The sequence below is a fragment of the Heloderma suspectum genome, chromosome 2, assembly GCF_057233095.1.
Source record: "Heloderma suspectum isolate Gila_16-S chromosome 2, 16-S_ref, whole genome shotgun sequence".
Lineage (NCBI taxonomy): Eukaryota > Metazoa > Chordata > Lepidosauria > Squamata > Helodermatidae > Heloderma > Heloderma suspectum.
In genome coordinates this window covers 395,654,820-395,726,577 of record NC_139459.1, presented here as the reverse complement: position 1 = coordinate 395,726,577, position 71,758 = coordinate 395,654,820, and the positions used below count along the sequence as shown (strand labels likewise).

The 71,758-nt window shown below is 45.3% G+C and overlaps 2 protein-coding genes across 2 annotated transcripts in view; one reads left to right on the top strand and one right to left on the bottom strand.

Annotated features, from left to right (window-relative positions):
• The window catches only part of LOC146356529 (vomeronasal type-2 receptor 26-like), a 16,780-nt gene extending 6,740 nt beyond the window's left edge, over window positions 1-10,040 (top strand). The window contains exons 3-5 of the mRNA XM_084841185.1: window positions 1,887-2,114; window positions 6,835-6,961; window positions 9,130-10,040. Of these exons, the coding sequence (XP_084697311.1) occupies window positions 1,887-2,114; window positions 6,835-6,961; window positions 9,130-10,040 (1,266 nt within the window). The remainder of the gene's footprint in view (window positions 1-1,886; window positions 2,115-6,834; window positions 6,962-9,129) is intronic.
• Window positions 10,041-28,956: 18,916 nt separating this feature from the next.
• LOC146356528 (vomeronasal type-2 receptor 26-like) lies at window positions 28,957-52,597 on the bottom strand. Its single transcript, XM_084830165.1, has 5 exons — window positions 51,826-52,597; window positions 49,217-50,044; window positions 34,111-34,338; window positions 30,832-30,958; window positions 28,957-29,867 (listed from the first exon to the last, which is right to left on the bottom strand). The coding sequence occupies exons 1-5, from the start codon at window positions 52,105-52,107 to the stop codon at window positions 28,957-28,959; spliced, it is 2,376 nt and encodes a 791-aa protein (XP_084686291.1). The 5' UTR covers window positions 52,108-52,597.
• Window positions 52,598-71,758: the final 19,161 nt, after the last annotated feature.

Below are 71,758 nucleotides of genomic sequence, written 5' to 3'. Positions count from 1 at the left end.
AATAACATACTGCTACAAATCTCCCACCTAAAGCATCCCACCTAATTTTGCCAACTAGTAGGGCAAAGCTATGCTTGCGGATTTCTCTTTAGGGTGCAAAATGAAGCTTATGCATTCCATGACTCTTTTCTTCCTTAGAATGGTGAAGCAGAAAGATGGGACTTCAGATCCTGTCAAGGTTCCCCTTATGAACTGGACCCCCTGAACAACGCCCTAAGGATTTCTTGCCTCCTTAAGATTCCCACCTTCCTTCTTTTACCTTCCCCTTTCCAGTAATGTGGGGCTTGGGCTGTAGGCAAGGGGTGATTGACACTGAGGCTAGGGATGTATGAAAGTCACTTACCTTTAACAAAATTTGATTCGCAGTGGGGGGGAGGTGCTCCATCCCTCCCCCTGAAATTCTGGCTGGGGGGGAGGTGCTCCGTCCCTCCATCCCCGAATCCTGGCCGGCTGGGCCCGCAAATGGCGGCGGCCGTAGCCGCCGCCATTTGCGTCCCTGCAGTCAGCCGTGATAGGCTACATAAATGTTTACATAGCCTATCATGGCTGAGTAAAAAAAAAAACATGCGTACGTAAATACGCTATTTTAAAAAAAAAGTGCTACGCTATTTGCGTTCCCCTTATTTTCGCCATAGTCTACGTAAATGTTTACGTAGACTAGACGTGCCAAAATAAGGAATGCAAATGCATCCCTGCAGTCCATTTGCATCCCTGCAGTCAGCCGTGATAGGCTACATAAATGTTTACGTAGCCTATCATGGCTGAGTAAAAAAAAAAAGTCGTATGCAAATACGCTATTTTAAAAAAAAGTGCTACGCTATTTGCGTTCCCCTTATTTTCACCATAGTCTACGTAAATGTTTACGTAGACTAGACGTGCCAAAATAAGGAATGCAAATGGCGGCGCCCATGGGCGCCGCCATTTGCATACGCACTTTTTTGTTTCGTTTACTCAGCCGTGATAGGCTACGTAAACATTTACGTAGCCTATCATGATATTTTCTTAAAAATCTAGCCGTGATAGGCTACGTAAATCTTTACGTAGCCTATCACTTTTTTTGTTTTGGGGGGTTTTTTACTGGAAATGGCAGCGGCCGGTCGGAAGACCGGCCGCCGCCACCAGAGCCGCCGCCGCCAGGAGGATTCGCCCAAGGTAAGTCCCGTCCCAGAGGGGGCGGGGGGGGCAGACCATTTCGCCACCAATTTTGGGGGCCTGAATGCGCTGGCATTCGGCCTCCCTGAGATTCGTGGCGAAATTCTCTGACATCCCTACTTTAGACACAAGGTCAACCACAACAGTTTACTGGCAAATTAAAGGAAGCAAATCACAACTAAAAGTATTTACACAATACAGCTGAGTGATACAAAAGGCATTAAGAGAAAATAAAAGTTGTCAAATGCAAATTCCTTTACCCTAGCTGTTCTTAGACTTCTCTGGGCTGCTTCTTCCTGCTCCCTCTTCAGGCTCTGCTCTTCCTGGCTCTGCTTGTCCTGGCTCTCTTGCTCTCTTTATATACCCTCCTCCCTCAAAACTGAAAGTACTGTTTCAAACCTGAAGAAATGAAACTTAACTGGGGAAATGAAAATGAAACATAACCAAGGAAATGAAATTACTCCTCACAGGGATGCCACCCCCCTTCAGACCAAAAAAAAAAAAACCCTCCAGGCCTCTAGGCCTGACCTTTTTCCTTGCCTCTGTAGGCCTCAAACCTTCATAGAACCATAGTGACAATACACACACACACACACACACACACAGAGAGAGAGAGAGAGAGAGAGAGATGGTATCTGTCTGTGAGACATGTACACAAGTCCTGACTCTCAGGACAGAGCTACCCAACTTGGTTGCTTGTATTCTCAATGCTGGTGTCTTCTCTGCCATTCTAGCTTCACCCTTTCCTGAGAAACCCCGACTTTTACAATTCTTCCATGGGTGGCATGTATCTGGATGAGAAGGGGGAACTGGCTGCTAAATTTGACAGTATGAACTGGGTGGCATTTCCAAATAAGACCTTTGGTGCAGTGAAGTTTGGGAGTATAGACAGACAAGGATCCTCAGGCCTAAAATTCACCATTGACCAAGATGCCATTATGTGGTCTGAGATGTTTAACCAGGTAGGTGAAAATCATTCATTTCTTTTTATTCCATTTTACTTTTGTTAAGTTCTAATAATCTGTTAGGGATAAGAGAGAGAAGGGGAGAGAGGGAGAGAGTATTCCTACCGAATGAGTTTACAGGCTAATAAGAAAAGTAATATGAATAAAGACAAGGGATAGCATGGTAGAATACATGTGCCTAGAGAAGCATGGTAGGATGCATGTATATAGATTATAGTGGCATCAAGGCCATATCAGGGCATCCACACCCAAATGGAGACTTTGCAGATACTGCTCTCTTTCTCTGGCCAAGGCAGAAGGAAGCCAGGCTCCTAATATTTATATCAGGATTCACCAATCCAGAGGCATGCAAATACCTGCCAGCCACAATGACTAAATGTTGCACACTCGTATCCCTTTTGGCATGGATTTTCTGAGGCCTATGCATGCACCATCCATGGTAGATCAGGAGATCCAGTTCCAGATCAAGTGGTTCCTGCTTAAAGACCAGGAGCCACTGAGAAATGGTCAGGATGAGCTATTGGAACAAGCATCTTAGATCCCACTTGGAAGGACCTCTAGCTGCAAAGAGACTTGGGAGTGGTTTCTCTTACGAGTGGTGCTAGAATTTTCCACTTACGTTCTTGCTAATGATGTGCCTTCTGTGCCTTCTCTGTCTCCACCTGCGTCAGGCTAGGAACGGTAGCTATTCACCATTCTCCTATCACTTCCTTTTCTTGTTCACATAATGTGGGCTAGCTGAAGTGTCGCAATAGCCACAGGACAGGAATGATGCCAGAAGCTGTTTCCATTGATGGCATTGAAGGGGAGGTTGTTATGTTATTTCCTTACTTCTGAGCAGGGGTGTATCAGCAAACTGAATGACCATGCCACCAAAACTTAAGAGACACCATGGAAGCGGCTCTCAGTAATTCAGGATGGCACAATCCTTTGACAGAATCAAATGACCAAACAGTAAAAGGAGAGAGTGAGTTCTCTTCGTTCACTTTAGCTCTATTATTGTTTACAAAAAAAATGTAATTATTGTTTACAAAAATAGAATTACAATTCTTATTAAAAGGAATCAAAATATTAAAAGAATGCAAATGAATCTCATGCAGTAAAACTGGACTAGGGATGTACGAAAGTCACTTACCTTTAACAAAATTTGATTCGCAGTGGGGGGGAGGCGCCCCATCCCTCCCCCCGAAATTCTAGTGGGGGGGAGGTGCTCCATCCCTCCCCCCCAAAATTCTGGCCGGGGATGGAGGCACTCCGTCCCTCCACCCCCGAATCCTGGCCGGCCGGGCCTGCAAATGGCGGCGGCCATAGCCGCCGCCGTTTGCGTCCCTGCAGTCAGCCGTGATAGGCTACGTAAATGTTTATGTAGCCTATCATGGCTGAGTAAAAAAAAAAAGCACGTATGCAAATGGCGGCGCCCATGGGCGCCGCCATTTGCGTACGCACTTTTTTTTTTTTACTCAGCCATGATAGGCTACGTAAACATCTGCGCTATTTGCGTTCCCCTTATTTTTTCTGTAGTCTACGTAAATGTTTACGTAGACTAGACATGCCAAAATAAGGAACGCAAATGGCGGCGCCCATGGGCGCCGCCATTTGCATACGCACGGTTTTTTGTTTTGTTGTTTACTCAGCTGTGATAGGCTACGTAAACATTTACGTAGCCTATCACGGTATTTTTTAAAAATCTAGCCGTGATAGCCTACGTAAATCTTTACGTAGCCTATCACATTTTGTTGTTGTTGTTGTTGTTTTACTGGAAATGGCGGCGGTGGCAGCTGGTCGAAAGACCGGCCGCCGCAGCCACCGCCGCCGAACTGCCGCCGAACTGCCACCGGAGACACCGCCGCCAGGAGGATTTGCCCAAGGTAAGTCCCGTCCCAGGGGGGGCGCGGGGGGGGCAGACCATTTCGCCACCAATTTCGGGGGCCGAATGCGCTGGCATTCAGCCTCCCTGAGATTCGTGGCAAAATTCTCTGACATCCCTACCGGACACAGTACTCCAGATGAGGCCTAACCAGTGCTGAGTAGAGGGGGACTAGTACTTCCCGGCATTTGGAAGCTATGCTTCCATTAATGCAGCCCAAAAGAGCACTGGCCTTTTTTGCAGTCACATCACATTGTTGGCTCATATTCAGCTTGTGATCGACAACAATTCCAAGATCCTTCTCGCTTGTAGTATTTTTGAGCGAAGTATTCCCAATCTTGTAACTGTGCATTTGGTTTATTTTTCCTAGGTGCAGAGCTTGGCATTTATCCCTATTAAATGTCATTCTGTTGTTTTCTGCCCAGCACACCAGCCTATCAAGATCACTATGAATTTTGTTTCTGTCTTCCAAGGTATTAGCTATCCTGCCCAATTTTGTGTCATCTGCAGATTTGATCAGCATTCCCTGCACCCCCTCCTCCAAGTCATAAATAAAAATGTTGACGAGCACTGGGCTCAGAACTGAGCCCTGCGGTACCCCGCTTGTAACCTCTCCCCAGTTTGGGAAGATCTCATTGATAAGCAAACTTTGTGTCCAGTCCTGTAGCCAACTGTGAATCCACTTGATCATTGTTTCATCTAGCCCACTTTGAGCTAGTTTGCTCATCAGGATATCATGGGGCACTTTGTTGAAAGCTTTGCTGAAGTCGAGGTATATTATGTCCACAGCATTCCAAACGTCCACAAGGGAGGTGACCTGATCCAAAAATGAGATCAAATTAGTCTGGCAGGATTTGTTCAAATCCATGTTGGCTTCGAGTAATCATTGCATTGTTTTCAAGGTGCTTACAGACAGATTGCTTTATCATCTGCTCCAGAATTTTCCCAGGGATTGATGTCAGACTGACTGGTCTGTAGTTCCCAGGTTCTTCCTTTTTACCCTTTTTGAAGTTAGGGACAACATTAGCCCTCCTCCAATCATCTGGCACTTCATCTGTCCTCCATGACTTCTCAAAGATAATAGACAGTGGTTCTGAGAGTTCTTCTGCCAGTTCCTTTATTACACTACGGTGCAGTTCAACTGGCCCTGGAGATCTGAACTCATTCAAAGTAATGAGGTGTTCCTTGACCATATGCCTATCCATCTCCAGCTGCAATCTTGCCCCTTCAGCCTGTACCTCGCCTTTGCCAAGGGGCTCATAGACCCTCTTTTCAGAGAAGACTGAGCCAAAGTAGGAATTGAGCACCTCTACCTTTTCTTTGTCATCTGTTATCATTTTGCCATCCTTATTTAATAGTTGAACCACCATTTCTTTCCTCTGTCTTTTACTGTGCATGTATCTGAAGAAAACCTTTTTGTTGCTTTTAGCCTCCCTCGCTAACCTCAGCTCGTTCTCAGCTTTAGCCTTCCTGACGCCATCCCTGCAATTCTGTGCTACCTGCCTGTACTCTTCCTTTGTAGCTTGGCCTTCTTTCCACTTCCTATATGTGTCCTTTTTTGTTTTCAGGTCATCTCTAAGCTTTTTGTGAAGCCACTTTGGCTGCTTCTGTTGTCTTCCACCTTTTCTTCTTGTTGGAATTGTTTGTAATTGTGCCTTGAGAATTTCCTTTTTTAAAAAAACTCCTGCCCATCTTGGACTCCTTTTCTCATTAGAGTCACTTGCCATGGGACCTTACTTATCATTGTTCTGAGTTTATTAAAATCAGCTTTCCTAAAATCCAGGGTACGCGTTTGGCTACATTCGGCTTTTGCTTCCTTTAGAACCAAGAACTCAAGTATAACATGGTCACTTTCCCCCAGAGTTCCCATAACTGCTACTTTCTCCACTAAGTCATCTCTGTTGGTTAGGATCAAGTCAAGGATAGCCAATTCTCTAGTTCTGTCCTCTGCTCACAGAGCTCACAGCCACGCAGAAGGAAAAGGACAGCCCCCTGGGCTTAGTCCAGCCCACTTACCTCTTTGCCTTTATCTCCTTTTTGTCCTTTGTGTCCTTTGTCTCCTCTTCCACTGCAACTCCTCTGGCCAACTCCTGTTTGCTCTCCCTGTTTGCTCATCTTGAATGCTTCCAGTGTGGGAGAGCCCTAGGTAATTGGTTCCCACTGTCGTATTGTTTTAAGAGTCCGGAATTTTTTCCTGATGTTCAGCCGCAATCTGCCTTCCTGTAACTTGAGGCCATTATTCCCTGTCCTGCACTCTGGGATGGTTGTGAAGAGATCCTGGCCTTCCTCTCTGCGACAGCCTTTCAAGGACCTGAAGAGCACTATCTTATCCCCCCTCAGTCTTCTCTTCTCAAGGCTAAACATGCCCAGTTCTTAAACATGCATTACAAGGAACAATATATTGTTGCTTGGAAAATTCATTTCCCTCTAGCTACTGCAAGGATTGCAGTGAAACTCAGAGTCTAAGGCAGGTGGCAAATGAGGTCATCATTGCTGCTAATTAAAAAAAAGAATGCTGGTGCTGCATTCCTGTGACTGCCAGCTTCATTACCTGTGGTTACACAGACAATAGGAAATTTTGTGCTTGACAGAAACATGCACTTCAGTATCATTTAAGGCTGCAGAAGGAGTACCAACATTCAGTCCCTTCCATGTATCTGGCCATCAAAACTACCACCCTCAACAACCCCAAGAACAAAACGAAATGCATCAGGTTAGTTGAGGTTACTTGGTACCAGTAAACCTAGAGCTGGGGCTGGCAGTCCAACTGAAACCTTTCCTCCTCGATGACTCATTTCCATGAGCAGCACCTAACACTCTTTGCTTGATCACCTTGTCTTTTTTGGCTAGACCCTTCCTCAGTCCAAGTGTACTGAAAGCTGTCGCCTTGGATCCTCCAAAGTGATTCAGGAAGGGAAGCCCCTTTGCTGCTATGCCTGTGCGCTGTGTGCAGGAGGGACCATCTCCACTCAGGAAGGTGAGTGACTCCAAGGGAAGGGCGGCCCTTGGAGAATTGGGCAAAGATTCACTCAGGCATTTTCTTAAAAGACTGGTCCAGCTTTGACCATAGTGTGTCTAGTGCTCTGCATGAACTGAGTGTGCTTGTCAAATGATTTCTGATTAATTTACTAAAATATTTATGCCTTAGGAACATAGGAAGCTGCCTTATACTGAATAAGAACATTGATCCATCTAGCCCAGTATTGTCAACAGTGACTGGCAGTGGATCTCCAGGGCTTCAGGCATGATTCTTTCCTCACCCTACCTGGAGAAGCCAGAATTGAACCTGAGACCTTCTGCATGCCAAGCATGTGCTCTGTCACACTGAGCTATGGCCCTCCACCTTGCCTTTGTGTGGGAAAATGCTGGAGGTGCCTTAAAACCCGACAGCAGATGACAAAATAAAATCAATTAAGACAACTGTAGTCACAGCATTAGAAATTCCACAGTCCACATTAAACAAACCCAAAGGCATTCCTAAAAAGTCAAGTCTTGCCTGTGTGTGTGTAAAAGACAATAGAGAGGGGAATAGGGATGTACAAAAATCACTTACCTGTTCGCGGATTATGTTTATGGTGGGGGGGACATGTTCCGTCCCTCCCCCTGGAATCCTGGACGGGGGGAGGCGCTCCGTTCCTCCCCCCTGGAATCCTCCTTGGCCGGCTGTGCTCCGCGGCGGCTCCGCGGAGCAGCTGGCCAGGCCCAGCCAGGCCAGAGCTGTCCACAGTCGGATTTCCAGCCTCGAAGGGCTCTGGGCGGGGGGGAAATGCGTACGCAAATGGCAGCGGCTACGGCCGCCGCCATTTGCGTTCCTTATTTTTGATGTCTTAATCTACATAAACATTTACGTAGACTAAGACAGCGAAAATAAGGGGAACGCAAATAGCATAGCAGACGCTATTTGCATTCCCCTTATTTTCGCCGTCTTAGTCTACGTAATTATTTACGTAGACTAAGACGGCCCAAAATAAGGAACGCAAATGGCAGTGGCCATAGCTGCCGCCATTTGCATACGCCTTTTTTTTCCCTTTACCCAGACGTTTTAGGCTACGTAAAAACGTACGTAGCCTATCATGTGGGTGTAAAAAAACCAAACAAACCTGCAAATGGCAGCAGCAGCAGCCGGTCGGAAGACCAGCCGCCGCAGCCGCAGCCGCCACCACCACAGCCACCGCCGCCCGGAAGATCCGCCCCAGGTAAGTCTCGTCCTGGGGGGATCCGCGGGGGAGGGGGGGGCAGGCCATTCCGCCACAGATTTCAGGGGGCCAAATGCACTGGCATTTGGCCTCCCTGAGGTCCATGGTGGAATTCTCTGCCATCCCTAGAGGGGAACTCTTGAGGGAAAGAGTTCCAGAACCTAGGTTCTTCAGTCGAGAAAGCCTGTCTCTTATCTCCATCTACCATACTTTAGACAAGGGCGGCAGGGCGGGGGGGGGGATCAATAGGGGCCCTGTTGTTGGACAGAGCACCCAAGTAGCTTCATATGTGAATACGTGGCCCTTCAGATATCCTGACCCAACCCACTGAGATGACTTTAAGGCTAAAACCAGAACATTGTATTGGGCACAAAAGAAAACTGGTAAGCAGTGTAGCTGGAACAACACTGGAGCAAAATGATCAGAACGCCTCAACCCAGATAATAATCTGGCTGCTGTATTCTGAACCAAGGAAAGTTGCTGAATGTTCTTCAAAATCTTGCATCACCTACAGGACCTTTTTGGCTCACCCTAACCGCCGTTCCATGCTAGCTGGAAATAAATAAATAAACAACAACAAATGAATCTGCATTATAGTCCATCAAACCCAGTGCTTTCTATTCCAAATGGCATTGCTTCTTTCGTTGTTCTGGCAAGGGGGGTTTCCAAGCCTTGCTACCAGAGATGCTTTTTCAGTAGTGATGCTATGTATTGACTCGGGGGGTTTCTGCATGCAAAACATGTCATCTACCAATGAATGTTTGCCCTTCCACATCCCTACTACATATGGGCAGTCCCAAACCAATCCCCCACCCTTGACAAGCCCGGTCTTTGAGCATACAATTTCACTTCCAAACCTACCTTTTATAGACTTTAATTCAACACTTTAGTTTTATAGGTATAAGGTTGTTGTCAGTGATACTGAATTCACTCATTGTCTTCTTCTTAGATGCAGTCCTTTGCACTAGATGCCCAGAAGATCAGCATCCAAACAAGGACCAAGATCTATGTGTCCCCAAGGATATAACGTTCCTCTCCTATGAAGGACTTTTGGGGATCATCCTAATGTCCTTTGCCCTATTCTTGGCCTTAACCACAGGCTGTGTGTTTGGAATCTTCATTAAATTCCTAGAAACCCCAATAGTCAAAGCCAACAACCGGGACCTCTCCTATCTTCTCCTCATCTCCCTCCTGCTTTCCTTTTTGTCCTCCTTCCTGTTCATTGGACGGCCAAGGGCAGCGACCTGCCTCCTCCGACAAACAGCCTTCAGCAGCATCTTCTCAGTCGCCGTCTCTTCTGTGTTGGCAAAAACGATCACTGTGGTGCTGGCCTTCCTGGCAACAAAGCCAGGGAACAGGGTGAGGAGATGGCTGGGGAAGAGTCTGGCCAACTCCATTGTCATTTCTTGTTCCAGTGTCCAAGTTGTCATCTGCACCATTTGGCTGAGAGTATCTCCACCCTTCCCAGATTCTGACATGAACTCCCAGCCTGGACAGGTCATTCTGCAGTGCAACGAGGGGTCTCTTGCCATGTTTTATGGTGCCTTTGGCTACATGGGCTTCCTGGCTGTCATCTGCTTCATAGTGGCTTTCCTAGCCAGGAAGCTACCTGGTGCCTTCAATGAAGCCAAGCTGATCACCTTCAGCATGCTGGTCTTCTGCAGTGTTTGGGTGTCCTTTGTGCCCACCTACCTGAGCACGAAGGGGAAATACATGGTGGCTGTGCAGGTCTTCTCCATCTTGGCCTCCAATGCTGGTTTGCTGGGCTGCATCTTCATTCCCAAGTGCTACATTATTGTACTGAGGCCTGATCTGAATACAAAGGAACACCTAACGACAAAAACTAAGGATGGCATCTGATTCGTCAAATAATCTTCTAAATGCTGATTATTCATGTCCAGCATGGCAGTCATAAAACCTGTCCTAGGAATGTAGCCCCTTGCATGCTTCTATTTTAATGAATCTCTCTTCCTTTCACATTTTATTAGAATAGTTTTGGATTTTCCCTCTGCTCAATGAGCTCTGGAGGTGGTGTAAAAATAAAAATAATAAAATACATAAGCTACACAAAGCTAAAACATTTTACACAATAAAACCAGGGATTAATAAAAGCAGAGAGCAGCATTATTACAACCTCAGGAGAACATGGCTGTCTTTACCAGCCATCTAAGGAGGAAGCCATCCTAATGTCCCTGGGGAGGCAGTTCCACACCCAAGGTGCTGCTACACTGGAGACCCTGTCTTTAGTACCCACAAACCACACCTCTCTAGGAGATGGGGCACTCAACAGGACCTCAGATAATGAATCCAAATTTCTGGCAGACTCATACAAGATGAGGTGGTCTTTCATTTACCCAGGCTTCAAGCCATTTAGGGCTTTATAGGTTAAAAAAAAGAAAAAGCGGAGGGGGGAAGCATCTTGAATTGGGCTCAGAAACAAATTGGTAGCCAATGCAGCTGTTTCAAGATGGGTCTTTAAAAGCACACCTGAAGTTTTCAATGCTCTTCAAGGGGAGTCCCACATACAGCACATTATTACAGCAATCTAAATGTTGTGGCCAACGAGACCATATTACATCAGTACTTTTACAGCTGTGCTGGCTGCCAGTCCATATCTGGGCCCGATTCAAAGTGCTGGTATTAACATTCAAAGCCCTAAACAGCTTGGGGCCAGGTTATCTGAAGGATCGTCTACCTGCCCAGACCCTAAGATCATCTTCAGGGATCCTTCCCTGGGAGCCCCTGCCAAAGGAAGTGAGGTAGGTGGCTACCAGGAAGAGGGTCTTTTCTGCTGTGGCTCCCCAGCTGTGGAATGATCTCCCTGGAGAGGTTCACCTGGCTCCAACATTGTACTCTTTCCAGTGCCAGGTGAACATCTGTTTGTTTTCCTAGCATTTTAGCACTCTAATCTTTTAGCTCTGCTGTTTTAAACCTGTTTTTAAATCTCTGTATTGCTGCTAGCTTTTATTCTGGTTGTGCTTTTATATTGTAGTTTTAAGCTTTCATATTTTCTATTGTTTTATGCTGTACTTGGTGATCTTTATGTTTGTGAACTGCCCAGAGAGCTTCAGCTATTGGGCGGTATAGAAATAAACAAACAAACAAATGTGTGGTGCTTAAGACATGGATCACTTTGACAAGATCCACCTTCCCCCAAAATGGGTGCACCTGCCAAAGCTGAGCAAAGGCATTCCTGGCCAATGCTGCCACCTGACCATCCAGGATCAAGTTGCATACCTGATCCTTTAGAACAAGTTGAACTCCCAGTCCCAATTTGGCCTGTTGTATGAAAAAGCATGAATTAGGAAAGTGACTGCGCATTGATCCTGCAGTGGCCACAGGCCCTATTCGACTTCATGTCTTATTTATTTATTTTATATATTTGCAACATTTGTGTATCACTCCAAATCTAAAACAGATTTTGGAGCAGTGAACATAAGAGGTAAAATATTAAAAAGATAAAACATCTTAAAATTATTATTTAAAACAGAATGCCGATAAAAGCAGTGGCAGGTAGGGATGTACGAAAGCCACTTACCATTTTGCGGATCTGCTTAATGGGGGGGGGAGACGCTCCGTCCCTCCTCCTGGAATTCTGCCCGGCTGGCTCTGCTCTGTGGGGATTCCGTGGAGCCGCTGGCCGGCTCTGCCCACAGCCGGACATCCGGCTGCTGGGCAGCAGGGATGCAAATGGTGGCAGCCATAGCCACCGCTGTTTGCGTCCCTGTACTTAACCGTGATAGGCTATGTAAATATTTACGTAGCCTATTACGGCAAAGTAAAAAAAAAAAACGCGTATGCAAATGGTGGTGGCTACGGCGGCCGCCATTTACGTTCACTATTTTTCGCCGTTCTAGCCTAAGTAAATATTTACGTAGGCTAGAACGGCTAAAAATAGCGAACACAAATGGCAGCCGCCTTAGCCGCCGGCATTTGCGTACACTGTGCCCAGCCAGAAGACCAGCCACCGCCGCCACCGCACCCACACCCCCCACCACGCCCGCACTAGGGATGGCGGAGAATTTCTGAGAATTTCTCCACGAATCTTGGTGAGGCCAAATGCCAACGCATTCGGCCCCCTGAAATCGGCGGTGAAATTCTCCGCCACCCCCCCGCCACCCCCCCAGGATGGGACTTACCTTTCACGAATGACCCTCCCGGCGGCGGGTCCCGGCAGCAGTTCGTCGGGTCTTCGTCAGGGGTGGGGGCAGCAGCCGGTCTTTCGACCAGCTGCCGCCGCCGCCATTACAATTGCAGTAAAAAAAAACCAAAAAAACGTGATAGGCTACGTAACGATTAACGTAGCCTATCACAGCTAGATCTCCAAAGTCAGCCGTTATAGGCTACGTTAATCGTCACGTAGCCTATCACAGGTGACTTTGGGGGGGGGGAAAAAAGCGCGTACGCAAATGGCGGCCCCCATAGGGAGCCACCATTTGCGTTCCTTATTTGGTCCCTGTAGTCTACGTAAACATTTACGTAGACTACAGCAACTAAATAAGGAACGTGAATGGCGGCTCCCTATGGGGGCCGCCATTAGCGTACGCGCTTTTTTTTTTTAAGTCACCCGTGATAGGCTACGTGACGATTGACATAGCCTATCACGGCTGACCTTGCAGATCTAGCCGTGATAGGCTACGTGAATCGTCACGTAGCCTATCAGGGGGCGTTTTTTTAAAAAAAAAAAACGTTCGCGTTCGCGGCCGGGCGAGGCGGGAAGCCTCCTCCCCGGCCTGAATTTCGGCCAGGGCAAGGAGGGAAGCCTCCCCCCCCGGCCTGAATTTCGGCCGGGGCGAGGCGGGAAGCCTCCCCCCCCCGGCCTGAACTTCGCGGGGGGAGCAGCGAAGCGCCTCCCCCCCACCGCGAACGTCCTTCGATGACAGGTAAGGGACTTTCGTCCACCCCTGTTCTTTCATGTAAAAAAGAACATGAGGTTCCTGCTGAGGTTTAGACTCCTGGCGGCCTTTCCCCTCTGCAAGGGTGGGGGACCTATTAAAATGGTCCGCCCCCAGAGATTAATGGATTCTGATGGATTCCAGAGGGCTCTAGGGGATTTTCCTGCTGGTATGGCTGGTGCTCCTGTCGAAGCCTAGGTCGCTCTGTGGAATGCAGAGATGACTCGGGCGGTTGACATAATCGCGCCCAAGCGCCCTCTCCCTCTGAGCAGAGCCTGGCCAGCTCCTTGGTATACACCTGAGCTGAGGGCAATGAAGCAAGAGGGGAGACGGCTAGAACGCAAGTGGAGGAAAACTCGTGCTGAGTCTGACCGAAAAACAGGTAAGAGCCCACTATCGAGCCTACTCTGTGGCGGTGAGGGTGGCAAAGAGACAGTTCTTTTCCACCAGCATTGCATCTTCTCAGTGTCGTCCAGCACAGCTTTTCCGAGTGGTTCACGGCCTGTTACATTCTGGACCAGGGAGAGAGACGGTGGAACCCTCGGTAGCACGCTGTGACGAGTTTGCACGGCACTTTGAGGATAAAGTCGCTCAGATTCGTCATGAATTGGACACCACCATTAATGCAGTTCCATTGGTAGAGGCGTTCAGAGAACCGTCTGGTCCAGTTTTATTGGATGAGTTTCAGTTACTGAGGCCTGAGGATGCGGACAAGATGCTTGGCCAAGTCCGATCGACCACTTGTGTGCTTGACCCTAGCCCTTCATGGCTTATTAAATCAAACAAGGAGGGGTTGTCCGGCTGGGTGCAGGAGGTTGTAAATTCCTCCTTGAGAGAGGGAGTGGTGCCTGCCGCTTTAAAAGAGGCGGTAATTAGACCACTCCTGAAAAAGCCTAACCTGGACCCAGAGGATGTTAACAATTATAGGCCAGCGGCCATCATCCCCTTCCTGGGCAAGGTGCTTGAGCGGGTGGCTGCAGGACAGCTCCAGGCACTGTTGAATGAAACGGATTATCTAGATCCATTTCAATCGGGCTTCAGGCCTGGTTTTGGAACGGAAACTGCCTTGGTCGCCCTGTGGGATGACCTCTGCCGGGAGAGGGACAGGGGGAGTGCGACCCTGTTGATTCTCCTGGACCTCTCAGCGGCTTTCGATACCATCGACCATGGTATCCTTCTGGATAGGTTGTCTGGGTTGGGAGTAGCAGGCACTGCACTACAGTGGTTCCGCTCCTACTTGGATGGCCGATTCCAGAAGGTGGTGCTGGGGGATTATTGCTCTGTGCCATGGCAATTGTGCCATGGGGTTCCACAGGGCTCTGTTTTATCCCCCATGCTGTTTAACATCTACATGAAACCGCTGGGGGAGGTTATCTGGAGGTGTGGGCTGAGGTGCCATCAATATGCGGATGACACCCAGCTCTACCTCTCTTTCTCATCAAAACCAGGTGAGGCAGTGGCTGTTCTGAATCAGTGCCTGGACACGGTAATGGACTGGATGAGGGCTAATAAACTGAAACTCAATCCAGACAAGACGGAGGTACTGTTAGTGGGTGGTTCGTCTGCCCGGCTCGGTGATATTCAACCTGTTCTGGAGGGGGTTGCACTCCCCCTAAAGGATCAGGTTCGTAGTTTCGGGGTGCTCTTGGATCCAGAACTGTCACTTGAGGCACAGGTGAACTCAGTGGCACGGAGCACTTTTTATCAGCTTAGGCTGGTATACCAACTACGCCCCTATCTGGACAGAGATAGCCTAGCTACAGTTATCCATGCTCTGATAACTTCTCGTCTGGATTACTGCAATGCATTATACGTGGGGCTGCCTTTGAAAACGGTCCGGAATCTTCAGCTGGTCCAAAATAGGGCAGCAAGATTGTTAACAGGGACTGGCCTGCGAGCTCATATTACGCCAGTACTTTTCCAGCTGCACTGGCTGCCAGTCCATTTCCGGGCCCGATTCAAAGTGCTGGTGTTAACATTCAAAGCCCTTAACGGCTTGGGGCCAGGTTACCTGAAGGATCGCCTCCTCCCATATGTGCCTGCCCGGACCTTAAGATCATCGTCAGCGGCCCTTCTCCGTGAGCCCCTGCCAAAGGAAGTGAGGTGGGTGGCTACTAGGAGGAGGGCTTTTTCTGCTGTAAAAACGCAAATGCCGTAGCCGCCGCCATTTGTGTACGCGTTTTGTTTTTTTTAAAACCCAGATGTGATAGGCTACGTTAAGTCTTTACGTAGCCTATCATGAATGGGGGGGGGGGGAAACAGACTGCAAATGGCAGCGGCGGCCGTTTGGAAGACCAGCTGCCACCGCAGCCGCCACTGGAGCCGCCGCCGTCCGGAACATCCAACCCAGGTAAGTCTCATCCCGGAGGGGATCCGTGGGGGCAGGGGGGTGGCAGGCCGTTCCACCACAGTGTTCAGGGGGCCAAATGCACTGGCATTCGGCCTTACCGAGATCTGTGGCAGAATTCTCTGACATCCCTACTTAGCACAGTGATACGGCACGACAATGGCAGCCAGCCGTATCGCCAGTGCTGCGGAGCCAGCAGCCAGCTCCACAGGATCACCACAGAGCAGAGCCGGCCTGGACAGATTCCAGGGGGAGGGACGGATCACCTTCCCCCCCACGTGGACCCCCTGCAGCCAGAACGGGGTAAGTGATCCACCCACCCCTAATATTTTCCCATACAGTGGACACTTTTTTCTTCTCTTTCCTTTGTGGTCTTCAACATGCAGAGAAATAGAGGATCCCTTCCTCCCATTCTTTGATTAGTTTCCCTCAGGCCCTTCTTGTCCTGTTGGATTTCTGAACATCTCTTTCCCTGCTTCATGCTTTGCTGTTTGTATTGAAACCACAAATGGCTCCCTATAATTCTCATGGCCCTGTGCATTACCTGCTTGGAGGGGGGGGGGAGATCTAGAGATCTCAAAAGCTTGCTCTCCTTCTGTGATCTTTTGGTTGGCCTAATAAAGGGATTACAGTAAGATGGACCAGTCTGGGCTCCTGCTTTGGATTCCGCCTCGCTTAGCCACATCTGTGAGGTGCCTCTTGACCCTCTGGGCATCTATTCTGCCCCCCACATACACACCCCACTGCTGGAGGGCTACTCATATTGCAGCCATCCCCAATATGGTGCCCTTTTTTGGACTACAAGACGCAGCATTCCAAACCATTGGCCATGCTGACTGGGATGTTTCTTGTCCTATTTGCAGACAAGGGCAGGCAGAAGTGCAAGAGCATCTCTTCATCAGCCTAAAATCCTGCATTTAAAACGGGGCTTTCTGCATCCGTTTTAAATGGAGGATCATCACAGATTCCCTTTACAGATGCTTCCTCCCTCCCTCCTCCTTTCCCCGCTTATCTGAGTCTTCCATATGTTTCACTATACAGCCGCTAGATGGCACTGTGGTCCAGCTCCTCTTATTGCTACTTTTCCTCTTTTCATGGAGGGAACTCAAGCGTGATAATTTGATAGCTCATTATCTCCAATCTTTTAAAAAATAGATACACACATACAGTTTATTGCTTTTTAGCCAATCAGGCCATCCGCACACAAAACAAATAGAATTCTCACATCAACCAAAAGGGAAACCAAAGTACAAATTATTAATAAAATAACTAACAAGGGCAAGTTAAAAACATTTTAAAATCCTAAAACAATATTTGCCAGAATGTTATTACCATGTTTACAGATTTAGTTTTTTTATAACAGTCAATGACTTTCGCCTCTCCAGGGCTCGACTGACAAACTTAGCAGTCCTATATGAAGTATAATGATCTGTTCCAGCTAATAATAATCGAGTTATGCTTGCACCGGAAGTATCCTCAAGTGCAGCTAACAGGAGCTCAAGGGACTGCTTCCTCAAATTGATGTACAATGGACATTCTGCTAGAAAGTGTACCATGTCCTCTACCTTGGGGCAACCAGCTGGGCAATCTGCACTCATGCCATGATGGGTCCTATAACGTGCCTTCACCTCCATCAATTGGAGTGAGTTCAGTCTGCACCTAGTCATGAGCCATCTCAATTCATGTGAGGTGATGGAAATCAAATACGGGGGAACCTTCCCCGGAGAGGTCATGATGCTTTTATAGAACTTGTTAGAGCGACTTTCAGCAGCAACAGCCATTGCTGTTTGAATATCAACATCTTGTAACCTCTTTGAAATCTCATCCCTAGCTCTATCGTAGCCCCTCGCAAGCAAATATGATTGCGAAAAGCCCAACTCAGAGATAGATGTGGTTATCTTGTCTGCCTATGAGCCCCTTCCCATTGCTTCATATGCTAATAAGACCAAGGGGGAGGGCAATTGGAACACTATCTTTAACCAGAAGAAAGTGGCAGCTTTTTGGACAAGCATTCCCACTGAGTGACAAGCTGTTTCTAGTCAGACAATGGCCTTAGAAGTGGATCTGGGAACCCCAAGTACTCTGGATAGAAATTTATGCTGCACTGACTCCAATGAAGCAATGTTAGCATGGGTCCAGGCAGGTGCCCCATATAATATTTGGGGAAGTAATTTGCCCTTGTATAGCTCTATTAAAGGGGCCACCGTCTTACCACCTGGTCCAACAGCAACATGAAGAATGGCATTACTAGTTACATTAGTTGTCAGGGCTATTGCTTTCAAGTGCTCAGACTGAGATCCTGAACTTCGAAATATCACTCCTAGGTATTTATATTTGTTAACCTGATCAAGCTGGTTATCCAGCTGCCATCGGTATTTTTTCCTCCTTTTGCCAAAGACTAAGATTTTAGTTTTTTCATAGTTGACCTGAAGGGCTTCTCTCACATAATATGAGCTTAGGGCTCTTAAAAGCCTATGCATCCCCACCTGGGTGTATGACAGGAGAACAGCATCACCTGCATATAATAACACTGAAATACTCCTGTCCTTTAAAAGAGGTGGGAAGAAGTCTGGACTAGATAAGTAGGGAACCATATCATTAAGATATAGATTGAATAAAAGAGGTGCAAGCAAACATCCCTGGCACATTCCTTTGTTAACAATAATGGGGTCTGAAAGATCACCTGAAGACTCTCTCACATGCAGGATAGAATTCTTATACAGCCCCTGTATTCTCCTGAGCAATTTATGATCCACATTTAAAAGTGTAAGCTTCTGCCAAAGGCAGGGTCTAGATACAGAATCAAAGGCTGCTCAAAAGCCTAAAAATGCAGTAAAAAGTGAGTAATAAGGGGGAGATGTATATTTCCCAGCCAAATATTTTAGTAGGAAACAATGGTCTACTGTAGATCTGCCACATCGGAAGCCTGCTTATTCTTCAGCTAGGAGATTCTCCCCGAGCACCCAATTTTCCAGCTTATCTAAAAGATGTCTTGCATACAACTTACTTATAACATCCAGTAGGCTTATAGGGCGATAATTCTTAGGGTCTGACCAATTGCCTTTTTTATAAATAGGCACTACAATAGCCACTGCCCAATCTTGGGGAAATTTCCCAGTTCTATCAATAAGTGTAAATAAGGTTACTAACATTGGGATCCACCAATGAGGATAATCAATCAAGAAATCTGGTGAAATGCCACTCCCTCCAAGGGCTTTTCTGTGCTTCAACTTCCGTATCAGCATAGCTATTTCCTCACAGGTGACTGGGGGCCATCTAGGTGATTCTGGGTCTTCCTCCTGCAATGGGGGAAGACAGGCCATCTCATCGTAAAAGAGGGAATGGAAGTGTTGTTCCCATTCATGTGTCGTAATAACAGAGTCAATGGATGGAGTCCCAGAGTATCTTAAATCTAGGGATGGTGGAGAATTTCTCCCCGAAACTTCAGGGGGCCAAGCGCCAATGTGTTCGGCCCCCTGAAGAAGTTTCAGGGAGAAATTCTCCGCACCCCCCCCCCCCAGGATGGGACTTACCTTTCCCGAATGTCCCTCCCGGCGGCGGGTCCCGGCGGCGGTTCGTCGGGTCTTCATCAGGGGCGGGGGCAGCAGCCGATCTTTCGACCGGCTGCCGCCGTCGCCATTCCAATAAAAGAAAAAAAAACACACCCCCGTGATAGGCTACGTGACGATTAACGTAGCCTATCACGGCTAGATTTGCAAAGTCAGCCATGATAGGCTACGTAAATCGTAACGTAGCCTATCACGGGTGACTAAAAAAAAAAAAAGCACGTACGGCTCATGGCGGCCCCCATAGGGAGCCGCCATTCACGTTCCTTATTTGGTCGCTGTAGTCTACATAAAGATTACGTAGACTACGGCGAAAATAAGGGCAACGCTATTTGCGTTGCCCTTATTTTCGCCATAGTCTACGTAAAGATTTACGTAGACTACAGCAACCAAATAAGGAAAGCGAATGGCGGCTCCCTATGGGGGCCGCCATGAGCCGTACGCGCTTTTTTTTTTAGTCACCCGTGATAGGCTACGTGACGATTTATGTAGCCTATCATGGCTGACCTTGCAGATCTAGCCGTGATAGGCTACGTTAATCGTCACGTAGCCTATCACGGGGGTGTTTGTTTTTTTTTAAACTTTTTATTTCGCGGCCGGGCGAGGCGCCTCCTCCCCAGCCTGAATTTCGGCCGGGCGAGGCGGGAAGCCTCCCCCCCCCCGGCCTGAACTTTGCGGGGAGAGCAGCAAAGCGCCTCCCCCCCACCGCGAAAAGCTGCGAGACCAGGTAAGTGACTTTCGTGCACCCCTACTTAAATCTGAACTAAGGTGCCAAAATCTAGGTCTATCATGTCTTTCAAGTGCTGATGCTAGTTCCACCCATTGCAACCTGGCATGCTCTTGCTTTTTTTCTTTAATTGTATTTTTATATAATTTACGCAGTGCCAAATAGGACTGTGGTAAAGGGACTATACCTCTGTCTCTTAGGAATTTATCTTGTCTTTTGATTTCCTGCTTAAGTTTCCTACAGTCCGCGTCAAACCATGGATTGCCCTCTTTTGGCCTCTGGTTCTTTGACTGGCCTTTCCAAAATAAGAGAGGTTCGACTGCTGCTATAATCTGGGCATAACATTCTAGTACTACTTCCGTCTCTTCGGTAGAGGACAGGGTATTCAGCAAGAGTTGTACATTCTCAGAATGCCACAAGCATTCCAAAGCATTTAAATTCACATTTGCCCATTTACAACGGTGTGTTGCAACCCTCATGCTTGGGACTGGGAGCCTATTTTCTTGATTTGCCTGGGGAATTTTTAAGACATTCCAACTGGACAATCAGTGGTTGGTGATCACTACATGGATATGAATCTACTCTAAAGAACGAAATCAGCCCAAACACAGCTGGGGGGACTGCAATATAATCAACTATGCTAGCCCCAAGATGGTTGATAAAGGTAAATTCCCCTGTCAAATCCTTGGACAGAGAGACATTCAGAATGAGAAGTCCAGATTGAAAGATCATTTGAATAAACAGCTTCCCTTGGGTGTTAATTGTGTGATCCTTTGACTGTCTATCCTCTATCAGTGGGAAGTCATCCAGGGAAAAATAGGAGACTGGCTCTATTGCATTCCAGTTTGGGCCAATCCGGGCATTAAAATCACCAACTAATATCAAGTGAGCTTCAGATAGTTGGGTCTGCAGGCCAAGTATATAATCTGTAAGGCTTTCCCAAACATTCTTGCTGTGATGAGTTGATTTCCAAGGAGGAATATATACATTTACCATGATATATGATGTTGAATTAATTTTGAAAAATATAGCCAAAGCCCAGGATTGCAAATTACTGATGAGATAGCTTTCCCCTTTCAATGAAGTTGATATACAGCAGGCTAATCCCCCCATGGGCATCCCATGCCTCTGGGGTTGCTTGCAGGGACTTCATAGGTTTTGTAATCACTCAAAGGAATTTCCCCCATGCACCATGTTTCCTGTAGGAATATGATATCAAAAGTTCTAAGGTACCTTCTGAATGAACCATCTGCCCTTTTATTAGACCATCCAGAGATGTTCCAGGAGACACGCTTAAGTGAACTCCCCAAAGCCTTATTTTGTCAGGAGGAACAATCTGATGTGATTCGATCTATTGAGGGGTCAAGCTGCACGGCACCGCTTAAGCGGGAAGTGGAGTTCTGGATCATGTGTTTCCTTTGAGAATTATTTGCTATTGGGACTACTGTGGTGTTGATTTCAGCCATCACTGTTTTCTGGGTTTTTTGCGGTATCAACTGAAAGTTGTCAATATTAGAATTAATTGCAATATTGCTTAAGAGAATTTCAGTGTCTAACAAAACATCATTTTTGAGTGGGGGACTAGAGGGACATAAAGACCTAAAGTTTGTTCTCTGAAGGCCCTGATCAGTGGACTCTATATCAATGGTCCCAACATCCGTCTCCTGAGTTGTAAAATCAATGAGCATTTCAGTGTTAGACTGCTCTAAAACATTGTGTAGTCTACTTGCTTCTGGGGCATACTGATCTATGGGTTTCCTTCTGGATATCTGCTTAAATAGTGGTGTTAATGAAGAAGTTTTAAAGACCCTTCTAGACCTTACTCCATATTTACCCAGTTGGAGCCTCTCAGCAAAGATTTCTTTAACCAGCATTGGTGAGTTGAAAGTTATTATACATCTCTGTAAATACAGAGAGCCTGGAAGTGTGTGTATAGATCTAATATTTCTTATATGAATTCTTAAGTTCAACAATGCATTAAGATTATACACAACTCTGTTTTTCCCCCACCAACTTGGCAGAACCCCATTTGATAATGGTGATATTTCAAAGGCCACCTGGTCTGGGACTAAAATTAAATTCCCCTCAAAGTCCCAGTTCTTCAGTTCTGCAAGTTCTCAACAGTCTGCAAGGTTCAAGAAATCTGAATGTTGGGATACAGCTGAAGGAACCAAAGCCTGTATAGGTTGTAAAACTGGAAGTGTCATGCCTTTCTGATTTACTTCTGGATTCACTTCTTGTTTTGTTCTGATATCCTGATCCTTGAGAAGTTGGATTATCTCATCAAGTTGCTTTGTATATCCAGTGATAGGGATAAAGGTCATTTAGGGATAAAGGTCATTCAGTGCAGGAGATGCCCTGGAGGTTAATGACATCATCTAAAGGACCCGCAAACTTCTGCAAGTAACCAATCTCAATAGCAGGATAAAAGCTCTGCGTGAAGCCCAAAGTCAGTCTTATTCAGGAGAAGGGGGGGGGGAATCTGATCATGGTGAAGTCAGAGTCTGCATGTTCAGAGTCCCAAGTGGGGAAAGGAGGGCTCTGCAGACATTCAAATGAGGTTCTCTAGGTCATGTGATGGTTGGACCTGCTGCACCCCTAAATCTATCTCCCCCTGCCCATGCCCTGCGTTTTGTAACATCTTGTATGATGCAGTGATCTGGAGATATTGAAAGCTTGCACAAGTTTTGTCATCTTCTGGTTGACCTAATATTACACTAATAGTTCGGAATTAATTTATTTATTATTACATTTATTTCCTGACTTTTTTCCTCTTGTAAAGAACCCAAGGGGGCTTACATGGTCCTCTCCCTCTCGATTTTATCCTCAGAACAACAACCATGTGAGTTAGGGTAGGCTTAGAGTCAGTGACTGGCCCAATGCCACCCAGTGAGCTTCATGGCCGAATGGCGACTAGCACCCAGATCTCCTGAGTCCCAGTCCAACACTCTAGCCGCTACACCATAGTGGCTCAATCTATTGCAGCAAAAGCAATTAAGAGTCTTGGACACTGCCCAGTTCATCAGATGCATGAAATGTTAATCTCACATCTGAAGAAACTGGACAGCACTCACAAAAGCTTATGAGTATTTCTATACCAGCTAAAATCCCACACCTTTACTAGAGCTTCTGCTTCTGGATTCCTTGCAGGATTAAAATCGGCTCCTTTTCACATGGTTTCATCCCTGGGTTTTTGTTGCTGTTGTTTTTTCCCCCTTTTGGGCAAGTTCTATGTATTTCATTATACAGCCACTAGATGGCGCTGCAATATAACAACAACTCCAGAATTTAACTGGAAAGTTATTGTGCTTTGAAGTCCCTTATTGCATTTTCCCCATAGAGAATTAAGCCTCTATAATTGCCAGAAGGGGAGGGAGGGGCCTTGGAGGTTGACAACATCATGTAAAGGGCGCACAAAAAAACTGTGAGTGTCCAATCACGGGTGCACAATAAAAGTCTTGTGCAGAAATGCTCTATGCTAGAACCAGTGTGTTAGTTTTCAAGGTGCCACAAGACTCCTACCTGTTTTTGCATCATGGATTAGTTACTTCTAAAAACACTAGAGTTGCTTTCTGCTGACTCAGACAGTTGAGACGTGTACTGCTTACCCTGTCAGGTAGTGGCTCTTGAGGAGCCCTGCTAGTTCAGAACAATTATCCATCATCATAGCTTAGCATCCACCCAGAGCCCAGATGTGATGAAATCCCTTTGCCTGCCAAGCTCTGTTCCCTCTGACATTAATTACCACCATCATTAGAGCTTTGTCTTCCTCCATTTCCTCCATCCTCTCTTCTTACATTCCTACCCCTCCCTCTCCAGGTGGAGTGGAGAAGGGAAGGCATTCCTCCAATTATGTCCCAGCACTTGATGCTGTATCTGCAGGGCAGGTGTTGACCCTCTGGGCATGTATGCCCTGGCTCCTGGAGAGCTGTTCTGATGCCCACCATATATTTATATGGTTCCATTTCTTTGCATTGGGTGCTTCCAAAGGGCTATGTTCTAGAAGGAACCCAAAGTGTTGTTAAACTTACATAGCCTGGGTTCACACGACACGACAAGCCAGACTACAGGTTGCTGGTTGAGTGTGGATTGTAGTTGAATCATGGGTTGTTGCTGAATTGTGGGTTGTTGTGTTGTGTGAACCCAAACATGCTAACAAACACAGAGAACCCATGGTTTGTTGTTGAGTTATGAACTCTTGGTCATTCATGGTTAACAAACCATGGTTTGTTAGTAGGGCTGGGCTCACACAACACAACAACCCACAATTCAGTGACAATCCATATTCAAACCATATTCAAACCATCTTCTGGCTTGTCATTTTGTATGAACCAGGTAATAGAACCAGTGGCTCAACCCCTTGAGCTACTGAATTTAACCTTTGGAGAACCAAACTGCAGAAATATTTCTGGCCACATTCATCTCTCAACTGAGAGAAGTTCTCGATGGATATAAATTTCCATAATGAAGCAATGAACAAAACAACATTTAGTACGTTGCTTCCCTCTCAGAGGCAGGGCTTTCAAGGGGTCGGGAGGCTTGGGGGGGCGGTCTTCACAACAATGGAATGAGAAGTGCATTGGAGTATTATCCAGATTTTCATGGAATTGGCTTTGGTCCATCAGGGACACATGAAACAAGATAAGCCAAATGTATCATACCTTTAAAATCTGGTTTTCAGGGGTCACACAGTGCTTGAACATACTTCTGGGTTCGGTGGGGGGAGTAGAATGGAATGTCATCAACCTAGCAGGGGCTGCTCAATCAATGAGAGGGGCTCATTTCCTGTCTTTGTCCAGCCCCTCCCTTTTGTATGAAGAAACCAAAATCCCTGATTCTCCAGTACAGCATCTGAAGGCTCCCTATGAGAGTAGCCCAGCACCCCAATTTCACCCCATTTCAATCAACTATCATGTAGTTATTGATCCCCCCCCATTTTCTCCAATGTGCACACTTTTGCCAAAAGAAGCCAAAATCCCCAATTCTTGAGTGCAGCATCTAAAGACTCCCCCCGAGAGCATCCCTCCCCAATTTTACCCCATTCCAGAAAACTGTCACTGAGTTATTCCTCTCCCCACTTTTTCCTCAATGCACATACTTTTGCCTGAAGGAGTCAAAATCCCTGATTCTCAAGTGCAGAATCTGAAGGCTCCCCCTGAGAGCAGCCCCCCCATTTTACCCATGTCATGGAGGGCAGTTACGGAGTCATGGAGTTATAGCTTCCACTCCCACCCACCCCTTTCTCCTTCTCTGGGCACTTTTTCCCTACTCACAATGACAGGCTCATAGAATCATAGAATAGTAGGGCTGGAAGGGGCCTACAAGACCATCGAGTCCAACCCCTGCTCAATGCAGGAATCCAAGTCAGAGCATCCCTGACAGATGGCTGTCCAGCCTCGTCTTGAAGGCCTCCAGTGTGGGAGAGCCCACCACCTCCCTAGGTCATTGGTTCCATTGTCGTACTGCTCTAACAGGCAGGAGGTTTTTCCTGATGCTCAGCCGGAATCTGGCTTCCTGTCACTTGAGCCCATTATTCCATGTCCTGCACTCTGGGATGATCAAGAAGAGATCCTGGCCTTCTTCTCTGTGACAACCTTTCAAGTACTTGAAGAGTGCTATCATATCTCCCCTCAGTCTTCTCTTCTCAAGGCTAAACATGCCCAGTTCTTTCAGTCTCTCTTCATAGGGCTTTGTTCCCAGTCCCCTGATCATCTTCGTTGCCCTCCTCTGAATCCTCTCCAGTTTGTCTGCATCCTTCTTAAAGTGTGGTGCCCAGAACTGGACACAGTACTCCAGATGAGGCCTAACCAGTGCTGAGTAGAGGGGGACTAGTACTTCCCGGGATTGGGAAGCTATGCTTCTATTAATGCAGCCCAAAAGAGCATTGGCCTTTTTTGCAGCCACATCACACTGTTGGCTCATATTCAGCTTGTGATCGACAACAATTCCAAGATCTTTCTCGCTTGTAGTGTTGTTGAGCCATGTATCCCCCATCTTGTAACTGTGCATTTGGTTTCTTTTTCCTAGGTGCAGAACTTGGCATTTATCCCAATTAAATGTCATTCTGTTGTTTTCTGCCTAGTGCTCCAGTCTATCCAGATCACTTTGAATTTTGTTTCTGTCTTCCAAAGTATTAGCTATCCCTCCCAATTTTGTGTCATCTGCAGATTTGATCAGCATTCCCTGCACCTCCTCCTCCAAGTCATTAATACAAATGTTGAAGAGCACTGGGCCCAGGACTGAGCCCTGCGGTGCCCCACTCGTTACCTCTCCCCAGCTTGAGAAGGTCCCATTGATAAGCACTCTTTGAGTCCGATTCTGTAGCCAACTGTGGATCCACCGGATCGTTGTTTCATCTAGCCCACTTGGAGCTAGTTTGCTCATCAGGATATCATGGGACACTTTGTCAAAAGCTTTGCTGAAGTCGAGGTATATGATGTCTACAGCATTCCCACAGTCTACAAGGGAGGTTACTTGATCAAAAAATGAGATCAGATTTGTCTGGCAGGAGTTGTTCTTGACAAATCCATGTTGGCTTCGAGTAATCACTGCATTGTTGTCAAGGTGCTTCCAGATGGATTGCTTTTATCATCTGCTCCAGAATTTTCCCAGGGATTGATGTCAGACTGACTGGTCTGTAGTTCCCAGGTTCCTCCTTTTTACCCTTTTTGAAGATAGGGACAACAATAGCCCTCCTCCAGTCATCTGGCACTTCCCCCGTCCTCCATGATTTCTCAAAGAGAATAGACAGCGGTACTGAGAGTTCTTCTGCCAGTTCCTTTATGACTCTAGGATGCAGTTCATCTGGCCCTGGAGATTTGAACTCATTCAAAGTAATGAGGTGTTCCTGGACCATATGCCTGTCAGTCTCAAGCTGCAATCCTGCCCCTTCAGCCTGTACTTCGCCTTTGCCAGGGGGGTCATAGGCCCTCTTTTGGGAGAAGACTGAGCCAAAGTAGGAATTGAGCACCTCTGCCTTTTCTTTGTCATCTGTTATCATTTTGCCATCCTTATTTAATAGTTGAACCACCATTTCTTTCCTCTGCCTTTTACTATGCATGTAGCTGAAGAAAGCCTTTTTGTTGTTTTTAGCATTCGTCGCTAACCTCAGCTCGTTCTCAGCTTTAGCCTTCCTGATGCCATCCCTGCAATTCTGTGCTATCTGCCTGTACTCTTCCTTTGTTACTTGGCCTTCTTTCCACTTCCTTTATGTCTCCTTTTTTGTTTTCAGGTCATCCCTAAGCTTTTTGTGAAGCCACATTGGCTTCTTCTGTTGTCTTCCACCTTTTCTTCTTGTTGGAATTGTTTGTGATTGTGCCTTGAGAATTTCCTTTTTTAAAAGCTCCCACCCATCTTGGACTCCTTTTCGTGTTAGCGTCGCTTGCCATGGGACCTTACTGATCATTGTTCTGAGTTTATTAAAATCATCTTTCCTAAAATCCAGGGTACGCGTTTGACTACACTCGGCTTTTGCTTCCCTTAGAACCAAGAACTCAAGTGAAACATGGTCGCTTTCCCCCAGAGTTCCTGTAACTGCTACTTTATCCACTAAGTCATCTCTGTTGGTTCGGATCAAGTCAAGGATAGCCGATCCTCTAGTTCCTTCCTCTACTTTGTGTAGGAGGAAGTTATCTGCCACACAAGTCAGGAATTTCCTGCAGGGGCCATGTTTTGCAGAATTTGTCTCCCAACAAATATGGGGGAAATTGAAGTCATGCTACATCATGCTTCCTTGAAACACTGGCTATTTGCTTTTCAAAAGTTTCATCTTTGTCTTCTCCTTGACTGGGTGGCTGGTAGTAGACTCCGACCACCAGGTTCCTTTCATTCTTTGCTCCATTTATTTTAACCCAGATGTTCTCAATGGGGCTACCAAGCTCATCCTCCTGTATTTCTGTGCAGAGATATGTATTTTTCACATACAGTGCAACCCCACCTCCCTTTCTGTTCCTCCTGTTCTTTTTGAACAAGTTATATCCTTCAATTGCTGTATTCCAGTCATGAGAGTCATCCCACCAAGTCTCAGTTTTACTAGCCGCCAGCCAACTCCGAAGCACCAGTGATACGGCCGCCATGCGATATCGCTGGCTGAAGGGGACTTGACTGACTGCGGACGCAAATGGCATCCAGGACGCCATTTGCATCTGCAGTCAGTGCCCTTCAACCAGCAATACAGCATGGCGGCCGTATCGCTGGAAATCTGGAGCTGGAGGATCCAGCCAAAGAGGACTCAGTGGGGAAGTGGAGGTAAGTGTTCCATTCTGGGGGGCCGGAGTCTTTAGAATCCAGCCTCTTTGGAGTCCATGGTGGAATTCTCCACCATCCCTAGTTCAAAGCCTTCTCGAGCAGCTAGAGCACAGTCCATAGGATTCCTCCCTAAGTCAGGTTTACACAGGCAAACATCACTACAGACTCTGTGTAACAGATTAAATGTTCTATAAATGATAACAGGATAACTTTAAGAGAGAAAAAGCATTTGTCCTTAAAAGCGAGATAGACATAAGTAATTTGTTGAGCAAGGAACAGCTGGCTATAAATATTCCCTTGATATACCTTTGGTAATCACTTGTATTTTAACTTAGAATGGTGAATTAGAAGCAGATAGCTCTGATTGTCCATTGGAAGCTTTGAAGAATTTAAGTAAGTTTTGATTGGGGGGGATATTATTTTTTGTACATCAGTGTCTTATACAATAGTTTATCAGTGCTTTTTTTTTAATAATTACATATACCTGCATTTTTGTTTTTAAGGATGTTTTCCCCTAAGCAACATAAATCAGTTTTTTGCCTTGCTCAAGTGGTCAAATGTATGTGTGTGTGTGTGTGTGTGTGTGTATGCGCATATATACACACACACACACACACACGTATACACATACACACACACACACACACATATATATATATATATATATATATATATTCTTAAAAGATGTAAGTCAGGTTTTAAAGAATTCTTTGTTTCTTCTATTTCAGTTGACCTTGTTGAGAAGTCTCTCATAATATCTTGGAAAGTGAAATATATTGGGAATATATTTGGAGCTGGAGCTCTCAGATGTTTTTGTTGTTCTTTCACCATATATTCACCATCATCAATTTTGTGAGGATAAAGAGAATAGTTATAATATAAATCAATTAGCTTACATTCACTAATCGCAGACTGGACATGGATATGAAGACTGAAAAGGGCTGGGGCTTGGGTGGGGAAGCAGAATATACATGCAATATTAAATAAATAAGAATCAGATGCCATCTTTAGTTTTTGTCACTAGATGCTCTTTTGTATTCAGATCAGGCCTCAATATAATAACGTAGCTCTTGGGAATGAAGATGCAGCCCAGCAGCCCAGCACTGGAAGCCAAGATAGAAAAGACCTGCACGGCTACCATGTATTTCCCCTTCGTGCTCAGGTAGGTGGGCACAAAGGACACCCAAACACTGCAGAAGACCAGCATGCTGAAGGTGATCAGCTTGGCTTCATTGAAGGCCCCAGGTAGCTTCCTGGCTAAGAAAGCCACTGTAAAGCAGATGGTAGCCAGGCAGCCCATGTAGCCAAGGGCACCATAAAACATGGCGACAGACCCTTCATTACATTGCAGAATGATCTGTCCAGGCTGGGAGTGCATGTCAGAATCTGGGAATGGTGGAGAAATTCCCAGCCAGATGGTGCAGATGACAACTTGGACACCAGAACAAGAAATTACCATGGAGTTTGCAAGACTCTTCCCCAGCCATCTTCTCACCCTGTTCCCAGGCTTTGTGGCCAGGAAGGCCAGCACCACAGTGATCGTTTTTGCCAACACTGAAGAAACAGCAACTGAGAAGATGACACTGAAGGCCATTTGTCGGAGAAGGCAGGTCACCTTCCTCGGCTGTCCAATGAACAGTAAGGAGGACAAGAAGGAAAGCAGGAGGGAGATGAGGAGAAGATAGGAGAGGTCCCGGTTGTTGGCTTTGACTATTGGTGTTCCTAGGAATTTAATGAAGATTCCTAACACGCAGCCTGTGGTTAAGGCCAAGAACAGGGCAAAGGACATTAGGATGATCCCCAAAGGTTCCTCATAGGCGAGGAACGTTATATCCTTGGGGACACATCGATCTTGGTCCCGGTTGGGATGCTGATCTTCTGGGCACTTGTTACAATGATCTGCATCTAAGAAGAAAAATGACTTCAAAAAAACTAATGTCAATACTGCGTTCGAAGTAGTTGGTGTTCTATCCCATTTCAGAGAACACATTTTTAGGGTGATAGCCAGAAAAGCCAATGGTGGTGGATGGAGCATTCATAGAGTGACAACTTTTGGGAAAGGATGCGTTCTTATTAATGTGAAGTGTTAGATGGTTTGAGGGCAGCAGTTTCAAAATTCGCTTCTGGAATGATTCATTTAACATCATTTGCCCTGGCAGAGAAGTGCATCAGAGTCAGATTTTAGATATATTCAAGAGCAAGTAGGCCTCCCTTCACTCAGGGCATGGATCATGCCTACTGGATCTTCCCATTCTCCCCTGTGCACTATGGGCCCGGCCATATTTCATGGTACACATGATTCAACATGGGTCAGCCCAATCGTATGCAATGCAGGGGGTGTGCATGTTTTCTAAAGAGGCCCCTGGCAGTTGTGGATTCCCATTTATGTGATGCTCTTCCAAGAAAGCCTTGCCTAGCAGCTGTGCTGATATCTTTTCAGTAGCAGGAGGACAGGTGTTCCCCCGCCCCAGCATTTTAACTGATGAAATTAGTTATCACCTGGGAATTTACACTGCAAATTATTTTCTTGTTATTAACTTGTTCATTTTATTTAATATTTCTTCCCTTCAGCTACCCTCAGAATGCATGTATTGAAGGGCAGGAAATAAATAATATAGATGAAGTAGTAAGATGCATGTAGGATGGCATTGCTGAAAGCATCTGCTGCCTCTCCATGCCCTGCCTGACACATAGAAGGTACATTTGTAGCAACTTTGTGGAATTATTAATTATGGGTGTAACACATCTAAAAACAAGGAAGGATCCAGATTTTAAAAATAATAATCTTAAAATCCTTCACTAAATATCTCTAGGGGAATCTTTGCCCTCTTCCCCAAGGAAGAAAATCCCTTCCTCTGGAGTCACTTACCTTCCTGAGTGGAGATTGTCCCTTCTGCACAGGGAGCACAGACATAGCAGCAAATTGGCTCACCTTCTTTAACCACCTTGATGTACCCAGGATCACAGCTATCGGAACACTTTGAATGTGGCAGGTGCTGATCATAAAGAAAAGGAGAATCAAGCAAAAGGTGTCAGGAGTAATTTCTCTACAGAAGGGAGTCATGCACATGCATGGGTGTGTAAACTTTGGGTGGCTCACAATGGTAGAGCAAGGGCAAAGAAGGATCAGACGTCTCTGCTAGCACAGAAAGGTATCATTAAGAAGTGTGGGTTCTTGGAGAACTTATTAACTCTCGGGGAGGACATGAATATGTGAGGGCTTCTCTAAATGAAAGCAAAAATCCCACACCCTACCAGGCTTTCTTCTTACGGAGTCTTTCCAGGATTACAATCCGCACAATACACATGCCTCCCCCACCCCATTTTTGGCTGTTTCCTTTGTGGGGAAGTTCCATATGTTCTATTTTCACAGCCAGTAGATGGTGCTGCAACACTGCAGTGATATTGCGCTATCCAGGAAATACATCAGCTCTTGTTGGTGGTGCATATTTATTATGGCATTTTCAGTAAGTGAAATTATGGGGGAATTTAGCTAAAAAATGGTGAGGGAGGCACTGGAGGCACCGAAAGGACCCACAAACTTCAGTGAGTAACCAATCTTAAGAGCACTATATAGGCCGGGTGTGGAGAAGCCCTGAGTGATATACTGTCAGGGTTCCCCTTTTGACCTGGAGCCCCTGAGCAACTCCTTAAGGGTCTCTTGCTTCCTTATGAGTCCTGCCTTCCTTCTTTTCAACTTCCCCTAGCTGTACATAGCTGTAACATGAAGTTTAGGCTGTAGACATGGGGTGATTGACAGTCTAGACACAGGGTTTAACCACAACAGTTTACTGGTAAATCTGAAGCTGGCAAATCACAACTAAAGGTATTTAGACAATAGACCTGAGTGATACAAAAGGCCTTAAAAGAAAAAAAAATAGTTACAAAATACAAGTTCCTTTACCCTAGCTGCCCTTAGGCTTTTCTTGGCTGCTTCTTCCTGCTCACTCTTCAAGTTCTACTCTCACTTCAGGCTCTGGCTGTCTCTCCCTGGTCTTTCTGACTTTTATTGCTCTCTCTCTCGCGCTCTCTCTCTCGCGCTCTCTCTCTCTCTCTCTCTCTCTATATATATATATATATATATATATACACCCCTCCTTCAACACCAAAAGTACTGCTTCAACCCTGAAGAGATGACACTTAAGTGGAGAAATGAAACTGACACTTAATGAAAAAAATGAAACTACTGCTTTCAGGGTTACTCCCTCCCAACAGAAAACTCCAGGCCTCTAAGCCTGCCTCTTTTTTTCCTTTGCCTCTGTCGGCCTCAAACCTTCACACACCACTTTCAAAAGGAAGATGGATTGTAAAAGCCATAGAGGAGCAGTCCCCACTCCCAAGAGGAAGCCATTCTAGAAGGAAAGTAGGACAATGCCTTCCCCCTTCCAGCCACCAGCCAAACCGCAGATGTCAAACGTCTCCACACAGGACATCGTCAGATGTTCCATTCCTAGGTTGGGCAGAGCATGGTCATAGGGGTGAAAGTGGGTTTCCGTAAGGTACACTGGGATGGGACCACTTCGGGCTTGGAAGGTAAGCACAAGGACTTGAACACAAACAGATGGAACACAGTTGTTGTGGGCTCTGCTCCTGCCTTTCCTGGTAAGGCATTGGTATGAAATTAACACCTGGACATTCCCACCTATCTTCAAAGGAGGTCCCACCCTAAGATAATTACAGCAATCCATCCTGGAGGTTAGTGGGTAAATCAGAGATGCAATAAATAAATAAACATAACAGATGAATATATTCCAGATCATGAATCACCAGTTCCAGGCTTCTCTTAGGTAACTCGTTCTCCTTGTCCCTCTTGAAGATGGAAGAGAAATTATTCTTACCAGGGGATGACTTGTTAACCCATCACTCGGCAGTAGTTGGTAGGGAAATAGCCATTTTTATGGCATTTCCACTGGAGAAGGCAATAGCGTTTGGGAAGAGGGAGGTTGCCCAGTAGCTTTGACAAGATATTAATGGTAATCTACCATCTGAAAGGAGAATGTTAAAGTACGTGCCTCCTTAATTTCCATAAGAAGACACAGTCTTCCTTTCAACCACATGTTTGCTAGCAACAATGAAATGCACCACCCAAAGAGAGCAATCAACAATGACACAACTCCTAACATGAGCTCTGCTGAGAGGGCCATTCTAAGACGGCAGCTCATGTGGGCAGGAAAAACCATATGAAAAGTAGTAGGATAGCTGATTCAGAGCAAGTTTCCTGCTGGCTACTTTATCGCTGTGGTTTCTGGTGCATATCTCGTTGCCACCACTGTGCCTGAGGAGGGTGCGGCAGGCCATAACTTATTGGCAGAGCACATCTTTGACTTGAAGAAGGGTCCCGTGTCATAGAGGTGTGGAAAGGCCTCTCTCTGAGATGTTGGAGAGCAACTGCCAGTTGGCAATGGACAGTTATGGGCTATACGAGGGAAGAATGGGATGATACAGGAACTTCATCTTCTGTATTGTGCCATGTGCATGCAGCATCAGACAACTCTGGGGGATTATTGGGACCAGCATGCAGAAGCTGAATGCAAGGGGGCATCACCTGTGCTTAGAAGCATTGAAAGGTTTCCAGTGAAGGCTGGTGGCACCAATGCCAGTGGGCACTGAATCCGCTCTGGTTTCAGTCAGAACCAGTCAGACCTCTCAAGGAGCTATCCAAGGTGCTGAAGCTATTGGGGGGCTAAGGTTTGGATAGCTCCTTTAAAGTTCTGGCTGGTTCTGACTAAAACCCAGAGCAGCTGCACATGACATCGGGGCCACCAGCCTCCACTTCATGTTTCCAGTTTCATGTGATGGAAGTGGCAGGGGAGTTCTCTTTGAGATCCTGTTGGGCTTATATCCTATAACTTTCTTCACCCATGCCTGTTGAGCAACAGCATTCTGTACACATACACATTTAGGATTAAGGAGCAGGGCTTTGTCCTTTCCATACGGCAGAGCTCACATACAGGCCTTTGCCCTGGGACCTCTCTTTTCAGAAATCAAAGCATCACACACACTCACACACTACTATCTTAACTGCACTGTGAGAACCTAGTCTGGTTATTTCAAAATATTTAAAGCTCTAGGCTTTCAGTGGTATTTCTATACCACACCGCCAATTCTGCAACAAATGTTCCCGAATGGATTAAAAGTTTTCCCCCACCTGGTTGAGCCATTTGGGCCACACGATGGCATCCTGGTCAATGGAGAATGTTTGGCCTGTGGCTCCCTGTCTCTCCATGCTTCCAAATTTCACTTTAACAACAGACCTATTGGGAAACACCACCCAATTCAGTACATCTAAGTCGGCTACCAGGTCTCCGTTCTGGTCCAAATACACTCCATTCATGGAAGTATTGTAAAATTGGGGATCTCTCAGGAAAGGGTCGAGCTAGAAAGAGAAAACAGCAGCATTTAGAATACAGCTGTCTGCGTGCGAGAAGCCCCAGTGATAAAGCGTTGGCAAACAAGCAAGTTAAGCAACTGTGCAAGTTTTGCAACAGGGAGAGGAAGCCAGGGCAGTCGACTCTTCCTTCCCTATTCCATCCTGAAGTAAGGAACAGTAAGTAAGTAAGTAAGTAAGTAAGTAAGTAAGTAAGTAAATATGAATAATTTCCTCACCTTCTCATACTAAACAACTAAGTTTCCAAGGATACCCAAATAAAAAACCAGTTACTAAGGTAGAAAGCCAGCAGGGGGGTGGGGGCTATTCAGTGCTACATGCATGACTATCTACCTGCTGGATGGAAGTCATGGGTGTGTGCTCGGTGTAATAATCTCTTGGCTCTCAGGGAACAAGTTCATTCCCTTGAGGCCAAGGTTGCTGGCCTGCAAAAGCTAAGAGAGCCAGATGGTGGATGAGACCTTCAGGGACCTATTAGCTGTGTCCCACTCCAAGGGTGACAGCTCCTCTGCTGTCACGGAGAATGTGGGTCTAGGGGAAGGAGGGCGTCATTCTGAGGAAGAGAATGATCCCTTAGAAGGGACCCATCCCTCAGAAGGTGAACAAATATCCTCTTGCACCAAGGATGTGCCTCTGGGGGGAGGGGGGCTTGTGGTAGTGGGAGATTCAGTCATTAAACACATAGACAGCTGGGTTTGTGCTGGCCATGTAGATCACATGGTGAACTGCCTGCCTGGTGCAAAGGTTGCAGATATCACCTGCCATCTAGATAGCCTAGTAGATAGTGGTGCGTTGGAGTCAGTGGTCGTGGTCCATGTTGGTACCAACAATGTGAGGAAATGTAGTTGTGAGGTCCTGGAAGCCAAATTTAGGTTGGTAGGTAGAAGATTGAAATCCAGGACCACTCAGGTAGCTTTCTCTGAAATGCTACGCGTTCCATGCGCAGGGTCAGCTAGGCAGGCAAAGCTGAGGAGTCTCGACGCGTGGATGAGACGGTGGTGCAGGGAGGAGGGGTTCTGATTTGTTAGGCACTGGGGAATGTTTTGGGACAAACTGGGCCTGTTCAAGAGGGACAGGCTCCACTTGAACCAAAATGGAACCAGACTGCTGGCACTACACATAAAAAGGGGGGCAGAGCAGCTTTTGAACTAAACCCCAGGGGGAAAGCCGACAGGAGGTGGGAAGCATCCAGTTTGGGTTAAATCATCCCAAAGGAATGAAGATGAAACTGTTTGTGGTTGCCCAAATGTAGAAGGGGAGGAAATAGGCCAGGAGTACATGGCAGAACATAATAGCCAATCGAAGGGGCCAATGTCCTACAGCAAAAGATGCACATGCCAGAGGCATCTGGGGAAGGATACCATGTATAGGTGTTGTTATGCAAATCCCAGAAGCCTCTGAGCCAAAACGGGAGAGTTGGAGTGCTTGATTTTAAAGGAAAACCTGGATACAGTGGGCATTACAGAAACCTGGTGGAGCAGAGAGAACCGGTGAGATACAGTCATCTCAGGATATAAACTCCATAGGAAGGACAGGGAAGGGCTACTGGGGGAGGTGTTGACCTGTACGTCAAAGAAAGCATCGTGTTGAGGGGACTAGAACACCTAGAAGGGGTAGGATCTTCTACAGAAGCACTGTAAGTGACAAGCCAGGCTCCAAAATTAATTTAGTGCTAGGTACTGTAGCAGCCATATCGGGGGTCAGACTAAGTAGCCTCATGCAGTCTCATGCTTCATGTTCTTGCTCAGCTCTTTCTCCCTTGAATATATTGTTGTAAGCTGACGAGACACAGGAATTCCTTATCTTGTCAAAGGTCATACAGCTGTATATCGTGTTCTCTGCTGTTCTCTTCTGTTCTCTCCTTATCATGGCTACCCTATAACCCAGTTCTTGTATTATAAACAATAGTGCTAAGAGAAGAAATGTTGAGGATTGCAACCCCATGTGGGAGGGAGAGGAGGAGCCGTTTCATATGTGTCACAATGTCTATAAAACCAATGTGCTAATGTAAATCGGGGCTTCTGGCTCTTTGGAAACGATTCCAGCCTTAAGCCCGCGCGTTAAATAAAGAATCTCTTTTTCCTTCACTCCGTGGTCTCTCTGACTCTGGGTTCTGCAACATAAATGGTGCCGTGACTCGGATGTGGCAGGCTCTGAGCCAGACAGGTGGCAGTTGCCTGCTCTTGATCGCCGCACCGGGAAGACGAGCTCGGCGCATGCCTCCCTTTCTTGGCGCCACCGACCTTTTTGTCGAGTGAATGGGAGAAAGCCTGCGCCGGGATCGCCCAAACGGCAGCGAGCTGCAAGAGAACCTTGAGAAGCGGAGGAAGGAACTTGAGCCCTGCCTGTATCGCAGCTGCAATTGAGTTGAAACCCACATTGGAAGCCTTCAGGAGAAAGGCAAGTATATGGGAAAAAGAGGGCCCCGCCTTTAGGGAGAAAGGCCACTGAGCAGAAAAAAAAGAGGGCCCCGCCTTATGAAGAAGGTCAGTGTTGGTGGTATACGTATACAAAAGAACCTACTCCTTGCGGGTAGAAGGGGGGCCTGATCACACCCCCGAGTGGGCGCCAGTACCCAGCACGCCAGTACTCAGTAGGAAGCTGAGGAAGCTGGGGAAGCCGCTTTCCGCTCTGGTAAAAAGTGGGAAAAGTGGGTGGCAGGGACATATGGATGTAGTGGAGAGATTGATGATTGTGTGAGTGGCTACTGCGGTTTCTGAAGCATACCGTTGACCGTCCGGGTGCCCAGGCCAGTAGCAAAGTGCGTGGTGTGAAAAATCCTCTTGTGTCGGCCAGTGAGACCCCTTACTCACTGACCAATTCCCATTCCCTAATTGTGTCTGTCTTCAATTTAGGAGGGAGGCTATGGGTGGTGGGGGAAGCAAACCTTGCACCCCCTTGAGATGTATGTCAAACAAAGAAGGAAAAAGGTTTTTTTAAAAAGATTCAGAATAGAGAGAGAAAACAGCAAAAAGCTCAAGGTCGAGCTGAGAGGAAAAAAAAACAAGATCTGAGGCTGTTAATTAGAAAAATGTTGCAGGACAGTCTGGCTTTTAACAAAGCGTGGGAGCGTGAGAGTGTAAGGCCGAAGACGTAGCTGTTAGCCTAGCGCGCCGAGAGAGGGGGGGCAGGAAAATTGCCCACAACGTTCTGAGTTGTGCAACATCATCACCTCGCCTAATTGAGATAAAATCCCTAAGAAATGGAAACTGAAAATGAAGACCCAGAAGATGAAGGCAAAATAGAAAATAAAGGTGAAGAATCAGCCCCCAGAGCACAGGCTAGACCCCTCTTCGAGTAAAAAGTGTGCCATAAGACTGTCCCAAAGCAGAATGAAGCGGAGAGACCACGTTGAAGATCTCTGTCAAGGTAACCGTGTTTAGCTTTGAACTGTGTTAGAATTGCATAGAGCCTGTAGCTACTGACCATCAGCTATATGATTTCTGAAGAGCGTAACCATTAAGCTTTTGCCGTGGGATTCCCTGCAATGAAGAAATCTCACTGATTTGAGTGTCCAGTGTTACACTGCCTAAGTGTGTGTGCTAAAGAGACCGAGAAACCAGACAGCATGTTCCTGGCCAAGCCAAAATCACGCTACTGCCATGCTCCTGAAAGCTGCAATAAACTGTGTAAGCTGAAAGACCCAACCTGATTGAAAAGAAAATATTGGAGCAACTGTCTTAAAAAACAATGAGATCTGTGTAGCTGGCTGGCTGACGCTGTCAGTGATGTTACAACTTTAAATTAAGACTGTTTTCCTGTTTGAGACCCCAGCGAAGAAAGCTGACCCGAGTTACTTGTTGCCCGTGCCAAAGCAAGAATTTGGCTGCCCTGTACCTCATCGTGTCCTGTTTTAAGCTTGGGATTTACAAATACAAACAAACTGAGAAGCTTGCCTTTAAAGAACTGCAAATCACCCCACCGCCTCCCCGAAGATTAATGGCTGCCTGAAAAATGCAAGTATAAAGCGATGCCCATCACCCCCCAGCGTCCTGAGTTTCGGCACTCAGTGTTTCAGTGCTTTCGTGTACCAGGTTAGAAGAGAAAAAAAAAGAGTAAGTTTTTAAAATGTCTGTGAGAGAACCTGACAGAAGTAAAATAAAATTTACAGAGGAGTTGCCCAAGTTAAAGTGTCATGGCTAGAGAGCTGAGCTGTGCCGCTCTGTTTAGACAGAGGCCTTGCTAAAAAGTTAAAGGCCCTTGTCTGTCAGAAGGGGTGTAGGGCCACACTTCCCCTTTTTAAACTGATGCAAAAGTAGAGAGCCTTTGCTGGAAACATCGCATCTTCATTGCCCAGAGCCGTCTCTGTTTGCTTCCATCAATGTCTGGGCTTTTTAGAGACACTCTGCACATGGACTAAAATTTTAAATTGTCAAAGACTTGCCATGGACAGTGCTATGAAGCTTTTGATAAACTTGAACTCTCATCGCTGTGGACCGTGTGTCTGTGTTTGTAGTCAGCTCAGTGTACAGCAGGCTGAGTTTGATCTATAACTTTTAAATTTCCTTCTGCCAGAACTCATGCAGCATAGAGTTGCCAATGCAAAAATGGTGACCTAGAACTCTGCATGTGTGGGTATGCCCGTCCCTTGATTTTAATAAGCCCTGAGCTTTCAGCCAGAAGAGCAGTATAATTGCTGGATCTGCTCCATCATGCCTTACCATGCAAAAAGTGCTTTCCATTCATTGTGTTAAATTGCAAAAAAAGTTTGTTGTGTATATTTTATGATTTCTTAGATATCATAAAGTATATGTGATATTTGCAGATTAGTGTTAGTTGCAACTCCAAATGATACTAAGTGTGGTTCCCGATGGATAACAAGGAGAAAAGACAGAGGCAAGTAGAAAAGAAGCGTGGCCATAGTTGCCCCCAGGGTAAATTAAAAGCAGCTGATTGTGCCTGGAGCTTATTACCTGGGGTAAAGTAGCCACAATAATGTAATAGTTCTTTAAAATGAAGAAAATGTAACTAGAAGGAGAAGAAGAGCCTATCCCAAATGTGTGTCATTGAGACTAGTGTAAGGCAGAAAGGTTTAAGTAAGTGAGTTTAACTTGAAAAAGACAAATAAAGAAACAAGGCTGGTGCATAGATCAGAAAGTTTTATATAAAAAGTTTGAAACATGATCTGCAATACAGGCAGATCAGCAAAGAAAAAGAAAGCAAAAGAAAGAGAAAAAAATTGTCTTCCCATACTAATAAATAAAAGTGTTATCAAGCACTTTGAGAAGCGAAGTTGTTTACAGGAAGCTGTGCCTGAGAACCAAACACTTCTAGCCTATGCTGAAAATGCTTGCTAGTGTTGTGCTGCCTCATGGGTAACATGTATAGTATAAAAACCCATTTAGCCCAATAGCTCGTGGTTCAGAGAAGCTGTCTGATCCAACAATTAAGTACGCCTGTGTGCTGTAAGTTACCCAATAAAGTCTCCTTGTAAGTAACCCCCCCCCTGCTGGAATCCCAAAACACAAGTTGGGCTAGAGCGCCTCACCCAGTATCAAACCCTGCTGTTAGAAGCCATGAAAGCAGGTATGAAAAAGTCAGTTAATATGACCAAAGTGTTTAAAGTGCTGCAAGGTGCCACCGAGGCCCCAGAGCGTACTTGGAGCGTCTTTCAAATGCCTATCGCCAGTACACCCCCCTCGACCCAGAGGCCCAAGAAGACGTAAACGAAAAAAGAAAAGAAGAAGACCCGGCAGAGGCAGAAGATTCTTAAAAAAAGAACCAGTGTGCCCAGTGTGGACAAGATGGACATTAGTGGCATGAATGCCCAAATAAAATAAATCAAATACACAAAGGAAAAAACCAAAGGGGCCAGAATGGGCGAAGAGAGAGACAGCTTGAGAAGGGCCGTGACATTGACTGTGAGGGGCAGTGACATTGACTTCATGATTGACACTGGAGTGGCATCAAGAGCAAGCAAACGTTAGCCTTAAACAAGAAGTCCAAACACTGAGCAAAGGTCTTCAAGCCCAGCGACGCTTTGTCTTAAAAAAATAAGCCATTCCCATCACAGAAGTTCATCCTTTCCAACCAAGAGTTAAAGTATGAGTTAAAGAGGGAAAAATAACCCTTTGACTCCCAGATGGAGAGAACTGAGAACTGTCATACTTTCCACCCCCGCAGCTATGAGAGCAGCTGGAGTTAAACCCTAGATACATTGGACCCGAGTCAAGAGAGCGAGAGGGGGAAAGTAGACTATAAACAGAAATCCTGAAAATCCTTTAAAAATCATTCTGAAAAAGCAGTAAGAAGACTCAGGCTAGACCTTACTGTGGACACACCGGGAAACTGTCCCCCTGCGTACGGTCAGACCTGCAACTGGAGAATTGAAGAAGGGGACTAGACCCTACTGCAGCTTGCCAGGTGAATAGCTGCCCAGCGTACGGTCAGATCCCAAAGAAGATCAAACATGCGTATTGTAGTGTTGTAGTGTTAGTAGTGTTGCATTGTATTTCCTTAATAAGGTGCAAAAGGGGGGTCTGCCCCTGGAAAAAGAAGTTTGTCCCAGTGATTTGCTGATAATTACTGGCTTCACCTGGCTAACATCACGAAAAAAAAACATTTTTGTTTGCCAAGAGGTATACCTGCAAACAGGCTTATTAGCTCTTGCCTAATACCTGTCTGTAGACATCCTGGGAACATTCAAAAAGATACCATGTTAAGAGTTTATGGTGTAAGTTTAACTTATTCCCAAAATGCTAATTGGGGCGTGGTTGCAAAGATCCTACCCCCTACAGAGTTCACTCTATGCACCCCCATCATTGCTGAAACAAATGCTACGTGTGCACAAATGCTTAATTGTCAAAAATTTTTCCAGAAAATACAAAGCTATCCCTGGCCCCCTTCCACTGTAATAAAATTCAAAACATATCTTTTAATAATGCCCACATACTTTTGCCTCATGGATGGTTTTAGACATGTAGTTCCCGCACTTGGTCATTCATTCCTGCCAACTTGTCTAATAACCACCCATGTTGCCTCAGCCGCCAATTAAATTGGTGCCAATTCTTCCCCTGTAGCCCGAGAAAATCCGTCAACGGCAGCCTCGAGCACTCCAACTAACTAAAAATTGTAATAGTCATGTGCAGTTATATTCTGACTCAGAAAAATTGGCCTTAGCAATGTCACTGGTTAAGGTTCCAGGTTTAGCCTTGGCTGATGGTCTGGAAATCAACCGGTTAGCTTGCAGCTTAGCCAAAAGCATAAATGCCACCTCACGAGCATTGTCATTGTTAAATAAAAAGCTGCGTGATCTAAAAGGTGCAGTTCTAGAAAACAGAGCTGGTATAGATTACCTCTTCCTTCTTCATCATTTAAGTTGTGAGACACACCAAAAGCTCTGTTGTTTTAACTTAACTGATAATGGCAATGCTGTAGATGAACAGATCAACAAGCTGCACAATATAGTAGCTTACAAAACAATAAGACAAAACAATTAGCTCAATTAGTTAACCCCTTGGCTTCCAGATCTTAGCTAGCTTAAAAGCATTGTTCATCCTAATTCTACCATTATTGTTCATAAAAGTTCTGTTATGTCTCTGCGTTCCTTGTCTTATGCGCTGTTTAACCAATCTGTTTTATGTCTCAGCTAGTAAAACTGCTGCCCTCTATGCTCTAATAGCCCAACAAGAGGCTAAGTAATATGTATGTCACAAAAAGCTTTGTATAGTTATCAGAAATGCTATAATTGTAATGAAATTATGCATTTAAGGGGGGAATGTAGCAGCCATATCGGGGGTCAGACTAAGTAGCCTCATGCAGTCTCATGCTTCATGTTCTTGCTGAGCTCTTTCTCCCTTGAATATATTGTTGTAAGCTGACGAGACACAGGAATTCCTTATCTTGTCAAAGGTCATACAGCTGTATATCTTGTTCTCTGCTGTTCTCTTCTGTTCTCTCCTTATCATGGCTACCCTATAACCCAGTTCTTGTATTATAAACAATAGTGCTAAGAGAAGAAATGTTGAGGATTGCAACCCCATGCGGGAGGGAGAGGAGGAGCCGTTTCATATATGTCACAATGTCTATAAAACCAATGTGCTAATGTAAATCGGGGCTTCTGGCTCTTTGGAAACGATTCCAGCCTTAAGCCCGCGCGTTAAATAAAGAATCTCTTTTTCCTTCACTCCGTGGTCTCTCTGACTCTGGGTTCTGCAACAGTACAAGGTATTGTCCCACAGACAAGAATGTTCAGAGTGACCTTGAGACAGAACATGAAATCAGGGAGGCCTCCAAACAAGGAAGAGTTGCAATAATTGTTGTTGTTGTTGTTCAGTCGTTCAGTCGTGTCCGACTCTTCGTGACCCCATGGACCATAGCACGCCAGGCCTTCCTGTCCTGCGCTCTCTCCCGGAGCGTGCTCAAGTTCATATTCATTGCATCCGTGATGCTATCTAGCCATCTCATCCTCTGCCGTCCCCTTCTCCTTTTGCCTTCAGTCTTTCCCAGCATCAGGGTCTTTTCCATGGAGTTTTCTCTTCGCATTAGGTGGCCAAAATACTGGAGCTTCAGCTTCATTATCTGTCCTTCCAATGAGCAGTCAGGGTTGATTTCCTTTAGGATGGACTGATTTGACCTCCTTGCAGTCCAGGGGACTCGTAAGAGTCTTCTCCAGCACCACAGTTCGAAAGCATCAATTCTTCGGCGCTCAGCCTTCCTTATAGTCCAGCTCTCACAGCCATACATTACTACTGGGAAAACCATAGCTTTGATTAGACGGACCTTTGTTGGCAAGGTGATGTCTCTGCTTCTTACTATGCTGTCTAGGTTGGCCATAGCTTTCCTCCCAAGGAGCAAGCGTCTTTTAATTTCATGGCTACAGTCACCGTCTGCGGTGATCTTGGAGCCCAAGAAAGTAAAATCTGTCACTGCTTCCATTTCTTCCCCTTCTATATGCCAGGAAGTGATGGGGCGAGATGCCATGATCTTCGTTTTTTTAATGTTGAGTTTCAAACCAGCTTTTGCACTCTCCTCTTTCACCCTCAACAAGAGGCTCTTGAGATCCTCTTCGCTTTCTGCCATTAGGGTGGTATCGTCTGCATATCGGAGGTTGTTGATAATTCTCCCAGCAATCTTAATTCCGACCTCTGATTCATCCAACCCGGCATTTCTCATGATGTACTCTGCATATAAGTTAAATAAGCAGGGTGACAATATGCAGCCTTGTCGTACTCCTTTCCCAATTTTGAACCAATCGGTTGTTCCATGTCTGGTTCTTACTGTTGCTTCTTGACCCTCGTACAGGTTTCTCAGGAGACAGGTAAGGTGGTCTGGTACTCCCATCACTTTAAGAATTTGCCACAGTTTGTTGTGATCCACACAATCAAAGGCTTTAGCATAGTCAATGAAGCAGAAATTGACGTTTTTCTGGAATTCTCTTGCTTTCTCCATGATCCAGCGAATGTTGGCGATTTGATCTCTAGTTCCTCTGCCTCTTCTAAACCCAGCTTGTACTTCCGGTAGTTCTCGGTTCGCATACTGCTGAAGCCTAGCTTGTAGGATTTTGAGCATCACCTTGCTGGCATGTGAAATGAGCACAATTGTGCGGTAGTTTGAACACTCTTTGGCATTGCCCTTCTTTGGAATTGGAATGTAAACTGACCTTTTCCAGTCTTGTGGCCACTGTTGAGTGTTCCAGATTTGTTGGCATATTGAATGCAGCACTTTAACAGCATCATCTTTTAGGATTTTAAATAGCTCGGCTGGAATACTGTCATCTCCGCTAGCTTTGTTGTTACTAATGCTTCCTAAGGCCCACTTGACTTCACTCTCTAGGATGTCCGGCTCAAGTTCAGTGACCGCACTATCATGGCTATCAGGGACATTCAGATCTTTCCTGTATAGTTCTTCTGTGTATTCTTGCCACCTCTTCTTAATCTCATCTGCTTCTGTTAGGTCCCTGCCTTCTTTGTCCTTTATCATGCCCATCTTTGCACAAAACGTTCCCTTGAGATCTCCAATTTTCTTGAAGAGATCTCTAGTCTTTCCCATTCTGTTGTTTTCCTCGATTTCTTTGCATTGTTCATTTAAGAAGGCCTTCTTGTCTCTCCTTGCTATTCTCTGGAACTCTGCATTCAGTTGGGTATATCTTCCCCTTTCTCCCTTGCTTTTCGCTTCCCTTCTTTCCTCAGCTACTTGTAAAGCCTCATCAGACAGCCACTTGGCTTTCTTTCATTTCTTTTTCTTTGGGATGGATTTTGTTGCTGCCTCCTGAACAATGTTACGGACCTCCGTCCATAGTTCCTCAGGCACTCTGTCTATCAGGTCTAATCCCTGAAATCTATTCCTCACCTCCACTGTATATTCATCAGGGATATGATTTAGGTCATACCTGAACGGTTTAGTGGTTTTCCCGACGTTCTTCAATTTAAGACGAAATTTTGCAACAAGCAGCTCATGATCTGAGCCACAGTCAGCTCCAGGTCTTGTTTTTACTGACTGTATGGAGCTTCTGCTCTTCCCCAGTAGCATATTGGACACCTTCCGACCTGAGGGGCTCATCTTCCGGCGTCATATCTTTTAGCCTTGTGATACGTTCCATGGGGTTTTCTTGGCAAGAATACTGGAGTGGGTTGCCATTTCCTTCTCCAGTGGACCACATTTTGTCAGAACTCTCTGCCATGACCTGTCCGTCTTGGGTGGCCCTGCACGGCATAGCTTATGGCTTCACTGAGTTACGCAAGCCCCTTCGCCACAACAAGGCAGTGATCCATGAAGGGGGTTGCAATAATGGGCAACTTCAATTACCCCATATTTACTGGATAAATGCATGTTCAAGCCACGACAGAGGATAAATTTCTCGATGCCCTAAACGACTTTGCCCTAGAACAGTTGGTCATGAAACCAAACAGAGGGGAGGCAACCTTGGATTTAATACTAAGTGGTGTTGCCCAGCAACTAGTAAGAGATGTAAATGTTGTTGAACGAGCTGGAAACAGTGATCACAGTGCTATCAGATTTAATATATATTTAAGCAGAATGGACGTTAAAGGGGGGACTCAAGAGAATTAAATCCCGTCAAAATGCTTGGAGATTACTCAAATCACAGTAACAGAAGCCCTGCTAAAATGTATACCACAGGAAAGGTGGCACCAAGTCCAAGAGGTCGCTGGCATGGTTAATGAGCAATGTTGAGGGAGCTATTAGAGAAAAGAGAGCTTCCTTCAGAAAATGGAAGTCTTGCCCAAGTGAGGTAAACAAAACGGAGCACAAGCTTTCACAAGGCAATGCAAGGAGGCAATAAGCAATGCAAAAAAAGCATTTCGAAGAGCATATCGCTAACAACATAAAGTACAACAATAAAGCATTATTTTCTTGGGCTCCAAGATCACAGCAGACAGTGACTGTAGCCATGAAATTAAAAGACGCTTGCTCCTTGGGAGGAAAGCTATGGCACACCTAGACAGCATAGTAAGAAGCAGAGACATCACCTTGCCGACAAAGGTCCGTCTAATCAAAGCTATGGTTTTCCCAGTAGTAACGTATGGCTGTGAGAGCTGGACTATAAGGAAGGCTGAGCACTGAAGAATTGATGCTTTCGAACTGTGGTGCTGGAGAAGACTCTTACAAGTCCCCTGGACTGCAAGGAGGTCAAATCAGTCCATCCTAAAGGAAATCAACCCTGAGTGCTCATTGGAAGGACAGATACTGAAGCTGAAGCTCAAATATTTTGGCCACCTAATGCAAAGAGAAAACTCCCTGGAAAAGACCCTGATGCTGGGAAAGACTGAAGGCAAAAGGAGAAGGGGCCAGCAGAGGATGAGATGGCTAGATAGCATCACTGATGCACTGAATATGGACTTGAGCACGCTCCAGGAGAGAGCGCAGGACAGGAAGGCCTGGCGTGCTATGGTCCATGGGGTCACGAAGAGTCGGACACGACTGAACGACTGAACAACAACAACAAAAGCATTATTTAAATATATCAGAAGCAGAAAACCAGCTAGGGAGGCAGTTGGACCTTTGGGTGACAATGGAGTTAAAGGAGTACTGAAGGAGGACACGGAGATTGCAGAGAAGCTGAATGAATTCTTTTCATCCATCTTCACTGCAGAAGATATAGGACAGAGACCTGTGCCTGAACTGATGTTTTCAGAAAGAGAGTCTGGGGAACTGAGGCCAATAGTAGTGACAAAAGATGAAGTTCTCAACCTTATTGAAAAATTGAAAGCAAAGAAATCACTGAGTCCAGATGGTATCCATCGTAGAGTTCTCAAAGAACTCAAATTTGAAATTGCTGATCTTCTAATTGCTGACCAGCTTCTATGAGAGAGGACTGGAAGATGGCCAATGTAACACCAATTTTCAAAAAAGGGATCCAGGGGGGATCCAGGAAATTACAGGCCAGTTGGCTTAATGTTCTTATGTACAGGAAACGAGGTTGGGTTTCTCACCTCTGCTTAAACAACTCCATTGAGTCCTGGTTCTTTCTGAGCCCAATTCAAAGTGCTGGTGTGAAGTGGGCAAAGCAGAAGCAGAAGGCCAGCAAGCATGAAGAGGAAGACTCCCAAAGCAGACTTCAGGAAGAGCAAAGGCTTGGGTGACAGTCAGCAGAGGTCTGAAGTCAGAGCAAGCAGCTGGACCAGACTGAAGACTTCAGGGGAAGTCTGGTAAACTGCATATAAGGTCCCAGGTGGTAGTCCAACCTTGCCAGAAGAAGGACAAGGTATCAAGCTTTCTTTGACAGGGCTGTGTGTTAAGTGGGGTGGAGCATGATAGGGGAATCGGCTCAGGTGGAGCTTAATAGGGGAATTGGCTTTTTCTTGGTCTTTCAGGCCCAAATCCAGATGGGGAGGATGGAGTGGCTGGGACCAGCAAAGATGACCCACTGGTACTATATTGCCATATGAAGCATATGAATGAATACAGAATGCAGCCCTATTGTATTGCTCGGGCATCCTGTGAATTGATCCATGCCAGTTGGTTGTTTACATCAGCAGCTGGCAGGTTGGGTTAAACACTGAGAAGGAGCCCTCTTCTTCCAGTAAGACTAGGTGTTTCATAAGGCAACTAAAATGATCAAGGGCCTGGAGCAACTCCCCTGCAGAGGAAGATTACAACAGCTGAGATTGTTTAGCCTGGAAAACGGTGAGTAAGGGGAGGCATGGTAAAGGTGCACAAAATTATGCATGGTGTGGAGAATGTGGATAGGGAGACATTTTTCTCCCTCTCCCATAATGCTAGAACCCGGAGTCATCCTGTGAAGCTGATGGTTGGGAGATTCAGGACAGATAAAAGGCAGGGCATCTTCACAAAGCGCAGAGTTAAACTACAAAATTTACTTCCACAAGATGTAGTGATGGCCACCAATTTGGATAGCTTTAAAACGGGGTTAGACAAATTCCTGGAGGAGACGTCTATCAACGGCTACTAGCCCTGAGCTGCTACATGCTCCCTCCAGTGCCAGAGGCAGTATGCCTGTGTACACCAGTTGCTGGGGAATATGGACAGGAGGGTGCTGTTGCACTCATACCCTGCTTGTGGGTTTCCTGTGAGCAGCTGGTTGACCACTGTGTGAATGAATGCTGGACTAGATAGACTCTTGTTCTGATCCAGCATGGCTCTTCTTATGTCCTTAAAACAATACAGGACTAGGACAATGTGGGGCATCTTTGCAGCCCAAGGGAAAGTTTGGGTGTATAGAGGGTAAGTTTTAAGCAAGCTGAATTTGTGCTGGGCCACGTCAGTTAAGGCAAACTCCTCAGTTAAGGCATACGCTTTAGTTAAGGCATACTCCTTAGCTTCCACTTTCCTACCTTTTTGGAGCCTGAGCCAACAGGAAATAGTCTCGAACCTCATCTTAAATGAGAAGGTTTGGATCATTAAATTTTCCTGGTTTTTGAAAAGGAAAGGTATAATTACACTGGTGGCTGGCAATCCTACCCTCTCCCCAATGTCTTTGGATCTGCTTTCTTGCAAGCGTGCCTGTGTGATGATTAGGATTATAAATACTTAGCAAATGTTAATCATGATTTCATCTCAAGACTCAGGAGTCTAAAATCTCAGCAGTGAGGGACTTCCACAGAAAGAGGACATGGACCTTTCCAGACAGGCACCCTCTGCATGTAGAAAGCCATGAGAATGACAACAGAGGAGGTGGAGTGAATGGCCTTATTCCCACTTCCCTTCCTGTTGTGTAGAGCTCTCTGGATAGGGCTAGATTTATACAACCATCTTAACAAGAGTTCAAAGCCTATGAATGCACACTCAGTGTAATGTGCCAATATACCCCTCCAGTAAGACACAATCTTTGCATGTTCTTTTCCCACCACATAGGAAAGGAGAGTAAGGATTGGGGTCCATTTTCTGCATTTCCTTCCCACGCTGATATCCCAAACCATGTATTAACATGTGGTCACACCTTGTGAGAACACATTCCATAACTTAAAGGAATACTCATGACACATAGAAGTCTTCTGTGACAGAACTCAAATAGAATCTCCCCTGCCTAAGAGAGCTCCAGGAGGGAGGGAGGGAGGGAGGGAGGGAGGGAGGGAGGGAAAGGAGAGAGAGAGAGAGAGAGAGAGAGAGATCATACTCAAGGAGTGAAGTGGAGGGAAAGGGTCACTGCTGACAAATAGAAGTTGGACCAATGATAGAGGCTATGACCAGATGAGCTATGTCCTTCAAGGCCCCAAAGACAGACCAGGACATGGAATTTCAGAGTTCCTTGCGAGAGGGAGAAAGGCGGGGTATAAATGCAATAAATAAATAATAAATAAGTGGGTTTCCCTCTGGAATGTGCACAATTTCCCCTCATTGCTACATCTGAAACTTTCTCAGAGCCTGAATCCAAGACAAGAAGTCTGTCACGGTTCAAGTTTTCATAGATGTCCGTTGAGCTACCTCTGAGGGAGAGAAGGCATACCTGCCATGGCTGGACCCTTTGAGATTCCAGCCAGCCACCGGCCACTAATGATTTCTGCTTGGATCTAGATGAATAAGCAGCATTTAAGGCATGTGCCAGAGCCCAGACAGTGTTGTAAATGATGTAGTTATCCAGAGAGAGGCTTCGGTCATGTATCTCCTGGGGTGATGGATTCTCCAGTTCCTCTCTTTCTCTGCATCTTATCCAGCCTTTCACAGACAACTGCTGCTTTGAATCAAAGCAATGAAATGCTTTCTCCACAAACTGCATCATAGCATGGAATACCGCTACAAAATCATCATAGTTTGCCTTTTTCTTTGGCTGGAGAAAGAAGGAAAAGATTCCATGGATGCCTTGGAAAGATAACTGGTTATACATCAACTCCAAGGTGAAGTCCCACAGGGCTGTTGTGACCCAGACTTTCCCTTCCATGCGCTTCATGAAGGGTTCAACATACAGTTTTACAAATAACATTCCATCTATGAAGGAACGAGTCTCCGCATAGTAAAGAAATGCATTGACTTGTTTCCAACTGAGAGTGGAAGAAATGTGTGTTGATCCTGGCGAAGCTATGCTTCGCGATGTTTCTGGGAGTATTTGTGAGAAGGCAACACAAATACTGTTCCTAATAAGCAGAGGGATCATAGCCCTCATGAACCTCTCTCCATTGTTAGTGTCTGGAACAACGAGACCGATCCACACCCATCCAAAATGCAGGAACAGTTTGGCAATCTCTGGATACTGTTTTTCTTCTGTGGGGACCATTCGGTAGAGCAGGGGGAACTGAGCTTTATCATCCAAATCATGGGAGACAAATGCGTAAGTGACCTAATAAGGAAGAGACCAGTGATTTGTTTCGTTTACAGGTGAAATACAATATCATTGACATCTAGCAAAATACGAGGCATTAAGAGGCAGAGAGGGGAGACCCACATCTTGCTGGGCGGGACACTTTTACAGCAGCAGGAAAATATGTGCTCTTAAATTTTCAGTGTTTAATTCTGTAAAATCAACTAGCATTTTACAAGGGTTATCTTCAGTTTCTGCAGCTTTGTTGCAACTAGGGATGTCAGAGAAATCCGCTGTGGATTCAAATGAGGCTGGATTCTTTGGAATCCAGCCTCAGGAATCCGCAGCAGATTGGGACCACTTACCTCCACTCTAGGAGGACTGGAGGCGGGATGGCACTCGGCTGCTTCTTGCCAGCCAGAGCCATTCGCCTCCTCCCTGTGCCTGCCGATTGCCATGTCTTTTCATTAAAAAAAAAAATGGCGATCAGCTGGATGTGCCCATAGACTTGGACGCAAATAGAGTCATGAATCTTGTGTCTAAGTCTACGTAGACTTATACGCAAAATAGACTTATACGCAAAATAGAGCCGTGAATCTTGTGTATAAGCCTATGGACACATAGACTTAGACGCAAGATTCATGACTCTATTTGCTTCTAAGTCTATGGGCACACCCTGCCGATTGCCTTTTTTTGTTTTAAAGAAAAGACATGGCAATCGGCAGGGACAGGAAGGAGGCAAACAGCTCTGGCTGGCAGGAGGGAAGGTAAGTGGCCCCCAAGCCAGTTCCCCCCCACCGGAATCCCCACCAGAACAGACGGTGGGGAATCCGTACACCCCTAGTTGCAACTGTACAATATTTTTTGTCTCATGCTCCCACATGTTATACTTCAACAGAGTATAGGAAGAGTGGATTCCCCACACACACATCTAAATCAGACCTTTTCCGCAGTGGCCCCATAGCTCTGGAATTAGTTGCCATCAGGGGGCCTCCAGGCCCCATAATTGCAAGCTTTTAGGAAAGCCCAGAAAACCTACTGCTTTACTCTGGCCTTCCCCCTAATTATGTTTAATTATGGGCTGTAGCTGCAGTTGTATGTGGCAGATTTTCTTTTAATGCTGGTGTTGGTGGTTTTTAGGATGCTTGCTGCTGTTGCTGTTTTTACTGTATCAGTTTTTATTATGGGAGTGTCAGGCTTCCCCTTTTGAACTGGACCTCCTGAGCAACTCCTTGAGGATCTCTTGTCTCCTTCAGAGCCCCACCTTCCTTCTTTTACCTTCTCCTTTCCAGTGGTGTGGGTTTTAGGTAGAAGGCATGGGGTGATTGACACTCTAGACGCAGGGTTTAACCAAAATAGTTTACTGGTAAATTTGAAGCTAGCAAATCACAACTAAAGGTACTTACACAATAGAGCCAAGTGATAAAAAAAGCCCTTAAAAGAAAATAAAAGTTGCAAAACCCAAGTTCCTTTACTCTTCCTGCTCTCTCTTCATGATCTGATCTCCCCAATGCTGCTCTTACTGGCTCTCTCGCTCTCTTTATATCCTGCTCCTCCAAAACCAAAAGTCCCTCTCCTCGCAGAGACACCTGAACTACCTCATCCTTTGCTGGAAGGAGTGGGCAGCAGAGAGTTCCTATTCAGAAGATACCCAGAATTTCCTATATCAAGAAACAATTGGCTATATTACCTTGGCAATCTATTGGGCGTTCTTTCCTAACAAGGGGAAAGGCCAGGTTTGTCCAATGTTAAGCAGTCCTCCTGTTTTCCAACCCCCAAGTAGACTCAGTCTGCAAATGCCCTGCTGCTCTTCACCCTACCTGTGGGATTTTGTACACGTTCATCATGGTTGAAATCTGGATGGAGTTTTCAGTGTCGGCCCCCTCAGGAACAGCCAACAGGTGACTCTGCCTTCCACAGTGATAGTTGGGAACGCTTGCTTGTCCAGGAGAAAGCAGGTCTACCAAGGCATCGGAAGTCATCCTGGCATCAAAATAGTTCTCATAGATGTTGTAGCCCAGGGTGATGTTGGGTAAGAGGCTGGGATTCTGGTTGATGTCCTGAACTGCAAACAAGAAGGACAGGAGGTTCCAGTGCTTCATCGTTCCTTTCCTGCAAAAATATATGCAATATCATTATCCTACCTTCAATGAAAGTAATACACAGTTCTTGCTTCTTTGACTCTATGGGCCTTTCCAAGACCTTTAACCAGGCTTACACTGATCCAGAGCGAAAGCCAGGTGCACAACAACCAATCCGCACTCAGTGACTTGGTTCGCACAACATGACCACATGGACATGCAGGTGACATCCAGTATGAAGGGAAATTACATTAAAATTTGTCAAATTGTACTGTAGATCTGAGCATTCTGTACTCTCTGTTAAGAATCCCCACTCAGCCATGAAGCTCACGGGGTGACTTTGGGCCGGTCACTGACTCTCAGCCTAACCTACCTCACAGGGTTGTTGTGAGGATAAAATGGAGAGGAGGGGGATCATGCAGGCTGCCTTGGGCTCCTTGCAAGAAGGGGGGGAATGGCAGGATATAAATGTAATAAGAAATAAAAAATAAAATTGAGGTGTTAATGTTCACTTGGTATATTCAGACATTATTTCTGGCTTCGAGTGCCTGGATTGGATGGGTTTCTAACTACACACTAGAAGCAAGAGACCAAATGCTTTCACACAATGTCATTAACTTGGAGAACAATACATGAACTTCATTATATGCTTATTTTATGTTAACAAAATCCCTTGCACTTATACCCTCCCTGAAAATTTTCCCCATCCTCCGTGTTCTTGAGCTCCCGGTCCCTGTCCTTGAAGCTCAGAGGTATTTGTTGGGCAGGGGGTGGGCAGAAACCAAAACATCTACATTCAAATTATCATCACTCTTTGCATCCATCACTCCATCCACCTATATATGAGGGATCCTTTCAGGGAATACTGAAGGTCATAGAAGCCCTGGAAACATTTGTATGGCTATTCAGCATGTGGCGTGTGCTTTATAGAGGATCAATTTTTAATTGTTTTGATGTATTTTATTGCTGTAGAGAGGGTTTCTGCCCTGAAAGGCAGCCAAGACATGTATTAAATACATTAAAAACAAAGAATCAGGGAAAACTTTAATATTTGCATCATCTCACCCCTGCTGCCCAATTAAGAAATTCTATCATCAAAAGCGTCCAGGAGAATTCTGGAATTAAAAATGGGACTCCAATGGATAATGCAGACCAGTTTAGCCTTCTGACCCATGAGTAGTAAAAGTGTCTCATCCCTGAGATTTGCCAGATGAGAGACGGTAATATCAGGCCATTAGAGATAGAGCATGAGCTCCTTTTACTGATAAGAGAGGAATCCAGATAAGGAATGTGCCAGTGTGAAATTTAGGGTTATGACTTCCGCTTAGCAGGCTAAAGATGGTAGCATTCAAAAGTAGCTGCATAAAAGGTAGCTACATCATGAGGCCAGATGGGCCATCAGAGAAGTTACTAAAAAGCTCATCCAGAAAGTATATAAAGGAGACTCAGAACACACAACACCAGAACCTCTCCTTTAGGATCAGCTCTCCCTAATGTGTTTCCTGGAGAATCAACCTGATACTGATTATCATTATCACTGAGAACTGGCAAACATCCTTGACTTTGCTTAGAAGTCTTGTTTAGAATGATATTGGATGTTTCATGCAACTAATTCAGGCAGTCATAACCTCTCGTATTTAGTACTGCTATGCTAATACCTCATAGTAACAAACAAAAAGACAGATCTTGTCTGAGAGAGTGTTTCTTAAGAATTAGAATTCTGCATCACCCATATAAAGAGTGAAGTATTGGGAAGTGGTGTAGACTTTAAGAAAAAACATAAATACATTTGTGTTTTAATGGGGAAAGGCTGCTTTGTTATGATGGGATCGGAGTCAGAATTCCTTGGGGGAAACGACTGACTGATCTTGAAAGCTTGGAGGGGGGGGGGGGCTTTTATGAAAGTGATCATAGAATCATAGAACAGTAGGGTTGGAAGGGGCCTATAAGACCACCAAGTCCAACCCCATGCTCACTGCAGGAATCCAAGTCAGAGCATCCCTAACAGGTGGCTGTCCAGCCTCATCTTGAATGCCTCCAGGGTGGGAGAGCCCACCACCTCCCTAGGTAATCAGTTCCATTGTCAGATTGCTCTAACAGGCAGGAAGTTTTTCCTGATGTTCAGCTGGAATCTGGCTTCCTGTTGATCAATCTGTTGATCATCAGCACCACATCTGGCTACCCCTTGGTCTGCCTACCATTACCTCCCCTGCAACCCCCGATGAGGGGGAATTAGTGAGCTAGCCTTCAGTACATAATGAATGCCCAGAAAGAACAACCTTTGTCAAAGGATTACTTCAGTTTACAGGGCGTAAAAAAAAAAAAAAAAAAAGTGGGTTCTTGTTCTGTACACTGAAGGGAAGGCAGAAAGACCTGACCGCCCGGTAATATGTTGGTACCTAACTTTACAGCTCAGAAGGAGCCTGGCCAGCGGCAGGATGGGAAGAGGCAGGCTGTGAGCAGGGCCTTAGCCTTGGGATATCCACAACGCCTCCCCCATTTCCCCAGGATACCTTACCAGTAAAGTCTGCCAGAAGGAGACTCCCTGAAGGTGAGTAGCTGAAAGGCAGCAAACGTCGTAGAGGTGACCCCGCTAATGAGGTGGTCTCCGGGCCTGTAATAATTAAGTGGCTCTGGATGCTCCCTGAGCCAAGCCGAGGGGCATTTCGCCTCCAGCATCCCACCGACTGCACGGGGCAGAAGCGGCGGCAGAAGCAGCAGCAGCAGCATTGTGTGAGTGGCTGCAACAGGCATCTGACTAGTGACTGTGCCTCCTTTCAGCTCCCTGCCCAGCTAGCCAGAAGGAGGCAAACCCTCTCGCCAGACTTCAGGGGACTTCCTAATACTGATAGAGCCCAGCCAGCCAAGGCTTCACCTCCGAAGGGGAGAAGAGCACACAGACCTCATGCCCACACAGTCCTCCTCGCCTGCCCTGAACCTCCTGCCAAGCTCCCAGTGGAACGGGAGGCATTTATGTGCCAGGCCTCTCGGGCTCAGAGGCAAGACATCACCTCATGTTGCTCCCTCATTTAGTGCTTCTGTTATTGGTCTCAGGGGCGATCATGGGAAGCATCCCTCGGTCTTCGCTGAGAAGGAGAATAAGTGACTATGATTTTCATAATTATAAGGGGAACGCGGCCTCAGCTCTGCAACATCCCGAAATCTGTGTGACTTCGCATGCGGGGGCACAGCTGGGGGGAAAACATGTTTGCGAGAACTCACTGATGCAACTCCAGACCCTTGTCTTGGGCCGGTGGGGGTGGGGAGAGACCTTGGCCTAACTTTTACCAAGAAACCTTTTCATAACAACCGGGATCAAAGTAGTCTTCTAGGATATACACCAAGAATCACAAAACGTGTCTTGCAGGTGCCTTCCCCTGAAGCAGATTGCTGATGGATCATGTTTCTTGCTCCTATAATCTGTTTTTTTCTGCTTGTGTGTTAGTGTTTTATTGTTATATTTTAAGGGGTTTTTTATGTTCGCCACTTTGAGCTCTATTCAAAATATTCAAAACTAAATAAAGGAATCGAATTGAGTATTGTTTACTTGGACAAGCAGAGAAGCAAAAATATTGGCTGTTTCATTTGCTTGTCTTCCTGGCATCTCCATTTCATACAGCTGCCATCTGCAAACGGCAGAATAATTTGGAAACTGCCACCCACTGAACACTGAGGGATGGGGCAGGCAATGGCCTGCTTTGGATCATCACACACAGCCTACGGTTTGTTAACCTGCTTTGATGATCACACAACCTATGGTTTGCTAACCATGGCTTGTTCTGCAACGTGTGACAGTGAGCAAGACTGCTAGCTCCCAGCTAACCATTGGCCATGCTGGCTGTGACTGAGGGGAGTTGGAGTCCAAAACATCTGCAAGACGCCTGTGCTTTCAGGGCTAAATGTCCCCTGTTCTCTTCACAGACGAGGGCAGGACGAAGCTGAAGTCAGTCTAATTCAGGGGGAGGAGGGAAATCTGACTACAAAGAATACAAAGGAGGAGAATTAAAATATTTATAACAAAACAAGAAAGTGACACTTCCCCCAGGACAATACCGTAGGCACAAGTCTTTCCCTGAGATTGGCTGGCAAGAGCAGTTAAATGCCTCACCCTCAACGTCCTGGCAGCACAAGCAAATTTGGCAACCTGTAGCGTAATATAATCACATTACCTGCCAGCAAAGAGCAAATCTGTTCCATAGGGGGTCTATTTTCCAAAGAATTAAGAGTATACTGGAGTAATTTGGCTCTCGGGGACTCACAGAGGGGGCAATGCAGGAGATAGTGATCAATATCCTCAACCTCACTGGACTCGCGTATACAAAGTCATAGACGGAATATGGCTTTTTTAAATCCTCCCTCCAGGAAAGCAGAGGGCATGCTCTGTACTCTCAGGGCTGTAAATGATTTTCGTAGGGGAGCAACAGCGAGCAGAGTGAAATAGCGCTCCATACATTGGTTTATACACGGAATACCAGGTCGAGTATGACGTATTGGAGATGGAATATAGATCTCAACGTTGCACACGTAGGGAAATTCTTTCCTTGTAGAGCTGTTTTACTCTGTCAGTGTTGTTGTTGTTGCTGTTGTTGTTCAGTTGTTCAGTCGTGTCCGACTCTTCATGACCCCATGGACCATAGCACGCCATGCCTTCCTGTCCTCCGCTCTCTCCCGGAGTGTGCTCAAGTTCATATTCATTGCATCGGTGATGCTATCCAGCCATCTCATCCTCTGCTGGCCCCTTCTCCTTTTGCCTTCAGTCTTTCCCAGCATCAGGGTCTTTTCCAGAGAGTTTTCTCTTCGCATTAGGTGGCCAAAATATTTCAGCTTCAGCTTCAGTATCTGTCCTTCCAGTGAGCACTCAGGGTTGATTTCCTTTAGGATTGACTGATTTGACCTCCTTGCAGTCCAGGGGAGTCGTAAGAGTCTTCTCCAGCACCACAGTTCGAAAGCATCAGTTCTTCGGCGCTCAGCCTTCCTTATAGTCCAGCTCTCACAGCCATACATTACTACTGGGAAAACCATAGCTTTGATTAGACAGACCTTTGTCGGCAAGGTGATGTCTCTGCTTCTTACTATGCTGTCTAGGTTGGCCATAGCTTTCCTCCCAAGGAGCAGGCATCTTTTAATTTCATGGCTACAGCCACCGTCTGTGGTGATATTGGAGCCCAAGAAAGTAAAATCTGTCACTGCTTCCATTTCTTCCCCTTCTATATGCCAAGAAGTGATAGGGCCAGATGACATGATCTTCGTTTTTTTAATGTTGAGTTTCAAACCAGCTTTTGCACTCTCCTCTTTCACCCTCAACAAGAGGCTCTTGAGATCCTCTTCGCTTTCTGCCATTAGGGTGGTATCGTCTGCATATCGGAGGTTGTTGATAATTCTCCCAGCAATCTTAATTCCGACCTCTGATTCATCCAACCCAGCGTTTCTCATGATGTACTCTGCATATACGTTAAATAAGCAGGGTGACAATATGCAGCCTTGTCGTACTCCTTTCCCAATTTTGAACCACTCGGTTGTTCCATGTCCGGTTCTTACTGTTGCTTCTTGACCCTCATACAAGTTTCTCAGGAGACAGGTAAGGTGGTCTGGTACTCCCATCTCTTTAAGAATTTGCCAGAGTTTGTTGTGATCCACACAATCCAAGGCTTTAGCATAGTCAATGAAGCAGAAATAGACGTTTTTCTGGAATTCTCTTGCTTTCTCCATGATGCAGCGAACGTTGGCAATTTGATCTCTAGTTCCCCTGCCTCTTCGAAACCCAGCTTGTACTTCTGGTAGTTCTCGGTTCGCATACTGCTGAAGCCTAGCTTGTAGGATTTTGAGCATCACCTTGCTGGCATGTGAAATGAGCGCAATTGTGCGGTAGTTTGAACACTCTTTGGCGTTGCCCTTCTTTGGAATTGGAATGTAAACTGACCTTTTCCAGTCTTGTGGCCATTGTTGAGTGTTCCAAATTTGTTGGCATATTGAATGCAGCACTTTAACAGCATCATCTTTTAGGATTTTAAATAGCTCAGCTGGAATACTGTCATCTCTGCTAGTTTTGTTGTTACTCATGCTTCCTAAGGCCCACTTGACTTCACTCTCTAGGATGTCCGGTTCAAGTTCAGTGACTGCACTATCATGGCTATCAGGGACATTCAGATCTTTCCTGTATAGTTCTTCTGTATATTCTTGCCACCTCTTCTGAATCTCATCTGCTTCTGTTAGGTCCCTGCCATCTTGGTCCTTTATCATGCCCGTCTTTGCACAAAATGTTCCCTTGAGATCTCCGATTTTCTTGAAGAGATCTCTAGTCTTTCCCATTCTATTGTTTTCCTCAATTTCTTTGCATTGTTCATTTAAGAAGGCCTTCTTGTCTCTCCTTGCTATTCTCTGGAACTCTGCATTCCATTGGATATATCTTCCCCTTTCTCCCTTGCTTTTCGCTTCCCTTCTTTCCTCAGCTACTTGTAAAGCCTCCTCAGACAGCCACTTAGCTTTCTTTCATTTCTTTTTCTTTGGGATGGATTTCGTTGCTGCCTCCTGAACAATGTTACGGACCTCTGTCCATAGTTCCTCAGGCACTCTGTCTATCAGGTCTAATCCCTGAAATCTATTCCTCACCTCCACTGTATATTCATGAGGGATATGATTTAGGTCATACCTGAATGGTTTAGTGGTTTTCCCTATGTTCTTCAATTTAAGCCGAAAGTTTGCAACAAGAAGCTCATGATCTGAGCCACAGTCAGCTCCAGGTCTTGTTTTTACTGACTGTATAGAGCTTCTCCATCTTTGGCTGCAAAGGACATAATCAATCTGATTTCGATATTGACCATCTGGTGATGTCCATGTGTAGAGTCGTCTCTTGTGCTGTTGGAAAAGAGTGTTTGCTATGATCAGCATGTTCTCTTGGCAAAACTCTATTAGCTTTTGTCCTGCTTCATTTTGTACACCAAGGCCATGCCTGCTTGTTATCCCGGTGATTTCTTGACTTCCTACTTTAGCATTCCAATCCCCTATGATGAAGAGGACATCTTTTTTTGGTGTTAGTTCTAGAAGCTGTTGTAGGTCTTCATAGAACCGATCAACCTCAGCTTCTTCGGCATCAGTGGTTGGGGCATAGACTTGAATTACTGTGATGTTGAATGGTTTGCCTTGGATTCGTACTGAGATCATTCTATCGTTTTTAAGATTGTACCCCAGTACTGCTTTTCCCACCCTTTAGTTGACTATGAGTGCTACTCCATTTCTTCTAAGGGATTCTTGCCCACAGTAGTAGATATCATGGTCACCTGAATTAAATTCACCCATGCCTGTCCATTTTAGTTCACTGATTCCCAAGATGTCGATGTTCAATCTTGCCATCTCATGTTTGACCACCTCCAGCTTGCCTTGATTCATTGATCTGACATTCCAGGTTCCTAAACAATATTGTTCTTTACAGCATCGGATTTTCTTTTCACCACCAGACACATCCACAGCTGAGTGTCCTTTCGGCTTTGGCCCAGTCGCTTCACTCTTTCTGGTGCTACTTGGAAATACCCTCTGCTCTTCCCCAGTAGTATATTGGACACCTTCTGACCTGAGGGGCTCATCTTCCAGCGTCATCTCTTTTAGCCTTGTGATACGTTCCATGGGGTTTTCTTGGCAAGAATACTGGAGTGGGTTGCCATTTCCTTCTCCAGTGGACCACATTTTGTCAGAACTCTCTGCCATGACCTGTCCATCTTGGGTGGCCCTGCACGGCATAGCTTATGGCTTCACTGAGTTACGCAAGCCCTTTCGCCACAACAAGGCATTGATCCATGAAGGGGCTGTCAGTGTTAGAAGAGGGTAAAACGACTGTATTAATCCCATAGTTATATAAAACGTGTTTCACAGATTGTACCCAAGAATTTTGTGTTGGTGTTTGCAATTGTTCCAAAAGACACTTTTTAGGTAAGCGGGAGTCACGCCTGCAGGGCACCTTCAGCCAGTACAGAGCAAGTGCGGCATGCCCTGTGCTTCCATAGGGAGTATCCCTGTCTCTGCCTGCAATATGGGGCTGGTGTGGCTTGGGGGCCAGCTAGAAGGGATCTCATGAAGGGGTTCTGCACCACCTCTAGGATATAAACATTGGTATATCCCCAGATCTCCGCACCAGACAGCAATCAGGGCAATACCTTCCTCAGAAATATCTCAATCACTGGTGTAACCAGGCTTCCCCCTTGAGATGGAAACATGCATCAGAGAATGTACGGCGTGGGAGGTCTTCCACTTAGCAGCCTCCAAGTGAGAGAAGTTCTTCTCTCTTCAAGTTCTTCTCTCTTCCATGAGAGAAGAACTCATGGAAGAGTTCTTCTCTCTTCCATGTTCTTCTCTCTTCCAAGTTCTTCTCTCTTCCATGAGAGAAGAACATTAAAACCAAGTCCTACATATTTAAAACTCTGCTGTTGGTCAATGGGTTTATTATCCAGTTTCCATGTATGTATTTCTTTCTTATTTCCAGAACCTACCATGTTAGTTTTGGAATGATTGAGTTTTAGATGCTCATTTGTACAGAACTTGTTCAGTTCAGTCAATAGTCTCCCCATTCCAATTGGTGTAGTTGAAGATAAGACAATGTCATCAGCATACAGAAGGACTGAGAGTTTTACTTCCAGAATGGTGGCAGGAAAGAATTCCAAGCCACTCAGTTCTTGAACGATATTGTTCATATACAAATTGAACAGGAGGGGAGCCAAAAGGTGGCCCTGACGTACACCTCTTTTGGTCAAGTTGCTTTCTGAAAGCAGGCTGTTTGCCCCAAGTCTGACCCTGAGAGAGGTATGACAGTGGAGCTTTTTAATTAAGTAGATTAAACCTTCAGTCAGTATTGTGGTAGATAACTTTTCCCATAGGCGACTTCTGTCGATAAGATCAAAAGCTGAGCTGAAGTCCACAAAAGCAGGGAATAGTTCTTTTCTACCTTGTTGAGAGTATTTTTGAATAAGATGGTGAAGAACAAAGCATTGGTCTGTTGTGGACTTTCCCTTTCTAAATCCTGCCTGTTGTTCAGCAATGACTGAATTTTCAGCAGCCCAAATATCTAGTCTGTGTAGTAGATGTTTGGTGTACAATATAGAGATGATACTTAGCAGACTAGTTGGGCTAAAGTAGATCTAAATTGGATCAGACTTAAAACCTTTCTTGTGAATTTGGACTACAGTACTCACCCGCCAGCCCTGAGGAGCTCTCCCATGAGAATTTATCCAAGTGAATATGGTGGCGAGGACTAGACACCAGCAATCAGAATTCGCTCTGAGCAATTATCCGGGGAGCATATCCTCACCGGGCGCTTTTTTTGTAGGGATGGAGTTGATTAAGCCTTTTATCTCATCTGGAGTAAATGGATCCCATTCAAGACAATGAGGGGACAGTGTGAGTTTCATATTATATAGTAGGGCTGTAGCAGTCCAAGGTGAGGAGTGACTGTAGAGTGCAGAAAAATAGGTGTGCCGCTGCATCGCTGTAATTTGATTGTTGATAGGGCTACTAAAACCATGGAGCCCTTTGGTTACTAAAGCCCAAAATCGGGATGAGTCCCTTTCCATAGCTGCCAGACCCGATTCCATCCATGATTTGAGCATGTATTCATTCTGTTCTGAGCGCAACACATTTTTATATTTTCTTCGGAGAAATATAAAACAGGTAACATTTTCTACAGAGTCCTCACACCTCAGTTTTCTTATGGCCTTTGCTAGAGTGGGCTTCTGGGATATGCACTGGGCATCAAAACAACCTCTATTGGGAGGTTTCAGTGAATGGATAGCTTTAGAGGTGACAAATAAAGATCTAATCATTTGAACCACTTTCTCGAAGATTACTAGGGGATCTCTGGCAGTCAGGAGTTTATCGCTTAGCATTCCAGGGGACACCAGGAATTCTCTTCCTGGATCTTTCCATTCCACTGTATGCTCATCTTTCGCCTTGAACAGTCAGATTTTCTGATGGTATTGTAGGTAAGGGAATTGATTCCATGGTCAAAGAGTGAGACAGTTGGATTGGCATATGATCAGTCCCTGGCCTGGTGGCAACCTTGAAGTTCAGAAAATGAGCTGCAACTGGTTGAGAGAGGATCATAAAATCCAACACACTCTGGCCCCTCAGTCCAACATATGTATACGAATCAATATCATAATCTCCGTCCTTCCCATTACAAATATGTAGATGGAATTTCAGAACAAGGGCAAATAATAATTGGCCAGCTTTATTAATCCCAGATCTTTAGAGTTCCTGATGGGGAGATGGGTGAGCTCTTCAGGGCTTAATCCCATCTTTTCTCCTATCGTGTTGTTATTTTGCCACTTCTGGCATTCATGTCACCTGCTAATATAATTACAGGGTTGCCATTACTCACTGTCAAATAAAAAAGTAAGTACATGATCTAAATCGGACCAAATTTGGGATCCCTCATGCTTTAAATTATATGGGGGACAGTAAATATTAATCAGGAAAAATTTTAAACCAGATCTCCAGGCAACTTGGAGTGTTATAATATTGTTAGTAAAGCCTATATCAACAGGTGATACAATTGGGTTAAAGTCAACTGAGACTACGGTGGCAAGACCACCTCTTCGATGCCCTTTATTTTCTACTTTAATTGAAGGTGAGGAATAGGAAACATACCCAGGTAGAGAGGGAAAAGCTGTTAATGTGACCCAGCAGTCTTGAATAAGAATGATTTGAAATTGGGTACAGAATTCTTTAAAGTTCTCATCTGCTCATTCAGAGGTCCAACCTGCAACGTTCCAGGAGAGAATCTTCATCAGCACAGGGTGCTTACAGCGAGGATGGGGGGGGGGGTAGCCGACATTGCTCTACCTCTGCAGACGTGCTAGGGGCAGGTTTACCAGGTATCTCTCTATAACGCTGAATGTCTGTGGCTTCTTTTCTATAGTTTCTGCCCTTTGATGGACTTTCATTAGGTAAAGGTTGGGGATAATCACATAGAGGGTCTACTCCCCTGGTATGGTCTTCAACTACACAATTTTGAGGAGCATGTAGTATAGTTGGAGTCAGTAAATGTGCAGTAATTTTATCTCTTATTACTGGTGCAAAAGGAGTAGGCAGTGGATTAACTTCTGCCACAACACTTTGGAGTTTGTTTTGAAAATAGCCCTGCTGGACTAAATCGGGACCCTTTGAAGGGGCAGAGTTGAAATACCTGTATCACGTATACCAGAGAATGGTTTGAATAAATCCTCTTGATAAGATTGTAAGCGTGCTGGCTTTTCCTCCCCACATTTGTCCTCCAGGAGATTGGGGGAAGGAGGTCTACATTCTCCCATTATGAACAACCTCCTAGATGGATTAGTCTCTCTCTTGCTTGAGACCATTTCTGCTCGTTGTGGGGGATGGTCAACTGGAGGAGAATTACTCAGAGAGTTTCCCATGCCCTGATGATGCTTGCATGTTCATAATTTCTGTAAAGGGGATAGTCTCATTAAAATTGCCTGTTGATCCCACCCCAGAAGGGCATCAAATCTTTTCAACAGCTTACATTCTTCAGGGAAGCATTCCTCTTCAAATTTACATTCTTCGTTTAGAGGAAATAGAGATTTATCCTCCTCCCTGCACTGCAGGTCAAGATGGAGTTGACTATGTGTTATCTCTGGTAGCTCTTCCCATACTGGTGGAGCTGTATCCAGGGCTTGGGTGTTCTTCTAACATATTTGATGTATTTGGATAAAGAGGATGACCCTGGTACCAAAAACCTCCTAAACAGATTAACTTCCCAGTATTACAAGTGGTGAGTAATGATCCCGGATCCTTATGGTATATAGCCATGATGTTATTATTTTCAAAACATCTAGACACAAACAGTCCCAGTTTTAGATAATCCTCTTTGTTAGCATATATGTTCTTCAAAACTTGCCAAGAACTAAAAGTCACCACAGAGCAGGCATGATGATAATCATAAAACAAATACTCTATATTTAGTATCTCATCAAATTTAATGAACTGCGGGGTTACTTTATCAACCACTTGAAGGAAGTGCATTTTGAATAAATCCTCTTGATAAGATTGTAAGTGTGCTGGCTTTTCCTCCCCACATTTGTCCAAAAGTTCTGTTTGAGAAAGTGTCCCTTTGGGCTTTGGGAAATTTGAAAAAAACTACTTTTGGCGGCTTAGAACTAAACACCATTTTTCATTTATCTTTGGCTTAATTCTTTGATGCGTTCCATTTGGGGTTTTGATCTTTAAGTCTCCCAAGGACAAGGACATGCTGCCATGGATCTTGTATTACATCTTGTGCAGAGGGAGAGACACTAGGAATCCTGCTCTCGGGGGTCTCAGTTAAAGGTTGTTTTGATAATCCCTTAGCGGCAGCAGATGCTCTTTTAGATAATGATGTCCTAAGCTTCTTTCTTTGCTTCTGCTGATGGTTTGGTGACTTTGGGAGGAGGTCATCTAATAATTTGAAAAGTTTGGGGAAATTCATTTTATTGTAGTGTTGAGATGCTTTTTTACCATTCCTAGAGGTTTTAACATTTTTAGACTTTCTTTTATCCGTCGTCCTAGTCTGATGATTTTTCTTTATTTTGTTAAACTGTTCGTTAACTGTGCCCTTTATATTTATTTATTTATTTATTCATTCTTTCATTCATTTCATTTCTATACCACCCAATAGCCGAAGCTCTCTGGGCGGTTCACAAAAATTAAAACCAAAGAGCACACACAATAAAACAATACAAAATATATAAAACATGAAAACCACAGTAATAATACAACTAGAATAAAACCAGAATAAAACCTAGCAGCAGTGCAGGGATTCAAAATCCAGATTTAAAGCAGCAAAGCTAAAAGTCTAAAGAGCTAACATGCTAAAATGCCTGAGAAAATAAAAGGGTCCTCACCTGGCGCCGGAAGGAATACAGTGTAGGTGCCAGGCGAACCTCACTAGGGAGCTCATTCCACAGCCAGGGGGCTACAGCAGAAAAGGCCCTCCTCCTAGTAGCCACCCGCCTCACTTCCTTTGGCAGGGGCTCACGGAGGAGGGCCGCTGAAGATGATCTTAAGGTCCGGGCAGGCGCATATGGGAGGAGGTGATCCTTCAGATAGCCTGGCCCCAAGCCATTCAGGGCTTTGAATGTTAATACCAGCACTTTGAATCGGGCCTGGAAATAGACTGCCAGCCAGTGCAGCTGGAAAAGTACTGGCGTAATATGAGCTCGCTGGCCAGTCCCAAGGGAAAGAGGGAGGATCTCTCCCTAGCTCATAAGTTCAGAGTCTTCCCTCCTTCAAATAGAGACCAACTTCCTTACCTGGAACTTAGGCTACTCGGCTATCTTTCCCCAGTGCTGTTCCTTGCTTAGTTGCTAGTGATTAGTATCTGAAAGAGTCATAAAGGAATAAAGGAATAAAGCCTTGGAAAGAATCCTTGTCATCTGTGTCCTGAGTTGGCTATTGGAGGGGACTGCAAGAGGCAGCCAGGGCGCTCCTGACAAGTACTGGCGTAATATGAACTTGCCGGCCAGTCCCTGTTAACAATCTTGCTGCCCTATTTTGGACCCGCTGAAGTTTCTGGACCATTTTCAAAGGCAGCCCCACGTATAACGCATTGCAGTACTCCTGATGAGAGGTTATCAGAGCATGGATAACCATAGCTAGGCTGTCTATGTCCAGATAAGGGCATAGTTGGTATACCAGCCTAAGCCGATAAAAAGTGCTCCGTGCCACTGAGTTCACCTGTGCCTCAGGTGACAGCTCCTTTCTGACCTATTTTAGAAGGGAGTCCATCATTTATAACTTTGCTTTTTGAGGGGGTGTCCACTGAGGCCTCAAAGTTCTTATATAGTTCAGCCATGGTAGTTAACAAAGAGTAGCATTCTCCCAAAAATTTCTTTGCTAAGTCCAGGTCTACAATGATGAAATCTATCTGGTTCTTAAAGTGAGCGATTGGGTTTAAGCCCTCCGTGGGATCCATTCCCACTTTAAGCACACTCTTCACTGATGGAGGAATTTCCACCGTTAGGATAGGGGAAGATTCAAGAGTAAACACAGAGGTCCTACGGTTACCTCCCAGCCACGCAGGACGGGACTCTTTTGTACTTGCAGCATGTGCGATGTTGGCTTCGGCAATTTCTGTTGCAAGACCAATTTCCCCTTCCCTATCCTGTGTGGCAGAATTGTTACAAGGGAGGTAATTTACAGACCAATCCAGACTTATTGCCGTCTTTCTCTTCTAAAGCAAAGAAGGATGGAATTTTTGTTGCTTTATTTGTTTTCTTTTGGGCGTGGGGAAGGTCAAGTACTGGGGGAGAGAAGATCCCCAAGGCCTTACACCCTTGTCCCGTGGAAACCATACTTGATAATTACAATACATTTAATTAAAATTAGTAACAATTAAGGCAAAGCGGAAAATTCACAATAAAATAAATTAAAATAGCTTGAGCTAGGCCAGCAAGCACATTAAAATAAAATACAACCTGAGCTGCCAGCACTGTGGGGTTTGCCACTTCATTTCCTTCAAAGGTTTCAACCCCGCAAGCACAGAGACACTGACACAGAAGCACAAACACACGAACCTAAATGGACGCGGACAATTTTCAAAGAAAACAGCTGCAGAGGAAGTGGAGCAGGTAAAACTTGTCAGCAGCTGTTAATTCAGGACTCAAGGGCCAGATGCTGCCAGAAGCTCTGGTTTGCCACAGGGAGGAGACCACGGGCAAGGATCTTTAATCCATAGGCAGGCCACAGACAACTCCCCAATAATTCTGTGCAGCAGGAAATCACATGAAGAAAAGCGCAGGCAGTGGTCCAGGCCTAGGTATGGAGCAGGGACGACAGGGAAGGATGAGAAGGCCAGTCAAAAAGAGAACTCTCCTTAGCCAATAAACCCAGACTGTCTTAATTCCACAACAATTCCAAAGCGAGTCTGAGCCTCCCCTTGGCAACGTCCTGCCAAATCTCTAGGGCTGGTAGGGGTAGCAAAAAAGACTCCAGTTCCCATCCTCTAAGACTTAATTCCAACACCAGGTGCGGATTTCATGCACCTTCTGCTGAGCTTTACAGGTATCTTATCTACTTTTATTTTAACATTCCACACGCACCAGCCCAGACGCTGTGGCTCCTAGGACGAAGCAGACTTGTTTCTATGTTTTACTCCTCAAAGAGCTAAACATTCATCACCCAAGGAATGCACATAAACAGCAATAAATTTATAGGGATTTCTGAGCTACAAAAGGGATAAAATACCGCAAATACCGTAGATAGGGAGGAATGCCATAACAAGCTACTACTCCGTCGCCATCTTGGATTGTTCTTCTGTATTTTAGCTTAAAAGAGAATTAGTTTTGTATATTCTTAAGTGGTCATGTGTGTGCGTGTGTGTGTGTGTGTGTAAATTCTTAAGAGAGTTAAGTTAGCTTTTAAAGAATTCTTTGTATCTTCTGTTTCAGTTGATCTTGGTGAGAAGTCTCTCATAACATCTTGGGGACAGAAATATATTGGGAATTAAACAATTCAGCTCTCTGTTGTTGTTGTTGTTGTTGTTGCTTCATCACGTATTCATTATCATCAGTTCATTTGGGGAGCAAAGGGAAAATAGCTATCATACCAGTCGATGGTTCACTCCTGAATCAATTACCTTGCATTCACTATGGCCACACTTAGGGATGGCGGAGAATTTCTCCACGAATCTCCAGGAGGCCGAATGCCAACACATTCGGGCCCCCCGAAATTGGTGGTGAAATTCTCTGCCCTCCCCCCCCCCCCCGGGATGGGACTTTCCTCTGTCGAATGTCCCTCTCGGCGTCGGGTCCCAGCGGCGTTTTGGCGGGCGTTTCAGCAGGGGCGGCAGCGGTGGCCGGTCTTCTGACTGGCTGCCGCTGTCGTCATTTCCCCGTGAAGTATTAAAAAAAAAAAAGTGATAGGCTACGTAACGATTTACGTAGCCTATCATGGCTAGATTTTCAAAGTCAGCCATGATAGGCTATGTTGTTGCAGAACCCAGAGTCAGAGAGACCACGGAGTGAAGGAAAAAGAGATTATTTATTTAATGCGCGGGCTTAAGGCTGGAATCGTTTCCAAAGAGCCAGAAGCCCCGATTTACATTAGCACATTGGTTTTATAGACATTGTGACACATATGAAACGGCTCCTCCTCCCCCTCCCGCATGGGGTTGCAATCCTCAACATTTCTTCTCTTAGCACTATTGTTTATAATACAAGAACTGGGTTATAGGGTAGCCATGATAAGGAGAGAACAGAAGAGAACAGCAGAGAACAAGATATACAACTGTATGACCTTTGACAAGATAAGGAATTCCTGTGTCTCGTCAGCTTACAACAATATATTCAAGGGAGAAAGAGCTCAGCAAGAACATGAAGCATGAGACTGCATGAGGCTACTTAGTCTGGCCCCCGATATGGCTGCTACATTCCCCCCTTAAATGCATAATTTCATTACAATTATAGCATTACTGATAACTATACAAAGCTTTTTGTGACATACATATTACTTAGCCTCTTGTTGGGCTATTAGAGCGTAGAGGGCAGCAGTTTTATTAGCTGAGACATAAAACAGATTGGTTAAACAGCGCATAAGACAAGGAACGCAGAGACATAACAGAACTTTTATGAACAACACTGGTAGAATTAGGATGAACAATGCTTTTAAGCTAGCTAAGATCTGGAAGCCAAAGGGTCAACTAATTGAGCTAATTGTTTTGTCTTATTGTTTTGTAAGCTACTATATTGTGCAGCTTGTTGATTTGTTTATTTACAGCATTGCCATTATCAGTTAAGTTAAAACAACAGAGCTTTTGGTGTGTCTCACAACTTAAATGATGAAGAAGGAAGAGGTAATCTATACCAGCTCTATTTTCTAGAACGGCACCTCTTAGATCACGCAACTCTTTATTTAACAATGACAATGCTCGTGAGGTGGCATTTATGCTTTTGGCTAAGCTGCAAGCTAACCGGTTGATTTCCAGACCATCAGCCACGGCGAAACCTGGAACCTCAACTAGTGACATTGCTAAGGCCAATTTTTCTGAGTCAGAATATAACTGCACATGACTATTACAATTTTTAGTTAGTTGGAGTGCTCGAGGCTGCCGTTGACGGATTTTCTCGGGCTACAGGGGAAGAATTGGCACCAGTTCAATTGGCGGCTGAGGCAACATGGGTGGTTATCAGACAAGTTGGCAGGAATGAATGACCAAGTGCGGGAATTACATGTCTAAAACTATCCATGAGGCAAAAGTATGTGGGCATCATTAAAAGATATGTTTTGAATTTTATTACAGTGGAAGGGGGCCAGGGATAGCTTTGTATTTTCTGGAAAATTTTGACAATTAAGCATTCGTGCACACGTAGCATTTGTTTCAGCAACGATGGGGGTGCGTAGAGTGAACTCTGTAGGGGGTAGGATCTTTGCAACCACGCCCCAATTAGCATTTTGGGAATAAGTTAAACTTACACCATAAACTTTTAACATGGTATCTTTTTGAATTTTCCCAGGATGTCTACAGACAGGTATTAGGCAAGAGCTAATAAGCCTGTTTGCAGGTATACCTCTTGGCAAACAAAAATGTTTTACTCTCGTGATGTTAGCCAGGTGAAGCCAGTAATTATCAGCAAATCACTGGGACAAACTTTCTCTTTCAGGGGCTGGCCCCCCTTTTTGCACCTTATTAAGGAAACACAGTGCAACACTACTAACACTACAACACTACAACACGCATGTTTGATCTTCTTTGGGATCTGACCATACGCTGGGCAGCTATTCACCTGGCAAGCTGCAGTAGGGTCTAGTCCCCTTCTTCAATTCTCCAGTTGCAGGTCTGACCGTACGCAGGGGGACAGTTTCCCGGTGTGTCCACAGTAAGGTCTAGCCTGAGTCTTCTTACTGCTTTTTCAGAATGATTTTTAAAGGATTTTCAGGATTTCTGTTTATGGTCTACTTTCCCCCTCTCGCTCTCTTGACTCGTGTCCAATGTATCCAGGGTTTAATTCTAGCTGCTTTCATAGCTGCGGGGGTGGAAAGTATGACAGTTTTCAGTCCTCTCCATCTGGGAGTCAAAGGGTTATTTTTCCCTCTTTAACTCATACTTTAACTCTTGGTTGGAAAGGATGAGCTTCTGTGATGGGAATGGCTTATTTTTTTAAGACAAAGCGGCGCTGGGCTTGAAGAACTTTGCTCAGTGTTTGAACTTTTTGTTTAAGGCTAACGTTTGCTTGCTCTTGATGCTGCTCCAGTGTCAATTATGAAGTCAATGTCACGGCCCCTCACAGTCAATATCACGGCCCCTCTCAAGCTGTCTCCCTCTTCGCCCATTCTGGCCTCTTTGGTTTTTTCCTTTGTGTATTTGATTTATTTTATTTGGGCATTCATGCCACTAATGTCCATCTTGTCCACACTGGGCACACTGGTTCTTTTTTAAGAATCTTCTGCCTCTGCTGGGTCTTCTTCTTTTCTTCTTTCATCCATGTCTTCTTGGGCCTCTGGGTTGAGGGAGGTATACTGGCGATAGGCATTTGAAAGACGCTCCAAGTACGCTCTGGGGCCTCGGTGGCACCTTGCAGCACTTTAGACACTTTGGTCATATTAACTGACTTCTTCATACCTGCTTTCATGGCTTTTAACAGCAGGGTTTGATACTGGGTGAGGCGCTCTAGCCGCACTTGTGTTTTGGGATTCCAGCGAGGGGGGGATTTATTTACAAGGAGACTTTATTGGGTAACTTACAGCACACAGGCGTACTTAATGGCTGGATCAGACAGCTTCTCTGAACCACGAGCTATTGGGCTAAATGGGTTTTTATACCATACATGTTACCCATGAGGCAGCACAACACTAGCAAGCATTTTTAGCATAGGCTAGAAGTGTTTGGTTCTCAGGCACAGCTTCCTGTAAACAACTTCGCTTCTTAAAGTGCTTGATAACACTTTTATTTATTAGTATGGGAAGACAAATTTTTTCTCTTTCTTTTGCTTTCTTTTTCTTTGCTGATCTGCCTGTATTGCAGATCATGTTTCAAACTTTTTATATAAAACTTTCTGCTCCATGCACCAGCCTTGTCTCTTTATTTGTCTTTTTCAAGTTAAACTCACTCACTTAAACCTTTCTGCCTTACACTAGTCCCAATGACACACATTTGGGATAGGCTCTTCTTCTCCTTCTAGTTACATTTTCTTCATCTTAAAGAACTATTACATTATTGTGGCTACTTTACCCCAGGTAATAAGCTCCAGGCACAATCAGCTGCTTTTAATTTACCATGGGGGCAACTATGGCCACGCTTCTTTTTTATAAATGTTTTTTCTTTGCCTCTTGCCTTTTCTTTCTTTTTTTTTTTCCTCTCTTCTCTATCTGTCTGCTACTTTCTCTATTCCTTCTTTTCTACTTGCTTTTGTCTTTCCTTCCTTGTCATCCATTGGGAACCACACTTAGTATTATTTGGAGTTGCAACTAACACTAATCTGCAAATATCACATATATTTTATGATATTTAAGAAATCATAAAATATACACAACAAACTTTTTCTGCAATTTAACACAATGAATGGAAAACACTTCTTGCATGGTAAGGCATGATGGAGCAGATCCAGCAATTATACTGCTCTTCTGGCTGAAAGCTCAGGGCTCATTAAAATCAAGGGACGGGCATACCCACACACGCAGAGTTCTAGGTCACCATTTTTGCATCGGCAACTCTATG

Bases quoted from the DNA above. Each gene is read 5' to 3' on its own strand.
- LOC146356528 (XM_084830165.1), bottom strand. From the start codon at position 52,107: ATGAAGCACTGGAACCTCCTGTCCTTCTTGTTTGCAGTTCAGGACATC. The intron at 50,045-51,825 runs GTAGGGTGAAGA...CTTCCTTATTAG, and splicing joins ACGTGTACAAAATCCCACAG to GTCACTTACGCATTTGTCTC. The intron at 30,959-34,110 runs GTGGGGGAAAAC...CTTTATGATCAG, and splicing joins GGCCCAAATGGCTCAACCAG to CACCTGCCACATTCAAAGTG.